The 72089-nt window shown below is 40.8% G+C and overlaps 1 long non-coding RNA gene across 1 annotated transcript; it reads right to left on the bottom strand.

Annotated features, from left to right (window-relative positions):
• Nucleotides 1–35117: 35117 nt before the first annotated feature.
• On the bottom strand, nucleotides 35118–48225 carry LOC136020536 (uncharacterized). The gene is made up of 3 exons (XR_010615389.1): nucleotides 48160–48225; nucleotides 45917–46047; nucleotides 35118–35958 (listed from the first exon to the last, which is right to left on the bottom strand). It is a non-coding gene; the product is annotated as an uncharacterized LOC136020536 (long non-coding RNA).
• Nucleotides 48226–72089: the final 23864 nt, after the last annotated feature.

The following is a 72089-nucleotide window of genomic DNA, read 5'->3' as shown; positions in this document are numbered from 1 at the left end:
AATAGTTCACTTATTTAGGCGTCTTAATTTTCCTGAAACTTGATCTATAAGGTTTTTGCAGTCTGGATTACTTTAGGCTAAGATAGAAAAGTCTTTTAGGCATTGGAGCAGTAGAAACTTAAGTCTAAATTTAGGCCAGAGTGAAGGAATAGTATGACTATATATACCATCTGTAGTATATACATGTAACACAGGCAAACAATAGCAATGTGAAGAATCGGCAGGAAGAAAAACTGCTCTAATTGTACTCTGGATACTCTAAAGCATTGCTCCTTCTTTTTTACACACTAAAACCTCTTCTTCCACCTGAGTACATTAAGCTCTGTTTCCAGCTGGAACCCTCAGACTCAATGAAAGAGTCAGGTAAGGCCAGGAGGATGTTGGAGGACACTGGCACAGGGTGCCCAGAGAAGATGTGGTTGCCCCATCCCGGGCAGTGTTCAAGTTCAGGCTGGACACAGGGGCTTGGAGCAAGCTGCTCTAGTGGAAGGGGTCCCTGCCCGTGGCAGGGGGTTGGAACTGGGTGAGCTTTAAGGTGCCTTCCAACGCAGACCAGCCTGTGTTTCTATGATGTTATGTGCCCAACCATGGGATCTGCCCGGGTGAGATCAGTGGAGGCCTGCCTACTGCTCACAGCATATAGCCTGGGAAGTAGGTGAGAAGATAAATGCTCTAGGTAGCTTCTGAGGATCTGTGTCAAAGTTTTCCATCTGTAAAACTGAGACAATAGCACTGATTTGACACTGACACACTTAGGCAGTAAAGGTGTAAAAGTACTTTATGGAAGTCTGCACTTGGGTAATTAGAGCAACTCAAGACACCTCTTTAAAGAGCTTAAAAAAATTAGTTTTAAAGGCTTAGAAAAAGGAAGCTATTGAATATGAGGATTCTACAAAATGTTACAACCCACCGTGGAATTTCAGAAATTTCATTTTATCCAGAAAACAAACAAAGGGGGTGCAGTAGAAAGAGCAGGTTTTTATCTCCACAGTCCTCAATTTATGGGAAAGGGGAGGTTTACAGTAAAACCAAACCCCAGTCAGTCCCTTTACACTCACAAATTAGAATCTTAAACTCTCATTTGTAAATCTTTTAATGTTTTGGAAAAGGCTGTGCTAGGAGTGTTTTCACACTAAACGCTGTATCTGCCCTCTAAACAGATATGCGTTCAGTCCAAGCCGGTGAAAGGCGATCACAAAAAGAGCACCCAAGATACTTAAATGAAGTCGTTCTGTCTGGAGCTGGGAGAAATCCCTTGGGTGTTGCAGCTCCTCTAAGAACCCCAGAGCTTTTTGTCAGTAATTCAGCACATACCTGACCAAAGGGAAAAAAAAGTTGTCTGACCGGTTTTGTTGTTTCAGCTGTGCTGGAGCAGGGGAAGCAAACAAAGCTTTAGCATTTCAATTAAGTCCCAACTCTGCCCATAGTTTCAAGTCAATATTTATCAGAGTTGATTCCCTCGCAGTAGCTCAGTTGCAGCGTTTTTATATTTAGCAACTTATTTGTTGTAATCATTAAAAAATACTCGGGGTATTTCTCTCCAAGAGGGTTCCCTCCTTTAGTACTTAACACATTCTGGTGACAAATAGTTGTTTTCTTGTCTCCTGTGCTGGAATTTGAAAAGGGGAAGTCTCACATCTATCATTTAACACTTGACCAGATCAATGACTTGTGATATCAGAGCTTCACGATCTCAATGCAATTTGCAGTAAATGTAGGTTATTTTTTTTCTGCCTCAGGAAGTGGGCTGCCAAGCACTGAGATTCTTTCTGCTCCAATGATATAAACAAGCACCAAAGGATGTCAGGTCAAACTCTCATCTCTTCTACTCCACGCTGTCATTACAAAGGATAAAGTTTTGTCTTGTTTTGCTGCAGGTTTCAAGCTGAATTTAGAAGAAAAAATTAAAATGAGTACATCTTAATGTTTTCTTTTCAGTAATTTCCAAAGATCTTCCAATTCACCGCTAATAATCCCAAAAGAAGCACTCACAAGAAGCTGTGGGGTTTGTTGTGAATTGGCAACTTCAAAGTAACAGCAGCCAGGAGATTATCCAATTGCAGCCCTTAGCAGCAGCTGTTAAATCTTAAATTGCTGAAACATTATCCCGATGCAGTATGATAGACCCTAGCAAAATCGTATGTAAACTTACATGGACACATTTGAAATGTGCATCTTTTCCTACTTCAGTAAAACTAGAAGTAGTTAGCTAAAAGGGGAAAAAGCCTTAGGAAAGTAGTGATCACCAGACAGCATGGAGACAGTTTATCTCTTCGATCAAAAGATACTGGTTTTAAATCACAGATAAACAGGCTTTTGAAGTATACCAGACTATTTAATCTGTAACCACCAACATAAATTAGGGTTTTTTTACCCAATTTAATCAGGAAAAGTGAACATTTCAGGCTAGAGAGAAAGTGTCTTTAGCAGGGTGACCAGGTTATCCTGCCAGATTACAACATGCTTAACACACCCACTTTAGCAAGGCACTAAGCATGCTGTGAAACAACTAGAAGTACTGACTGTGTAGAAGACCTTTTATAGGTGTGCCTGCAAAATCTAGGAGTGGCTTTGATATGTATTCAGCGCAGTTATTCAGTTGCTGTGATTAACACACGTGCCGATGCTTTTGTATTTCCCTATACTAGTTTAAAATCTTCTATTTCTGTTAGAAGCAGCTAATCTTGTGGTGGGAGACTGGCCTTGCAGAGCTGGGAGTCAATGTGTAATGTTTCCTATCTCGTTGAGTAAATTTGCCTCTTGATACCTCTCCCCATGCACCCTTTATGAAAACTTGATTGTTAAAAGTAATGAGCAAATGCTAGAAGAAAAAAAAAGCTAAATGTGATTAAAGTTTGAATCGGCCTTTCATTTGCGTGAATAAAACACCATTGAAACCTCTCTTTCTCAAAGAACTTTTTTGTTGTTTCCCTTCTAAACCTGTGTTTATGAAGCTTAATTTCTTCTAACAGCTTGTGTGTGTGAATTCTATTTATTGGAGGGTTAGGAGGGCTGGTATAAATGCGCCTCCTCATTCCGTAACGCAAGCTTCAGGTCACAGTTTGTGGTGATGAACTTTCATTATCTTCATATCCCAAACGAGGTACCTGCTAGCAGCGAAACCACTTCCTTTGTATCACTGGGTAAAAAAAAATACCCGAGTCTGTGTATTATTATCTGCCAAACTTTAAAAATCTGCACCTTCTAAAGAAACAGTAGGGCAGCTGAAACCATAAGCTCGGCGCTCAGCTGGCTAAGGGCTGAATATTTGGTAGGTGAACTTCTCATTCTATTTGGCAAACCTCTCAAAAGTTAAATAACTTCAATTGTTGGGTTTTTTTTTTTTTTCTGGGTTTAGCAGCTTAAATTTCAGGGAGAAATGGCAGAAAAGAGCAAAAAGTAAATATAACAAATCATTGGGCAAGCAGGCTGCAGCTAGAGGCCTGCTCTGAGGTGAAGGAAGTACTTTGGAGAAAGACCTTTAGGTCTGCAGTTGTGTAACCATTGCAGAACTTTCTTTTCCTCACAGTGAATCGAACCAAATTGATCTGATCTTTCTCAAATTAAGAGAAGGCAAAAGCTATTTTAACCTCAGAACATTGTTACATCCCTAAACACGATCTGTGACTAGTTTAAGGACATTTTGCTACTTAGATGATGAAGAAAGAGGAAGAACTGCTCTTCTGACTCTGTGTTAAGATCCTCGTGGTTCTGTTTTGACTACAGCAACTAAATGTGGGGTAATCATACTGAAAATGTTATTAAGGATAAGAAGTGGGGAGAAAGTGAGAGATTTTTGAAGGTTAACCATAAAAGCTCTATCTGTAGATATACCACAGCAAAATTCTTCATCCAGGCTGCATGGAATATCTGATTCCCCTTTCAATTTCCTTCTGCAAGGACTGAGCAGTACAAGTGAATTTGGAAGGAAAAAGCAAGATCTGAGAACTTTGCTCTGTAGATTCAAGTGTATCTTGGAACAAAAATAGACACTGAGCTGTCATTACAGGGATTTTTTTCTGCCCACTGATGTGGTATACACTGTCAAGTCATCTGTAAAGCAATTAAAAGCTTTGTTGTAGCTTAGAGTAAGAGAAGTGTCTCCATGTATTTTTAATGTTGAAATAGATCCATTAGATCCCTAATGTGGACAGACACAAACTTCCAGCAGCATCTTGACATTGATTAAATATCAAACCAGTTATTATTTGTGACTGATTCTCACATGAGAAAGCACAAAACACATCGGTGAGACAGCCCTCAAGGGTGATATTTTTATGGATAAAAATGCTTCCCCACTCTTCTTATAGAGTCCAACATGTCTGCGATGAGATGTTGTAATATACACATCTCCCAAGTATTTGAATCAAAACTGTAAGCATAACCATGTTAAAGCTACACTGTTCCTTTTTCTAAGCTATACAAATACAGAAGTAAAACATTCAGCTTGGTAAATACGTGTGTGCACTTCTGCAAACACATTGTATTTTGTGCGTAAGTATGTGTGAGTATATATTTACATTTACAAAGACAGTGTTGATTTCAAGTAGCGATGTAAGTGATGAGGTGCAGCTGGAGGACCTGTGACTTTACACGTGCTTCCTTGGGGACAGAGTGTGGAAATCTCCTGACAGAAGAGCAAATGTCTCGCAAGGTTCCATTGTGCAAGCAGTGAGCTCTCTCGCTAGATGTTTTGGATTATTCCGACCAGATGAGCTCCCACAATGTAATGAAAAGCACCTAGCCAAGTGTTCAGATAAGCAATGTGCTTCTGATCTTTTTGTTTCCCTCCCTTTCCCTTCCCCCAGCCCCATGTGTCCCACCCTAGGAAGAAGCAAGGGGGCATGGCAGAGTTTCATTAGGCTGCTGCAACGAAACCCCTCAGTGCTCTGAGGAACCTCTGAGATGTTAATAATGGCTTGAGCTCTCCCTGCTGCACAGCATTCAAACTGTGCTTTCACTCCCCTAAACTCACTTCCAGCACAGGAAGAAACCTTTCTTTTTCTTCTGCCTGGCTTTGGGATGATGATGGTGTGTAGCCAGCTCAGGTGTCCAAGGATTCTTGGCACTGCTAGGTTTACACCTACATTTAAAGATTAAAAAAAGAGAGACTACATTAGCATCCTTACTATGGGGCCCATTCAGCACAGGAGTTTTCACCGTTATCTTCTAAGAGATGCTTGGTATCTCTTCTTTGTAATACGTATGCATTTAAAGGGTAAGGAAAAGTAGGAGTTTTCTATATTTCCCACTAGATGCCTGTCTGCATCTTGCTATGACAGGTTGTAAAGATTCAGCTCTGCTTTCTACAGGGAGCTATGCTATGTCGAGCATGCTTTAATCCAGAGGTGAAAGCATTCAGCAGCTGGTGGGAGAGCCATACAGCTCTCTTGCAGACAGTGACAGCCCAGATGTGTTGGGGTTTTTTATTGCACTATGCCAATAATAAACTATCTTTGCTAATAACAGGAAGATTTCATGAACAGTTTTCCCTGAAGCCATTCAGAACAAAATTCTTATTTGAGTCATTCAAATCAAATAATGCTTTTTCTCATGAAACAAGGTTTTCACTCGAGTCTGAGTCTCTCCCTGTACCAGAACTGGGGGGAGGATGGGCAAAAATTCCTCTTTCTTGTTAACACCAGTGCAGTCTCAGATTTTTAGGAAGAATAAAAAGGAATATAAAGGACTTGGAGGAACTAATATGCACTATGAAGGAGGGATTGCCTCTAGGCTACTTAAGTGATAGCACTTCCTTGGCCCTTGTACAAAACAAAGCTTGAGTTGTTAACAGTCCTGCATATGTAGGAACTGGTATTGGTAAAACTGGAGTGTTGGCTTAGATACGTATGTGTACCTGCATGCATAAAATCCAAGTAAGTAAATACGCACAAGCAGTTGCCTCCAAAGAATCTGACCATTCTTGACCAGCGTGGGCCAGTGCTTCAACAGGGAGATGGTTGCTGGTTTTGTGCAGGGTTAAAGGCCTTGCTCTGCCTCAGGTTTTAATCTGTGAAATGGATCTGGTAATTCTGCACCCAGGAAAAGGAAAATCTGCCTAGTTATTAGCCACTAATTGCAAGCAGTCTTTACTGACTGATTTTGAATAATAAATGTATTTTGAGTTACTCAGATTTTCTTTCTATGAACTGGAGCAGATAGGAAAATAAATGATTTGCCTGGAATTGTTCGGCTCTGATGACTGCCATTGTATAATATAAAATATAAACGTTCCTCTGTGTAATTAAGACACAGAGGAGTTTTTTTCTTTAAAGCAATCAGTCAACTGTGCTGTAGCTTAAAACAACAGCGATGGAAACCCGAAACAAACAAACAAAAGAAACCCCCAACAACTGTTGGGAGGGTTTTATTAAAGTTCTAGTCAATTGCTGCTGTTGCTGATGGAATATAATCCATGTTACTGAAGAAAATCAAACTCTTTTTAATGAAGCAAAGCACAGAGAACCCCAAAATAATCACCTTTAGCTCCGATTTGGTTTTTTCTGCTTTGTCTTCTATTTCTAAAATTAGAATTAAAATAATAAAATCCAGATTAAATATGTCTCACAGTTTATCTGAGTGTTTAATTTATTACAGGTTGGGCAATCTTTTTATAGTTCCATGGAGCAAACCGCTGCTTTAGGTCACTGAAGTCAGCTGGGGTCAATGCGAGACCTGCCCATCTGATCTCTTTGTTGGATCAGAGGCAGTTTTTATCCGCGATGGTGTTTCCACATTTCAAAGCACAAGCCACAACAATCATTTTACAGCTCTGGCACTTTCAGACTTGCTCAAGCAAAGGACACAATCTTTAAATCCAGCTGAATTCAACACTTGCATTTATTAACAAAGTGGCACCCGGCCAGAATTCTGAACACGTAACCTGTTTGGTCATAATGCTGCCTTTGTGAGGATATCTGAATTTCTGGAATTCAGACCCACCAATTTGCTCAATGAACCAGAAAGCATTTCTGTTTTGTGGCAGGAGGAATTAGGAAAAATTACCAGGCTTGCATTTTTGGGGGGTCTGTGATAAAATTGATTTTGAACTTAATTCTTCTGAGCATTGGGTTGCTCCTGGACATTCCAGACATCTCAGGGTGACCACATAGAAGAAGAAAAAAAAAGGTACTGAAACAACAGCAAATATTGTGATTTCCTAGTTTCTTTTTCCTAGAAATAACCTCAGAAAAGCTTCCTGAATAAAGATGGTGGGCAACGTAGGAGATTTGTTCAGGAGATTTGAACACTATAACTGAAAAGACTCTGAAAAGATCAGCAAAGGATTTCTTCTTGTGGCTTTTTAAATTGTTCTTTCTAATTATAAAGGCCTACAAAGTGGCAGTTGGCAAAAGGGGGGTTGTTGGGCTTTAGCCTGTGTTTCTTTTGAGAACTAGGCACTTCTGAAAACTATTTTGCCTTTGATTTCTTCTCTTTTGTGTCTTTTGGTATTTGTTTGCTTTTAAGAGCAACAAAGATTTTGTACTCTCTGAAGAAGTGTGAAAATATTTATTGTAGTTTCTTGCATTGCTTGCAGTGGCAGGACAGTTCAGATGTTGCCAGAATGTCCCTTCATTAACATGGAAGTCAAAAACTTTAGTTACAGTGTTTAACAACATGAACACTGTTTGTTGTATGCTGTTTAGGTAAAAATCCCTTCTTGACTGTTACACTTTGGTCATCTTGTCTATTCCACCATAGTTACTTAAGTCTCTATCAGAAAGCATTCAGGTTTAGCAGTTGCATTTCTACATAGAATCAGCTAATAGGAAAAAACCCTTTCAGCACTCTTCCTAGAATTTATTTCTTAATAAAAAGGCCACATATCTCGCATATATCCATGAAAATTAGGGAAAGACAACTCCTATATTACAACTGTCATAATTCTCATTGTTCTGTTCTTGGGTTGCTGATGGATTTAGCGGTGCATAAAAAAGGGCAACGGGCTTCTGATAACCCCAATAATTCATTGGGAGGCTTCAAATATGCACTATGAATTGAGGAGATGTTTTGATAATGAATGGAGAAGCATTCTCCAAACTTCGAAGAATTCAGCTGTCAAGTAAATTAACTCTCATACCCAACAATCTGCTTGCATTGCACAGAAGCTTGGTTAAAGCTATAAAGACTTCACAACAGGTTGTAGATGCTTTAATATGAACTGAGAGTCCTGTAGTGATCAGTCCATGCATGCTGTGTGCGCAGGTGATACTGTCTGGTGAACATGGGATGTCCTGGATTTGGGGAAGCCAGGTTCCTATTCCTGGTGGTTACCTGATTTTCACCATTTGTTTGGTATCTCCATTTGCTATCTGGATTTTCTCTGTGAGTCATTTACCTGGATTGTGACAGATCTGGGACATCTTATGACTGATCAATCAAGTTCAGGGCTTCTAGGGACTATCATAACATGAGTTATAAACTAAACTGCGAATTTCTAAACAGAAGCCCAGATCTGCTGGTGATACACAAACCATTCTGAAGTAGTACACCAAGGAAATAATATATCCTGCTGTCTTCCTCCCTGCAGAGATGAGAGTTGGCCACATGGCTCAGTAGCCGATACGGTTTTCTCTGCCACGTGAGAGGAGAGGTTTGGAAGGAGGCATATTTTAGTCATGCAGACCAGCACAGCACCATCTACTTCTGCTCTTGTGGTCTAACACAAGAAGAAATAACTAACTGGAGAAAATAACCAAGTGAGCTACACTTGGGAACTTCTTGGTTAGATAGCTGGAAAAACATTTCTAGCACTGCTGGCTGATAGAGAATTTATCAGGTTTCAGGGCAGAGTTATGATGTTCTCAGATTTCCTTTATCTCTAATTTGGAATGGAAACTAAAACTACTCCAAGATTTGCCATAGTGTGGAAGAGCCTTGGCTTCATGGCATTACGCCTGGAAGGCTGACAACAGGTTATCCTGTTAGAAGTCCTTGGTTTCATTCATTTGTGGCCTACCAAGGATGAGAGGGAAGCATTTGACAGACAAGTTCACTCATATCTAAGGTAAAAATCCCACCATTTCCACCTGACATTTCAATTCGGACATACCAGCAAATATTGGCAGAGACAAATACTATGTCTCATTCCTATTTTTAATTTTAAGCCTTTCACTTCCTCTTCTCGTTGTCTCCTTGAGCTTATTTGCTCTAATACTGTTTTGTTACCGTATATTTCACATCCTTTTAAATGGAAATGGAAAGCTAAACATGACAGGTGGATGAATTGATTCTGAAGCAGTGACAAAGATGCTGTAGTGTATCAGGTCTTCCAGTAGGTGTGTCTTTCAATTATTTTTGTTAATTGTTGGTCACAGGGCAAGTATGCACTGTTGCAGGTGCTGCACCAAAACCAACAGTCACTGTCATGTCCTTTGCATCCGTCTGACCATAAACGTGAGCGCTCTGAGCAGCATATGTGATGGAAGGAGTGTAAAAGAAGGCAAAGACCACACAGAAGAAGAGCAAATGCTTCGCTTCAGATTTGAGTCACAGAAAAACAACCTTTGGGGTTTAGGTTTTATTTTATTTTCCTCTATTTCCTTGTCTCTGTTTCTGTATCACTTCTCCATGTCTTGTTTCTGCCCTCGCTGAGTATCACTTTTCAGTGCTAATCTCTCTCTCAGGTTGTTTTCTCACACCTCACCATCCCTCCCACACAGGGTGAGTGTACAGTCTGCTTTTGTTGCCCAGGTTTGACAAGTCTGGTGGTGTTGGTAATGTTCATTTTCTTTAGCTATCACATGGACTGAAGTATGGACTTTGGCATCAGGGATAGTTTGTCCTATTCTGTGTCATTGCATCATCTGTATTTACATTCCTGTTACAATGTGCCCAGATTACTATTTCATTTTAGAGTGCCAGACAGTGGCTTTTGTTCTGGGTGTTTTGAACTGTTACTTTCTGACTTCTTCAACATACGTGTCATAAAATTGGCTTAACACTGCTATCCCTGTTTACCCTTTTCATTTCCATTTTAATAAAGAAATAAGGATGGGGCTATCCCGAAGATCTGGTACATGAATATGGAGCAGATCTCTGAGCATAAGCCTTACATGAAAAATGGGGGATCCCCTATGAAGAATGAGAGCAGGAGCAAGGTGTCCCATTTAGCTAGCCATGCTGGTAAAAGGTGTCTGAAGAAAACACTTGCTTCCCCCCAAGCCCCAAATCACCACTCTATGCCTCATTGACTTGCCCGAGGAGGGTGGAAGAGCTGTTTTCTCCAGGGCTGCAGGTGAATAGTTTCTATCCAAAGTAGCTGTTGTGAGCAAAGGGAAGGAAAAAAAAACGCTCTCATGGGCCCGTAGGATAATTAAAATTGGAATAAAAGGGACCCAGTTTACAGACCTACACCTGATTTATTTGCCAGAAAAATCTTGGAGTAGCTTGTTCAGACTTCCAAAGGCCGAGAGAAGCATTGTGTTTGGCTGCTGGAAGCAGTTCAGTATTTAAACATTAGCGTGACTCCAAAAATTCCCTTGGAGGTCAGGCAGCGCAAGAAGCCAAAAATAAGCGACCCACTGGAGAACTGTTCTGGAAGTCCAGACGTGAGATTTTGCTTCTACCATTAGTTATTCAGATTTATAACTGTAATTCAATTATAAATCCAAAGCAGTTGCTGTAAATTTGTGCTGTTGCACACATGCTGTGGCCTGTTCTGTGCAAATCCTAGTTCAGTTCTCCAGAGTACAGGCAGGATGCTTCAGTTCTCCTCTTCACCTGACCAGTAACATCAAAGCGTACTCAATCTAGCGGTAAGGTTTTCCTCAGCTGTGCACAGATACGTATTCTTGCCACTTCCCTGTGCTGGCAGTGGCAACTTGTCATTTCACAGAGCTTGAATGTCAGGAAAACATGGTTAGCATTTGGCTTCTTTTGCCCTCTGAACCAGATCTCTGCAGTCAGAGAGGCTGGCACAAGGAGGGGAATGGAGCTTGCAGTGGGATGAGCCTTTGGGCTGGTTGGGCTGTAACATCAGACAACAGTCTTTGTTGATTTCTTAGTTTACTGTGAGAGGCCCTCCCTGGAAAACTAGATGTGTATTGTTCAGTTGTTTGGCACTCTTCCAGTTATGCTGGTTGGTTTTTATTGGACATTACAGATTTTAGCTGTACTTGATTAGAGCATTAGCTTGATTTCTTTGACTAATGGTTACAGTTCTCACATGTTTTTCTCTGCCAGCTCAGCTAGCAGCAGCATGACACCGACTGACTGCATTTGTTCTTCTTAAGTAGCAATATTCAAAGCAAAAAAAACCCCATCTTTGAAGCGACCTTCTCTTGGCTAATCTCATTTCTTGACTTAACCTTCCGAAGGATAGACCAAAATCTGTATCTCAGACCTCCTCAGCATCTTATTCTACTGTGGCAGGAGGAGGCAAAGTAAATTAATGGACTGAGATTCACAGGTTTGAGCTTCAAGACCAGCCAGGCACATGAGTGCACACATGGTATGTGCCAATGGGGACCCACACTAATATCCTGCCTTGGCATACGCTGGCCAGGCATCCCTGGGCTGCCTTCTGTTGTGCAACAGAGACATGCTCTTTGAAACTCCATGGCCAGTGTTATAATTTAAAGCAGCACATAACCTGTCTAAAGACTTGTTGGTGAAATACAACAAAGGAGCAATCATTGGCTCCCACTATGTACTTGTCCCTGCACAGAGCACAGGTCAGATGCAGGAGAGAGTCAAGCTTATGGTTTTGATTTCATATTAAAATGTTTTGTTATGGCTTCATTTCATGTCCAGGGATCCACGGTTGAATCACACATCATTCAGCCTCTTAATTTCCTGTAATAAAAACATAAGTGCTCAGATAAAGAAGTTCAAAGACCTTTTCCTGAAAACCATGGGGGTGAGGGAGAGAAAAATCTTCTCTACACTTCTTCCAGCTCTTAAACAGGTCTACAGTGTTAGATTATCTGTTTGCATGGTGTTCTTCGTTGCCACCATCTTCCGATCAGGGGCTTTTGAAGTCTGTACTTTAATATATTTACTAACTTGAAAAAGTCCATTTGCTGAGCTGGCTGGAAGAGGCACCCACTCCCTTGTTATCCACTCGTGGTGTGAGTGGAGCTGCCTCCAGCCAGTCTGCGGTCCCACTGCAGGAATCAATGCAGGGATGCTGGAACCTGCCTGATCTGGTCACACTGCATGTCTGCAACCTGCCAGGAAAGCATTTGGGCACTTCCTCAGTCAGACATGTGGACACTGAGAAAGAGGGAGCTTTATCCTAAACTTAGACGGCTGCAGAACTGAGTCAATGAGCGCTCTGGCCAGCCTCGTGATATACATATTTCTGTTTACCTTAAATTCCTGTTTGCGTAACTATTTGACTCTTCCAAAGGAGAAAGCAACATTGACTTCTATTGAAATCAGAGATGCCTGTGATTTTAGAAAAGCCAGGCAGTGCTTTGAGGAGCTTGCTCTCTCCCACACAGGGATGCATTTACCATGCCACCATTAGGCATAAAGGCATTCTGATTACTGAAAATATCGAGAAGCCATTGGAGACTTTCACAGGATTAGTTTTACTGAGGACAGTCAGTCATAGGGTTAGTTTAACAGGAATGATAAGCAAATTACTGAAGTCTTCATTTCTACAGCATTTTCTGCCTGTGTTCTCTAAATCCCACAGAGGCCCCCATGAAACAACCAACACAGTGACAAGGGAGCAGCAGCAAGCACAAAGCACGAATAAAGAGAATGCTAAAGCTGGGCTGCATAACCCTGCTTGATGTGCGGTCTCCTCTGATATCACAAACTTTTTCTATTAGGAAAAAGAAGCCAGAAGCCTTTGCCTACCAAAAAGGAATCTTTGATCTGGGTCTTTTATGTTTCTCTCCCCCCCCACCCCCACCCCCCTTGCTAAAAGGAGCCATGCCAGCATTATAGAAATAGCATCTGCAAAACAATTTGCAAGCTGGCGTTGAATACATCTTGCTTTTCAAAAAGCAAATCTTTCACATAATGTCATGTGGTGATTTTTGTGATGTTGCATTTTTTAATGGCCTATGTGTAGAAGATAGATGTCAAAGGCATCAACCCAACAAACAACTGTAAATATTTGCCTTGAGAAAGCATGTGGTATATCCTGTAATTCTTGGCTCAGCCTCTTAATCTGGAGGCAGCTTAATTACTTGTTAGTGGACTAAAGCAGAGCAAATCTTTTAAAAATATATTACATAAACAACATGGAGCCTGCTCTTTATGAAGTGCTACGCTCCACAGTGGCTTTTGTGGGACTTCACTGTGCTCATCACTTTGAAAACTGGGCCCTGAACTCATAGTTCGAAAGTTAACATTTGAGTTAAGCTCTTGGCACTACGCAAAATCACGCAAAATCACCCAATTAATGGCTTTCAGAAATGATTGGCAATGCACAGCCACATAATTCCATATTGATTTTTCTGAATTTGTGGTCATCACTTCAGAAATACTGGATTTCCTTCAGCTTCTTCTGCTTTTTGGCCCTAAGGAAGGGAGAATGCTTTGGAAGATGGAGGCAACGTGCTCCAGAAACAGTTCCCTTTTCTGAAAAACTCCGATGCCTTGATATTTATTTTCACTCTAACAGCATCTTTAAATATGACTAAGGGTGGTGACTACGCTAACAGCTCCATTGACATATGGTTCCAAGGAAAAAGTCTGTTTTTTTCCAGTGAGCTCTACAAGTGTGGGGAAAGACCTGAGTATTATTGAGGACAGTTTAATGGGATCTGGATTCAGCATTCAGTCAGGATTTCCATTTCTTTTGTAAAATATTAGACTGCATAAGGAGTGTGATAGAAAATAAAATGTAAAATGTTAATGGTGTGATGTCATCTGGAATACTGCATTCGATCTTATTTCAGCAAGAAGTACTTCATAAATAAAGGTGGCTCAGAGATGAGTGACATGTTTAAAGTGGCTAAAGGAAATACTTCTTGCAGTGCAACACAACTGTTCCATGGAACTCGTTATCACAAGATGTTCTAAGTGAGATGTGTATCAGAAATAGCCACAGGTACATTAGATAAGGCAAGAAAAGAAATAATAGCTTTTCAAGCTCCAAAGTATAAGACACTTAACAGATGTGGGTTAGAAAACAAATCTGCTACAGATGAGGATCTTCTACAAGAATATCCCCAAAATTGAACTGGCAGACATTAGGGAGAAGTTGATTGTCTACTGAGGCTTTATTCAATATGGTGTCCCTGCCTGTGGCAGGGGGGTTGGAACTAGATGATCTTGAGGTCCTTTCCAACCCTAACTATTCTATGATTCTATGCATATGGTGATTTTGGCACCTATATGAAGTAGTAATTTCTTCAGGTAAACAATACAATGAATTTACTGCATTAATCAATTCTACTTTTGATCTACTGTACAATTTTCCTAGTCAGGAGCCCAAGAAGCTGCATGGCAGCTCTGGATTCATGTATTATTACAGGAGTTTGTTCTCTACCTAACCAAAAGGGGTTCAGGTCTTCAATGGTGATTTACGGTGATCTTTACACAGAACAAGCCACTTCTGAGCACATGCGGTTTGTGGTGCCTTTTTGTTTCTCTTTTGAAAACAGAGACCATCGCATTAAACCCTAATTTAAGAATTTTCACTAGCAGTTTTGCTTGTGCTGTTAACAAACTGGAGATGCAAATATTGTTCCCACTCCATGGCTCCTGAGGAGAGTGTTTCATTGATATGTTAATATCTTCTTTTCTCTTCTTTTCCATGACCTAAGATCTAAACAGCCACAGTATTAGATACAGTACTTGCATGAAACAAAAGTAAGATATCATTCTTAGTGAGAAACTAACCCTTTTCTATAAGGGTTCTGTGAGGGCAGTTGGGCTAAGAAATATTTTAATATGTGGGAGTTTTCAGACAATAATAAATAGTACATTTTTAATGCAAAATAATATGGTATTTACCGCTGACATATGTTGCTGTTTGTCTATTGCCATTCTTACTAACATTAGAATTAAAACAGATGTAATATAGTCAGGGCATAAAAGTCAATTTTTACTATAATTCCCCCAAGTTTGAAATATTTATATGGGAAAAAGAAATCAACAATCAGAAAATAGGATGCTTGCAAATGAAGAGAATTTATGCATTATCTTACACCAAGAAATGGGGTGGATAATTAGAAAGCAGTTATGTGCCCTGAGTGGGACAAAAATATTTGGCTGGAATTTGGGAGACCCTGCATTGTTCAGACTATAGAAACTGCCCTTGGAATATACCGACTAAAAACTAATTAGAAATAGACTTCTCCATAGGGTTTGTAATTGGAGTTAGGAAGTCCCAGTTCTCTTCTGTGATACTGAATTAACTTGTCATCTTGAGAAAATCGTGTACTTTGTGCGTCAGTGTTTCTACCTCAGTCATGTGGACATTGGTAACTTCCTTGATAAAAGTGCTTTATTAAGGAGCTGCATAGCACCTTTTGAGGAACTGGCCTCTGCTGCCTGTGGGCAGAGCAGCTGACGTAGAATAAAAACGCTGGAATTCAGTCGAGCCATGGCTAAACAAAGACTCCCACCTTTCATGCAGCTGAACAAATTGTAACGTCAGTGGGAATGATGAAATTTCCCTTCTGCAGATGCAGTAGATGACAATGTGTTTCAGATTTTCCCAGAGAAATTACCCCAAAATGTATTAGTTAATAGGAAGTATTTCTTACTTCTTTCTTTCTTGCCCAGACACTTTTAACAAATTCTAATGCCACCCATTGACACATCCCCTAAACGTTCTTACTGTAAGTCATTGCTTGAGGGGGTTTTGGGTGAGTTGGTGTGCAAGCACTCCAAATGAGTCATTAAGATGCCGATTAAAGAAAAAAAAAAAAAAAAGAAAGGTGTTGAATGTCTCTGAATGGTTTCACACAATGTGTGTCTGAAATCTGTGTAAATCAAACCCACGAGCATCGCAGCGCACCTATTTCAAACCTCCACTAGAGCCGAACAAGTAGAGCAATTGGTATGAAAGTATTTTAAACTATGTAGAACGGGTGATTCTCTCATCACATGCTCCTTCTTGAAATCAGAATGAGAAATTTCTGCCTTAGATGGGGTTCTGCTTGGTCAACAGATACAATAATTAAATTAAGTTTAGCAATGAAGAGAGATTTTTCACTGTAGGAGCCTCATGTAGCCGTTTTATGAGCACTTCTATTCTTAAGCACATTAACGCAGTTATACATACTTGTCAATTTGGGGAATCAGTAAAAGGTGTATTTTAACTGGGGTATAGCTGGTGGTTGGGATAGTGCTGCAGAGGCAAGAGTATTCAGCGACCTCATCCCTGGATTATGGCAGGTTTTCTGCTAAATGCTCTCTGAGCTGCCCGGCTGGGATAGCAGCAAGCATTGCCTATTCACAGCACAGGATGCCTCACAGCTTCAGACACCTACTCGTGCTTTCCCAGCAGGCTCTGACAGACAGCTGTAGCTCAACTGATTTCTTTAACAGTAAAAGAATAGTCCCGGATGAATTTAAGGATGCTTTGTGCAATTTGGTGATGCTGTATTGTATATACAAGGAGCATCCCAGCATCTCAGTGCCAGCAAAAGTCTTAGAAAGGTTGAGTACACCTCCTTTAGTGGGCCACATGTACCAGTGGTGCAATTGCTTTGATTTATCAAAGCTATAACAGAGTAACGTGTCATTGTGATTTGAAGCAACCTTACGTGTATCTTAGGTCTCTATTACGTATCTTATTTATTCACAGTTTCATTTTCTGATAGCCCAGCAGAGAAGTGCTTCCTTCCTTGTCCCAAAACACAACTATCCTTCTTATAATTGAGAACAGCATTCTCAAGAAGCAGCCCATTTTGTTTATGGAGCGGGCCTTTTTGCTAAGGGAGCTATTCCTGAAAATATACAATCCAAGTGATTGCTCTTTTAGAACTAGTGCCAAAAAAATATCACTTAACCGAACTTCAGGATTCTCAAAGCAGAGCTCTAACTGAGGCCCTTAACTTTCTGATCCTGCACTGACCCATTTTGCACGTGCACAGCAAACATTTAGCTTATGGAATTCAGGTATGCAAAAAACCTAAGTGCCCTTTAGCACATGAGTACTGGAGAAGAAAGGGGAAAAATAAGAAGAAGCAGTAGATCGGTATGTGCCCATAGTATTACACAGCACAACTGACTGAACATCTTCCAGTGCCTGTGCCGGGGTTTTGTCCTGCTGTGTTTAGATGCAGTTATGTTCAAAAGCAAAGCAGCAGGGTCACAGTCCTTTTTTTTCCTTATTTTTGGTTTTGTGGTGGGCATGTCAGCAGCTTCCATTTCACGGCTCCCACATATGTTACCTTCTAAAGTTAACAGGGAATTGCACCTACTGTTCCCCTGACCAAAGTCTGAGGTTTCCACAGTAAGTAAAACCACCGAGGCATGTTTTAGTCAGCTAGCAAAATATAAATTGTCTAATTTTTTTTAATAAATGAAGCATACTATTATACAATAACCTATCCTAAGAAGGGCATAATGCCCCCGAAATATCTTTAAGCAGAATTATGGTCCTGTATCAAGTTGCCCAAATGGTTTATGGAACTAAATCTTCCACCTCCACTGACCTTTCCTGAGGACTAAAGATTTCTGCAGGGACACTGATATGTAATCCCACGTGGATTGGCTCTGGTGACTATCCACCTGGAGAATGAGAGAATATTCACACCCTTGGGCAACTTCTACTTCTGCAGCAGCGGTTTTGTACATTAGTGAAGTTTTGTACTTTAGAGAACCCAGTTGCTCTTCTCATGGTCCCCGTGTTTGTCAGGGGATGAGGAATAAGGTGGAACACTTTTGTACAGGATTGTGCCTCAATCCTACAGCCAGCTGGGGGGCATCTGGGCTGGGGGGTCCCTACAAAGCAGAGAGTCCGCATTGGTGTGTCTGCTCATGGTAGTGATGCTGTAGCCCTCTAGCTGGCTAAGCTCTGAAATCCATCTGCTCCTTCAAAACTTTTACAGATATTATTACCTTGAAAAAAAGATGGGGGCTTGCTCTGCTGTTCTGGGCTTGCTTGGAGTCAGCTATTAGATGAGCATGTGAAGTCATCCCAGCAGGGAGCCGGGACCCATACAAGTAGGGAATATTAATGTCTTCCTCCTAACCTTCTTTTGTTTTGACTTTTGCATTTTCGATCAGGTTTTTCTCAATGCCTAGAAATGAAAGCCAAGCCCAAGCCCTATTGTTGCTTTTTAAAATTCACAGCGCCTCAAATTTAATGTGTTATTGTAAAATAATTGGATTTGTGAATAAATTGCCAGAGGTTTGAGGTTTGGTTTACATTTATCTTCCTGAGGAATGGCGTTTATCAACTCCTTGTGAGCTGTCATCACCTTATAGGATCTGCTAAATACACAATGTTCAGGCTGCTGTTTCAGCAGAGTGCTAAAGGCTTGTCCATTGTCATTAACATATTCGTTGAAAACATTTAAACAGCAGCATTTGAAACCTCTACTGTACTAAACTGCCCCGCTGCCCAGGAGGGGCTGGGGGAGGAGGGGGTGAGGGGGGCGGGGGGGAGAGGCCCATGAGAAAAGAAGCAGAATAAAAATAAAATAACATTAAAATAATAAAATAATAAAAAAAAAAAAAAAACCAGCTCTTTTTTCTTCAAGGAAACGGGACAGAGGCGGTTTCTTAATTGTTTGCTTGTTTATTTATTTACTTCATACCATTATTTCCTTCAGGGGAAAAGGCTGTTAGGAATGAATTCTTATTCAAAGCTCCCAATCAAACACGTGCACTTTATCATCCGTCCTCGGTTGGGTCCGATGCGATAGGAAGAACCCTCAGGACAAAGGAACGGCACAAAAAAAGGCATTTGGAGAATCATTAAACCACAATCGAGCCTAATTGCTTCGTGTTGGTTGAGAAAACATCCCAACACATTTAACTTTACCAGAGAGCTGGTATGTGGAGCCGGTAACTGTTCTTCAGGAGGCTTCGGTTGTTTCCTTGTTTGGATGGGGGTTTTTGTAACACCTGAGTATTAATATTTTTAACGCCTCTGGAGCAATTTCCTCACTCAGAAACAGCAAAATGAACCTGCAGTGAGTGCACTGCAAACTCCTCTAGCTCGGGACTTTGGCTTTTCCCAATGCTGTCTGGGGACTTTGTGTTCAGCTAATAAATAATAGTGGAAAGTCATTTGGACTTACATATGTATTTAAGTGAGTCACCTTGAATGAACTGGACTGCTCTTGCCTAGAAGGAAGGAACATTTAAGGAGATGCTTTTCAGCGTGGCTTGGGCAAGGCTTTCTTGTCTGAACGGTAATTTATGGGTGCAAATTTCAGTAGGCTGAGCCGGGCTTATCTGATCTCTATGTAGATTCCTTGGGGGGGGGGGAAGTCACTTCATATTTTTGCATGTACAAGAAAGTGGTCTAAAAGCAAGCAGTGTAAAAGTATGGGGAGGAGAGAGGAAGTGCCTATATTTTATGTTTAAAGTCCTTCTGCTTTTCTAGCGAAAGACACTTATGAAATAGGAGATTTTCATTAAAGGGAATCCTCTTGCATACCCATAGATAAACCTGCCTGGCTGCAGCTCTCTCTGTCACAGTGGATAAGGCTACTAGGCATTCCATTTGTCTCCAGGCCAGTAAAAAACTTATCTCCATGAGTCTGGCTTTCTCTGTGGGTCCAAGGCACCTCTCTAGAACCTCTTAAATGTTATTATTTAATAAATCAGAGTTGTTAGATGGAGTCCAGGTTTGGGTGTTCAAAAAGAGTGCACTTTTTAATAGTTCATCCTTAGTCCTTTCGGTAATGTTGACATAGTACAGGTGGACCAAACCATGCGTGTATAAGAGACAGAGGTTTATTTTTCATTCTGTATTCATAAAGGTCAAAGCAAGAATTAACAGAAAGATATTTTAGGTATTCTTCTTCTCTCTCCTTTTTACATCACCTACATTGACATCACCTAGCTTAACCAGAAGGGATCACAGCTGGGATATATTTGTGCTGCCACTGCATTAGCAACAGCCACCATTTCACAGCAATCCTAGTGTTAAAACCAAATGGTGGCACAAAGGGCTCTGCTCATCATTCATTCCCCAGCTGTCTTTTTGCCTTTGCCACCCTCCTCGTTCTCCTCCTCCAATGAAACCTTTCACTTACAGAAATCCAAGGGAGAAAAAAAAAGGGCTTAATCCCCGTGTCCCTGCAACATCAACCCCACAGGTTAATGCACACTTCAATAGCTAAAATCAAAGAAACGGGCCTTCTTACAATGGGGCCTTAAAAAAAATCCTACACATCTATTTATAAGCCTCCTAATCTAAAAAATCCTTATTACCTATCGTGTTATTGTAAATCATGGACGTGAAGGAAAGGGAGTCTTGGCATTCAATTATCCTTCTTGCTTTAACAAGGTGTGTATAATAAATGAGCAGTTCTTAATTGACTTCAATGCAATTTGACACTACCGGAGTACTGGGAAGAGGGAGCCAGGAAGACAGCAGACGTACAGCTCAAAGATGTTAGACAACACAGTTATTTATATCATGAGGCATTATTTCATGGCATTAACTTAATCACTGTTTAAATGAACAATATTTAATGTAAAAATATTTACAAGCTATGTTTTGCATGTAATCATGTTTTACAGGTTTTTGTGTTGTCACAGACAATATTGTATCTGTGTTTAAAAGGTAAAATTCTCAATATATTAAGTTATTGCTAAAGAAGTGCACTTAAAAGTGTAATTTCCTATTTTATGAGTTTTTTCTTTAAATTAGACTTTAAGAACAGAGACTGCAATAATAAAATCCCTGCTTATAAATATTTTATCTGGGCAATGAGTGATGCAGAAACACACTCAACCCATATCTCTGAATTTAGATGGATTTAGTTAATTTCTGTAAGGTGTTTGCAAGATACTGGGCAGGTCTTCAGAAGAAATATTTGTCAATATAGCCATGCTGAATCAGGTTTGGCATTTTTGGATGGCATTTTTAATGTAAACACAAACCTCAGGCTGTGGCTTTACAGTAGCTTTAGCCTGGCATAAATCCTCCCTGTGTCACCCTCGGCCGGATGAGTTCCCTGGTCTGGCAGTGGCGCAGGCACAAGCAAGGACCTGCCGGGAGAGGTGGCACCACCATTCCCAATGGCAGACCAGACTCTGGCTGGCTGCTCTGGGAGCAGGAATGGCACACACAGCGTGCCCTACATATCACTGTACGAACTCCCCAGTGTGTTCTGGGGATGCTGCATCAGCTTTTCCACTCATTGCAGAAGGGTTTGGTAGAGGTGAGCTCCAGTGTGGAAGGACAAAGCCACAGCTGAGGAACTGCTGGAAAAACACATTTCACCCTCAGCTCTGTACAAAAAACCTGCCAGCACTGCCTTTGGGAGAAGGTAGAGGATAAACGTAAGACAGCCAGGAGAACACAGCACGCTCAGTGAGCGTTGTCCTGTCCGTCCCCCACATCACCAGAACCCTGAGGGTGCTTTCATGAGGAGCAGGATGCAACTGAGTTAATAGCACTGATACAGCTAAAACTTCCTGAACTCCACTCCAGTGATTTATCTGTTAAACCATACTACTTCCTACTAGCTGTGAAAAGCGAGGGGAGACACGTGTGCATGTGTGTGTTTCGGTTTAAGCTGTTCCCTGTTTTGGCACAGTCAAACACTGAGCCAAAAAAAAACAAACCCAACTCCTGGGAGAGGTAGTTTGCCTGCATTGATATGGTTTAAAAAATGATTTTGCTAAACAGTGTTCCCATAGATATTTTTGAAGCTGGTGTCATTTTCAGTTAGAACAGCCGGTTTCGCCATTCTCCTCCACCCGCAACTCATTTTCTACTATTGTAACTTCAAATATATCTTTCAAGCCTCTACCCTCAGCAGAGCTGGGACAGGAGCCAGAGCACAGTAATTCTTATCAAAAGATCACTTTAAAACTTTAACCACAGGAGTAAGGTGTTACAGATTCTTAGATTTAATGAAGAATGTACTTCCATCCCCTAACTTGAGCAAAACCAGGCTTGTCACAGCCCAGGAAAAATGAGATGCTACGCGAGTGGAGAGGCGCTGCTCACAGGATGTATAATGGGCTCTGTCAGCTCTTTCAATCACTTAGGTATGATTTGCATCAACGTTTACAGCTGCTGACTATTTACAGTTACACAGCTATTATGTCTTCCATCAGCTGCTAAATGAACAGGTGTTTACCATTGTACGGGCTGGAAAATGGAATGATGGATGTAAACCAACAGCCCTCCGATAGGAGAGCTCTTCCCTGAAGGAAGCAGTAGAGCTCAGAGTATGGATATAAATTTAGCTAAGTTGCCTAACAACCTCTAATTTTAATACCGCCTTTTCAGTTTTGGGGTGTTGGTAGGGGAAGGAGAGGGCTGGCAGGAAAAGAAAGAAACTCAGGTTGTGGTCAAATGTGCTGCTCTGGCCCTGGCTGATCTGGTGGACAAAGCTCCTTACTTTGTACCTGAGGCTATAACTTGCTGTCCTCTGGCCATGTCTGGTCACTCCCAAATTGCTCTAATATTGCTCTTTACTTCCGTGATGCCAGTTTGGCATACTGGGGCCAGAGAACAGCTGTATGTGCAGCTGGGCTTGTGCCCACGGTCCTTTGAGGACCCCCAAAACACCCTGATCTTCACACCCGACAACCCTGCCACGTGCTTTAAGTTCTCTCTCCACTATTGCTTTAGCAAGGGAGACAGACAGGTTTGACTTGAATAGGTGGCTCCTCATTTTATTGCTCTTTTAAGTTATCGTGTGTTCCCCTCATTTTGTGTGTGCTTTCACATTCCCACATACTGTTCTGTCCCTCAGGAGTGGCCAGCACAAAGCTCTGTAGGGCTACTGGTAGGCTGCAGCAGAGAGAATGTGCTGGGACTAACTGTAGCTTCCCAATTAATAATGATATTAATAATGAAACTATTAATGCTAATTAATACATGCAGCTGTGGATCAGGAGCTTTTGAGCTAAACACTGTAAAATGCTAAAAGAGCAAGATTTCCCCCAGAATCCCTGTTTGCCAGCGCTGTGGGATTATATGCCAGAACTAAATGTCATGTGGGCTGGCCTACAGGGGCAATTTTTCTGTCTTACTGAATTACTGTTACACAACTGTACTGAGCTAACTGCCTGTTTTCCAAAATGAAGTGTTATCAATGAAGTTATATTCATATAACTGGAGTGATTTAAAGTCACCACTTGATCTGTACCAAGGACATCAGAACCTTAGAAATAAGACTTAATGCTTTGTTTTCAGAAGAGCTAACAGAAATGGTATGAGGGCACAATTTTTGAGGGGAAAATTTATATCCTAAAACTCCAGTTTGCTGGTTATGAAGCCAGAAGTCTTTAAGTATGGACGAAGATTGTATTATAGCTAGGTTTAGTTCAAAACAGGTTTTGAATCCATTTTTTGTGTCAGTTCTGTGGTAAAACCGCAATCTCTCTTTATCAACTCTGCCCCTCCAAAGACATACGTTAAGCCATTCCTATTTCCCTAAGCACTTGAAACATGTGCTTAACTTTAAGCACATGTTTCACTGGGTTGTATTATACAAAGAAGTAAAAAGAAATAAAAATAATTGGCATATTCTTCCCATTTCAGTTCACAGTGCTGATGACAATGTAATCACAATAGAAAACACACTCCCAGCTTTAGGTTCGGTGTTCTGTGGGGTACATATATAGCTTTTCTATATGCAGGCAGCTGTATTCTTGAGAGTTGTTTGCTGGTGCCAAATTTTCAGGGGCCTGAGCAACTGCAGACCAGCAAAGAGGAACCATTTAAGCAGCAATTCAGTGAAAAGTTGTGATTTTATTTACTTGTTACGCCTTTCGGAGCAGTTGAAGTGCTCACAGCTTTATACTGGCACGCCTCGGCTAAAACAGCCCTGACAGCCCGGAGCGGCCTCTCATGCGAGGAACAGTTTCCTTCATCATTTTGCAAGAGCTCGATAGTGTCATCGCCTTTCCCTCGCATCCCATGTTCTGGGTAAGGCTGGGCCCCACCTTAATTGGATCCCGCTTCTCCCGGGCGTCCCGCTGCGGCGCTGTGAATGAGGAAGATTCTTCACGTCCCGGCCGAAGGCGCAGACACGGCAGGAAGGGGGAGGGCAGGGGCTTGTTTTTTCCAGCTGCCTGAGGATGAAACCAGACATGAGGGTGTCCAGCACTTGGCAGGTTTCGGTTTCCCTGGCCCTGACCTTCTGCAGTCTGTTTCTTTTAACTCGGCGGCTTTGTTGCTATCTGCGCGTTCCCCTTAGGTGCGTGCGCACGGTGTTTTACCGGTGGCATCCTCTGGGAGTGAGAGCCTGCTCTTCAACGTGCTCTGCATCCTGGGGAGGTGGGAAATGCTTCTGAGGGGCACGGCACCCCACTGCAGTATGAGGGAGGAGACCCTCCAGAGCAGCCTTGATCCCTGCTGTCACCCTGGCTGTTAGACACGGGGCACTCGGGGTACCCTTCACACTCACTTTTGGTTTAATTTTATACCGGAGTGACTTCAGTGGAGGCACACCCTGATACACGGACATTCTTGAGAGCTGAGTCAAGGCTGGTGTACCAGCTCACTGAGGGACTGAGTTTCAGTTGTGCAAATTGGGAAACAAAAAGCAAATCAGCTGAATAGGAACTTAACTTTCCAAATTATCACCCATGGGGGGAAGTCAGCTTGAGAATATTCGGTACAAGGCTCATTTCTTACTTTGCTTTTCATACAAAAACAATGACTATGGAGCAACAAAAGAATTAGAATAAAAAGTCCCTTGGTGTAACAATTGGGCTTCGGATACGACCCTGCAATCAATGCATATCTAAAGTATCTTAATTTCTTCAGGCAAAAGGATATTACAAGAATTACTTTCATGTATGTGATGAAAGCCAGCACACATTAGCACTGCCGCCTTCTCTTGCACTTGTGGTGCCACTAGAATCATGTAATCGTGCTGCAGTAACAAAAGATATTCACCTCAGAACTATGGTTTTCCACATTTCCAAACAAAGGGATGAGGCCTGAGAAAAATAAGAAGCTTTTTCAGTGTTGGGTTTTTTTGTTACTGTGCGATATCCTCAGTTTCTTTAGGTTATTTATTATCTGAGTTTAAAGAATCAGTGGATATAATTTATTACTATTCATTATTTTGGGGGGTGAACAGATTCTTACTGTAGACAGCTTGCTTTACAATTAAAATTGCTAATTAGTGATATAACAGACTTACCTTTTCTGCCTGAAAGTAAATCACTGAGTGTGTCTGAGCATTCTGTTGAGGCATGACATGTGTAGTCAGACAAATTAATAGCTACTAGCAGTAAGTATAGCTAAGAAACTGAGTTATTTTATTTCCTTCGGATAACATCCTGTTAGAAAACTTTATTTCCTGCATACACTGGGATTTAGTCATTCCACAGAGCAGTTATGCTTAGGTAAATATGTAGCACACATCAGCTCAGGGTTTTCTGGCTATTTTGTTTACATATGCTTCTAAAACAAGAGCAATCAGCAGGTCTGTTGTTTGCCCACAGTCTGCAGGCCAAGGCATACTTCTTCCCTATGCCTCTACACACAGCAGTTTTACTCTAATTGTTTCTGAAGTTGAAGATTGCACAAACAATGCACCAGGGTGTGAATAAGGTATGTGTCAGCCCCGTTTATTCATTTCAGGGTTTATTGAGTGACTCGGTTTCGGACTCCTCAGCATGGCAGCTTTCTCAATGAGAAGCCCATGCTGCAGAAGCTATGGTGTGGGGGGTACTATGTCACTGAAAGAACACACGCTGTATGATTTGTCTTGTAGGTACTATCTTCTTAACTGGCTGCAAGAGAAAACACACCCCAGTAAGCAGTTTAATATTTAGAGCCCTGTAATGTGTAAACTGTAGTGCCTCTGGGACTGAACCTATTCAGTCTGCATTAGGATTCTGATGGAGGTCCTGATTCACCACCAGGATTCCTGACTACTAGCCAGCATGGTCATATAAGATATTGCTACTAACATTCTCTTTGCTGTAGGAATTTTCCAGGCTGATTCTGTGTGGTAGCTCATGCGAGCTACGTGTTGTTTACCATATTTTTCTTTGATCCCTTTTTGGTGAAGGAAGTTTAAAAACAATATCCCTGTTTCTTGGTATCTGAAGCAGACTGCAGATCTGAGCACTCGATTACAATCTGGATAACGTGAATACTTGATTAATAGTTATTGTAAGCATTCAGAAGGAATTTGAGGCATCTGGTTTGAATAAATATCATACTGGGGATAGAGATATCTAAATTCAGCCTAATTTTCATCATTCTGGAAACACAGTCTTGAATATGGAACCTCGTAACTGTGGGGAATCTGTCTTCAATATCAATATTCAGTCTGTCCTCTAGAAATTGATGAGTTCTGCTACTGATGCCAAAGGCTTCAGGATTTCCCCAGAATTTCCCAAATAATGGAATAGTAAAAATTAGAAAATTTGTATGCAAGAATTCATTCCTATGAATCACTGGTTGTGTGTGGGTTTGGGCCTCTGCAGCTTAGCCTCCCACTTCTCCAGTCTAAATGTGTACATCCCACTCTCTCACTGCTACTCTGCTGCACTGGAGCAAAATAAAGATGCAAATGCTATTTTAATGTCTGTGTTCCTCTGGCTGCTGACTTTGCTGTTGCTTATTTCTCTTGGGGTCTGGCTGCCCTGAGCACAGGACGGGCTGGGAGCCTGCATTTCCTTCACAGTTGTTAGATCAAGACATCATCGATAGTTTAAGATGCTGCACATGGCAAACCGCAGCTTGGTCCCTCTGATGTCAGTGCCTGTTTCCTTCCATCAAATAGATGTCCTTGTCTTGAATGGTAAGAATTCCACCAGTTCAACCGGAAGAAAACTGGTTATTTTAGTTTTGGTTTTTTTTTTTCCCCCCTATGTTAGGGGCACTAAACCCTCAGTACCTACAGAAATGAATCCACCACCTAGGCTGAGATCTTAGTGGAAGAAATCAGCGTGTTCCTAATTTACTTAAGTGGAAGCAGGGTTTCTCTTACAATTTCCATCTCAGACCTGATGTGGGTTTTTCTGGGAGGGGAAGGTTTTCTTTCTGCTAATTATTCTTGCCTGATTCCTCTCCACCCTCTTTAGCAAGCAAAAAGTCCCTAATGAGGATTCAGCTTGCTTCTAGAATCAATTACTTCACAGATTTGCTTTGCCTTTTGTATGGTATGCTTACAAACTGGGGCTGTAGCTCTTCAAAAGTTCTGCTTTTAGTCTGTGATCACTTATTTTGTTCCCAGGTAATGTTTTGTTTTCTACTTTCCTGTTTTATTTCTATTTGTCTATTAAGCCTACAGATAGTCCTAGCTCATTTTTGACATGACATGCAACTTCCTTTTTATTGCTGTCAGCTCCTTTGGCTTTGTCATAGCAAGTCAGTTTCTGCTGTCTGTACAACTATGCTCTATCTGAAATACTCCACGGAAGAGGTAAAAGGAGATAAAATCCACGACTCTAATTTCTATTTTGATAAAGTTATTTAATCATTTGCCTTAGCATAAAATATCATTGAATAGATTTACACACATCTATTTATCCGAGTTTTCATGTACATCCCCAGAGTTCCAGACAGGGAGCCCAGTAGCTGTTTACCACGCTGCTGATATGAAGGGTCATGATCTAATTTCTTAGCTTTGCATCAAGGCACAAGAGGAATATGTGACCCAGAATTACTCAGTAGGAAGTATTCGGTTTGAATAAGCTGGTGTAGGATCACACACTGAGCCCCCAGCAGCTATGGGAAGCGGTTTGGTTTTGCATAGGACCATTTCTTCCAAACAAGGAAGATAAAGAGCTCGCAGGGAGAGCCACGGGTGATAATGTTGTTCCTTTAATGGGTTAACTACATTAGCCGAACACAGAGCGCTCTTCTTTAAAACGGTTAATTCAGTCAAGCCTTCCTCAATAGATAAAAGCGTTTTAAGGACAGGTGCCAGCCCATCAGGGCCCTTTCAGCAGGGCTGGGCCTTTCAAACGGGAAGTCACTTGCAAATGTGCTCCTTCAATAGGTGAGAAATCACGGACAGGAATAGGTGCTTACTGCTAAATGGCACAACGGGCAGCTAATAGCGACTTACATCTGCAGTGGGAAATTTTGTTGTGTTTGTTTGTTAACTATCTCTGACTTTATAATTTCTACCCCCCGTTATTTACAGAGTGGGTTCACGACTAGTTTGGAGCTCACATCTCTTTGTTCTAGCCCCGTCCTTCAGAGAAATTAAATCTCCCCGTGTGCGGATGGAAATGCAATTTTTGGAGAAGCCGTATAACTGGCCGGGCTTGTTTAAAGCTAAGAGAGTTTAACTCTATTGACTTTACTGCTCTGCTTTGCTGTTTAGTCGTACTTGAGTGACTTCATTAAAAAGGAGGGCAGTTACTTAATCGTACAATCCAAACCACTGGTGTCATTTGCAGTTTCCTGTTCTATTCTTACTCAGTGAGCTGAACACAAATTCCTCTCTAAACTTCTCCTTGAGATTTCATCTGAACAGCAACCTTCTTACGCGACAAGATTTCCTTCCTATCATTTTCACTGTTGGAAAGTCATCCTTTGGAGCCTGCTGTAAATGAATTTCTAGTTTGATTCATGCCTCTTTGAAATTCTCCCTGTTGCACTGCCATACTTTATTAAGAGCTAGATTGTGCCTCAGCATACCCTTGGCAGGAGTGATTACCTTTGTTTGGTATTTGTAATACAGTAACACCAAGAGGCCCACGATGAACCCCTCACACAAGAGGCATTGTGCACAGAGCCTTCCTGAGGAGTTTAGTCTCCAAGCGCAGGAGACAATTAGTGACTAAAACAAAGGAAGCGAAACGTGACAGCGAGAGTATTGGGATGCGCGTTTCTGCTGTCCATTGAATGGATACTGATGCCTCCCAGTAAAGGTGGAATTTAGGAGGAACTTGGAGGACAGGAGTATACTCCCATTGGTGTTTCTTTTACTCTCTTTAATCTGGGGAGTTCCCTTCATACATCAACACTTCTGAAGTGATTACTAGTACTGCCATTACGTAGGCATAGCCAGTGAGCCAGAGATCAGGGTGTCAGCATCTGGCACTTTTATACATATACATTCAAAGCTGTGACACTGCTTTTCAGGCACAAGCTTCAGTGCAAACCCTCTTTTAAGGAATTTATTTTCTGAGGAGAATTAATGAACTTCAGTTTCTTATGCATTACTTTAATATCCCCTTATCCTGCCAGCATAACACCAGGCACAATTCTGTTTTCTCCACATCCAACTGCAATACATCTCTTTTTGTATCTGTTTTTTTTTTTGCCTGCTGGGTGGGCAAGGGCACCAGGAGTAGGCTGTTGGCAGGTACGTGCTGATTAGTTACCTGACAGTGAAATAACCATGGAATTTTACTTGCCTTTCCCTTGGTTTGGGTGCTTTCTCCCTTCTGCCAACTCACCGTTTGCATAAAAAACAAGGGATTAATCATCACTGCATTGAATTAATCAAGAAGCTAATTAAGAGACTTCAGCAGCTCTGCCAAAAATGGGCTGCAGGTTCTGAAACTGTCAATCAGGAGGAGGAGGGTGCTAAACAGTTTGGTTTCATGAGTGCCCTTTCTCAGGTGGGGTGACTCTGCATGCTCAAGTGTTTGGGTATTTGCAAAGCTTAGTGATACAGAGGCATTCTGAAAGAGGAAAATGTAATACCTGATCGTGTGTAAGGTAAGAATGTGCACTTCTAGTAGTTTCTTAAGTAAGAATACGTAAAAGCATAGAATTTTACAAACACATAGAATTATATAGCAACATGTTTAAATGCACACATTTGTGGAAGCTAATGGGCAAATTCTAGGTTTGTAATGAAGCATCCCAGTTGCTCTGCTGGTGTCCCCTGGCCTGCCCTGAGTACCTGAGCAGCGTTGTTGAAAACATCATTCCATCTCCTGTTCCATGTTGTACAATTGATTTCCACGTAGTGTGTGTGTAACCATGCTCCACGTTTCCCCCAGCATTATTCTGTGTTGCCTTTCTTTTAGCTCTGCTCTGACAATTAAAAAGTTACGTGTAAATCTCAGACTGTTTCACACGCTTTGCAGGTGGCCTGGCAAAAATGGTGCTCAAATCCTGTGAAGATAATTTTATCTTCACATAAATATTGCAAATCTTGTGGGGAAAAAAGTTCAGGCTGCATTGTAAGGTGAGGGTCTGAGGGTCCAGGATGGCCTCGTTTGATTTAATTCAAGCTCGCATTCATTTTTCTGTAAGCTTGAAAAAAATCTCAGCAAACACTTTTTCCTAAGAATTTGAAAATATAATTGCTTGTTTTGTAGGTGTTTAAATGTTATCAAGAATACCCGTAAATAGGAGGAGGAGGAGGGAGGGGGTATCTATTTGTAAGATGAGAAAAGGAGCCACTGCCTATTGTTTGACCTGAACAGCTCCCTGATTGACTGGGAGAAGGAATATCTCCATGGGAACAGATGAATGTCTGGTTTTCATGTGGTGAAATCCCCAATCGAGCTCACAGTGGCTTCACTAACATGGCATTCTAAATTGGTTGTTTGCATGCTGTTTCTTACCTTTCGCTAAACTAAATAAGAATACTTCTTCCGAAGTTGTTATCCCCCCTAACGGAATAGCAAAATAACCATGCAGAACAAATAACAACCTAAATTCATGCTTTAGGTTGGCTTTTTATCTATTTATTTTATTTTGGGTTTTAAGTAAAGCAGGCAAAACAATTAAACGAGATTAAAGCATTTAGTATGGAACGGTCTTTTCAATGTGCTGCGTTTTGCAGATTTGGGTGATAAGGGGAGGTATTGACATGCCTCCTCACGACAGAAGAATGCTCTTAGTTTGGTGGAATTTGGAGAACTCCTGAATCTATTGTGTCTAAGGGTTTGCTACAGCCATTTACAACGGTCTGTTTTTCCCTCCTGTTAGGAGGGAAATGTCAGTTGACTTTGGTACTGCTGAATCTAAAAATAATGTAAAAAAAAAAAAAAAAGAGATTAGTGGTAACAAAAGAACTACAGTTAATGTAACAATGAAAAAATCGCAATCCAGGTTGGATGAAGGAGTGATTCCTAAATATTAAAGCCCCAGTGGTCTTATCTGGACCAGCTGCTTATAATGTCTGTGAGGAATGTGGCACATCAAGTGTGTGAACACTGCAGCTATTGTATCCTAACAGGCTGATTGAACCCTGGATAATTGGCATGTAACCTTCTCTATTAATAGTGCAGACAGATATGTGAATTAGCTGAATGCCTCAGACATATGCCATGCATTAACCAAAAGGGCTTACAATTCTCATAACAACTTGGCTAACTATTACACCAGTAATTATTCTTTAGAACTTGGTAATATTAGAGAAAAATCAATAAATAATTTGTAGTTTCAGGACAGATTATTCATAATCAGTTGCACTGTAACATAATCGCCAAAGGTTGGATTGTAAGGAAGATTCGGGACGGATAGTGTGGCACTTTGATGTTTGTAAAGGGGTCAGAGTGTGATTCTCTGTCTTTGTTTTGCTCTTGTAACTTGAAGGAATCGATAGGCATGTGAAACATTTAGAATAACTTCGGGATTGCTATTCTTCCTGTTGAACAAGAGATGTACAGTCAGGGCCACTGTCTTTGGAAAGACAATGCATTATTTTCCTTTGTGAAATACGATGTACAGGGGTAAGCTGGACTTTTTAGTTATGGGTTTTTTTTTTGCATTACATTGTTGTACTGTTCTGAACTTTGCATCCTTCCCCTTCAGTTGTTCATCTGGGATGAAATGGCAGAAAACACCTTTTACTTTTTAATTAGGCTATTCTTTTGCTAAAGTGATAGACTGTATAATTCAACTCTGAGTGATCTCGAAAGAATGCAGCATTACAACACTGTAAGAGCAGAGAAATATCAACTACAGGCAGAGAACATTTCAATATGGGAGCCCTTAGAGCTGCATAACCTGTCTGAGAGTGTGCTTGGTGTAACAAGCTGCAGCAAACACAATAATCTGACAGAGCTATGGGGCTTTTTTGTTATCTGGAACCTTTCGCGAAGGACTTTTCTTTAGAAAATCTTCTTACAAATTAGTGGAAAAATAATTGGATATTTTAGGATAGAAGTTCAAGTTTAGGTGTTCCAACATTCATGACTATTGTGGTGTTGTTTTGCCTAAAGAAATGGAGATGTATGCAGTCTCTTTTGCAAATGCTTTAGTAATTTAAATGCTACTCTTAGTAATTGCCATGTCAAGTTGGAATGAAATAAACACAGACATAAAAAGTATTTTAAACAGCTACAAATACTACATAAATAAAGACTCTTTCATTTCTGAGGTAGTTTTATTTACATTTGCTATACCCCACACAGGCTGAGTTGAAAACAAGATATTTAGAAGGTGTTATAGTACTAAAGCCAGAACTCAAAGAGCTCCCCAATAAAAAGCGAGCACCTAATCTCATGTTATTCTTTGGCATTAATCTATTTTCATGCAGAAACTAAAACTTCTTTCTTGCCTGTGTCCAATTGTCTCCCATATGTGAGCTTCCCACAATGAGCTTACAAAGACCGTTAACATTTTCTTCTACCTGCTGCACCTCATTCTCTAATTACCTGGCTTCTCTCTTGGGATAATAGCAGTCTCTTCCTTATGAGCTTTTCAGCCACAATATAGCAATTAGACCAAGACTCATCATGTTTAGGATGAACTTCTTTCTTTCAGGCCCCCAACTACAAAACCCCTGCATAAGCTCAGCTACTGCCAGCATTAGAGAAAGCCCTGAGTTCATGAATGTGCCCAGTAATGTGATTTGCACCAGGCAGTTGAAATGGTTGGAATATGCATTGTGTCTAGGCAAACTGAAAATCAGATCATTGGTCTGAACCATGGTGGTTTGCTCATGCCATTTCAATGGCTGTAAAACCAACTTGGCGGTAGTGTTATAGAAAGCTGAGAAGCCAGCAAGGGTGAGGGCTGAAATACACTCTTTTGTGTGCATGAATTCTGCTGCTCATCTTTCCCACTTCCTGTGTTCCCACTAGAAAGGCAAAAAGAGATAGAGCTCTAACAGGCAATGAATGGTGTGACCATACAGTCACCAGAACAAGGTCCTGAACCAACACCCCAGAGCTCAGATCCTAGTTTTAGGAAGAATCGGGTTTGATTCTTTGCACCTCAGCCCCCTCGCAGTGGAGCTGCCTGCCCAACAACCCTTGGCTTGGAGGCCCATCTGTGGCTGTTTTACAACAAGCTAATTTCCTATCAGCAATAGGACATCAGCAAATCAGCATGGTGGAAGTGCTGCTGCCTTTGCAGTTTCCTTTTGGAATTCTCCAGACACATGAGAACAAAGCAAAAGAAGCAGCCCAAACTGCTGCACCCTTTACTCTTGAAGACGGAGGTCATGCCCAATTTCTGAAGGTGACTTTAGAGTGTCTGAATCTTTGCCAAACATGGTAAATGTAGCCCTAATGTATAATTCCAATTCAATGGACTGCCATCTAGTTCAAAAGGCATTTTATTCTGATTTGTTGGGAAGTCAGAACAATTTGGTATGGTCTTCACTAGCTCTTGTGACCATAGGAATAATTTATATAAAGATTTTTTCATATATATGCTGGCAGGTTTTGGGGCAGTGCATGTCTCGGATGACTTTAAATTGTTCTTGCTTGAACTCACATAGGTGGGGCTTTTGTTTGTTTGATAGCTGTTTATATTTTCCTATGTCTAAACTGGGTCATCTATAAAATGTATATACACTGGCTTCGTAAGAAACTAATATTAAAGTGTAGACTCATTTCTATCCTGCCTATACTAGGTGCATTTTAACTGTCTCTATATACACAAAATATATAACTACATAAGCCTGGATGTATGTGTTTTTCTGCAAGGATGCAGAAAGCCATACAGGCTGCTTCAGAAATTCTCTGGCTCTATTTGTCAGGTTTCATATTTTCTTCAGTGGCAGACACGCCACAGTCAGCAGTGAGGAAAAGACTAGTAGAACCTGGCAGATAGATGACCTTAACTGGGATCAATACAAAAAAGCTTCAGGAGCTTATGAAATAAAATACTTTGAAGTAAAATGCAAAATTGGATTTCACAAGCCATCATTACTGTTTGTCACTTTGGGGAGGGGAGAGAAAGACCTATGTGCTGTATTTAAAGTGTTCACAGAGGCATGAGACTTGAATGAGCAGAGTTCAGAGCAAGCTTTAAAGATCACACTGCCCGTGAGCAAATTACTTCAAAGTTCCCTTGCTTAAGGGTGGGGGGGGAAAGAAGTCTAAGAAATGAGCTGGTAGATTTTGTGTGTCACCGATGACGGCCAGTGTGAGAAGTACACATTGAACTGAAAATTCATGTCTTTTGTAGCTCCAGCTTCCCCAAGATGCAGGGATGTAATTCACAGCTCCATGTGAGTTTGAGCAGGACGACCGAGGCACTTGCACCTCCCTGTGAGCATCCATTTCCCCTTCGGATGCTCGTGGCTTCACAGCTAAATGAGCATGGATTCGCCCTGCTGCTTCCTCCTTAATGCCCGAAGGATGATGGGTGACAATTAACCATGTGGGTCAGGTTTCTTGAGATGAGAACTTGGATCAGAACTCGGCTTCATAAGAGGTGTCTGTATGGCCCTACAAACATCAAGTATTTCAAAACTGCATCTCAGTTTTGGCTGCTCCGTTTTTGCTGTTTTGGGATGAACAGATTGATTTGGGCTATTTTTACCTGATTATTAAATGAAAGTGTATATTACCATCCAGGGTTTTGAATGACCAGTAAGTGTTGACTTCTGAGGTGAGGAAAAGCCTTTACTTCTAAGATGAGGGAAGGTCTGCGTTTTTTCACCTGTACTTTCACCTGGGAGGGCTGGGTTTGCCAGGCTTTGTTAACCTGATGGAACTCCGCAGGTTGAAATTGTTGGGACTTTCTTGGCTGGTGGGTGAGGAAGTGTTTGAGGATCTTGCAATGCACGGAGCTGCTCAGTCAGAACTTTTTGGCCTTTATCTGGCAAAGTAGGAAAATATGTTTCTGGTTTGGTCTCTAATGCCCACCCACCATCGCATTTTTCTCTCCTGCTCCTGAGAAGGATTAGGTGAGGAGAACGGGAATCTGTCTTTGATTTAACTGTCCTTAGGCACAGTTTTATCTCTCTTTAAAGTACTGAGCAATGATATTCAGCTTTTCTAAATCCCGTGAACACCTAACCCTGGGGAGAAAAGAAGTCCAAACCTCGTAAAAGTTAAAATAAACTTTGGATATCTCTCCTATTTTTGTCATTTCCTACCTTTGGTTTGCACTCATGGGGAAGGCTTGCTTTATTTCATTTGGCACCAGCTTTGTGAACTGCCGCCTTCTTGATGTTTAAAAGAGCAGAAGTGTGTGGCCCCATGGCTGGAGCAAAACAGAACTGATGCTACTGAAACTGCCTGCTCGGGTAATGCAGACGGGTTATCCCAGGTGGAAAGAGTTATTAATGCAGATTTGGCTTCTGTGTTTAATCCAGATGGTAACAGTTAATAGTGGCCACTGCAATTAACCACAGTGCAGAGTAAATGTTTCAATTTGATGTTGACATGGGGGGGGGAAAGCACAAGCTTGTGCAAGCTGTGGATGTCTCAGTCCAGCTCAAAAGGCAGTGAGATACTGGTGACAAAGTACTTGCACGTGGGAACTTGGTGAGCTGGCCAAGGAGTGGGCTAGAATTTCTGTCCCAGACGATGCTTGGTGAGCACATACTGCTTAGTGAGCAGGTACTGCTTACAGAACAACTGACAACGTTGTGGCTCCTTCCCAGGACAGAGGAGCAGCAAGTGTTGAACCTCTGATTTGGATTTCTCTGGGATGGAACGTTGCTCAGAAGTGGGGCTGGACCCACATGTCAAGTCAGTATTAGGACATGTGTAGAATGGTAGCATCCAGTTAGTTTAGTGGACAGTAACCGCTTCATATCCAATTTCTTCCTAAAAAGGATGAACCACAAAAATGAGAGTTAATCAAGACCCTGTATTTATAACTCAGTATCAAAATAAGAAGAGATACTAGGAATTCTCACTATTAGCTTCTTAGAGTAGAAATCCCAATGTTCATGGAGATTAAGAAAGGTATTGATTTGTCACGGGCCATAAGGTTTCCTGTGTGTCTGACTTTTTCTTTAATTCCCCTGGGTTTGACAACATGGACTTAATCTATTTAAGGACGTATGATGAAGGATAAAACATCACCATCTGCTAATGCAAACATTTATAACTTACATAAAACCCACAAACCTATCAACTTAAGATAATGGGAAAGAGAATGAAATCTTCATGTACCTGTTTAATACGGTGAAAGAAAAAATAATTCAGAGTTCTTTCGAAGCATAAGCAGAATTAGCTGAGGAAGAAGATCAATGGATAGAGAGCAACTCTTTCATTACAAACAGATTTTGGTTTTATGATGAAGTGATACAACCTGGTAAGCAGCAGGATGTAGTGTAGTTAAAATAAGTGCTTTGGTTAAGATGTCTTTGTCAGTAACTCTGTATTCCACATACTGTCACAGACACAGACAGACACACAAGAGCTGTACGCACAGACACAATGACTCATAGAGCAGTTTGTGTCTTCCTCCACACCGACAATGTACCAGTAGTGGTATTGTGCAGAATGACAGAAAAGTGAATCACTAGACAGCTTGGTTTCATCAGAGATAGGATTCTGAACCTTTGGACTTGTTATTTGGTCTGGTGCAGTTTGAAAATGGACTGCTTTGATTTATTTTGTGTAATGTAATTCCTGCAAATCCCAATAAACAGTATTCCCTCAGTTTCTGTTGATATTACCACAATGGCTAGGCAACATCTAATGTAGATTGCTGCAACCATTTAAGAATATGCTTCTGCAGCTGAAATTACTATACTGGAATATATGCATCTTCCACATCCTTTCAGTGGCTTAGCTTAAGCCCACCTTAAGCGGTCATCTGAGATAAGACCCTGCCCTATCTCCACCTGGACATGCTAAGCATGGACATACATCCTTCCAGCTGTGGGGCAATAATGTCCTGTCAAAACCACCCCCCTCAGAGCTGATGCTGCTGAGGTACCTTCACCCTTTCTCCTCAGCCTTGGTGGGAGGGGGGAAATTTGTACAGTGGGCAGTGAGAATAAGCCGGAGGCAGTAACTTCTTATACTGCTACAGCTATATCTGCCTTGAACATCAGCCCACAGCCTATGTCTATACTGCAGTTGAAGGCATGATTGCAGGCTGTGTTGACATATCTAACCCTCACTTAAATTAGCTAATTTAGGCACTGATAACTGTAAAGATCTGAGAATTCTGAAACATGGACTCCAGGCACTTGTACAGCCTGAGCTTGAAGCAGTGCTGATATAGCTACCTGTTATCAGTTATCTTGATTTCCCATTGTCTTGCATAGACTAAAATATGCAGCAAGTAAAGTGCAATTTAACATTACACTTAAGCTAGACTAGTGGCTAAGTGGCATGAGAAAGAGCAGTCTGTTAGACTGGTCTAACTGCTACATCAGACTGCACATTTGGGTTAAATGTCTTCAGTTTTGTAAACCCAGCATCATTTACACTTTCTGAAGCTTGCTTTCACAACCAAATGCACAAACAAAGCTATGTTGTTCAACTGTAATACTTCTGAAAGCATACTTATGGCTTTCATGGTCCAGCTAATTCAGATCCTGTTCTGAAAGCTATTTTGTGTAGCCTCTGAGTAGCAGGTAGGAATTGTTTACACTGATAATCATGATTAACACTGTACTCTTTGCTATGAATAAGTGTGTGTGAAGGTTGACCCATGCTGAGTTTATTAGGCATGCAGTGAAAGAGCACAGTCCCTGTTAAACCCCTGATTTTTGAGGCTATTGTATTTAATAAAAGAAAATGTTTTTGTCGGAAGATGTACTGCAACATATTCCTTTTAGGTCTCCAGTGTAATGATCATTCCATTTTTTCAGCATCTCTCAGTTTACACAGGGCACAGCCTCAAAACAAAATCATTGAGGCCAATGGGAGTTTTTCTTTTGATTTCAGTGAATGTGGATCAGGCATACGGCAAGCTGCACAGGAGATCCTGGGAAAGGGCAGTGTATCCAAATGAGAGGTTTGTTAATGTAATGTAGACATAAAGCCCAGATTTAAGCGGTTCACTAGCAGAAGCCTGTGGTGTAACTGCAGGAATTCTTGATACCTTTGCTTCCTGCACCTCTTAAATACACAACGAAGCGGGAGGGAAATCGTTCATGTTAATTAACTGGTTAAAATAAGATTGAAGAAATTTAACATCATCAGGGTTCAGCAGTTATTGAATAGTGCATAGACCTCATGCTGACTCCATGTAAAGAAATTAATTTCAGCTGCAGAAAATAGCCATCTTCTAATTCAGCATGGGCTGGGTCCTACTTATACACAGGAATGGTTAGCAACATTGCAAGGGAATCTCAGGGCATAGCTTGGTGGTATGTTTGCTTCAGGGAGGAAATTTACTTTAAAGGGTAATTTGGGTGATCTTGGTTACAACACAATCTTATAGACATTTTCATCTATATAACATTAGTGGTGCAGTCTGGTCATGGCAGGGGGAGGAGGTGGGTAGAAATGTCTTTCCAATGCCACTGCATAAGACAACATACAGCGTAACCCTCTATATTGAATGCACAGATACAGAAGTATCATTTAACCTCGGCAAGTTTGGGGTTTTGTTTGGTGTGGTTTTGTCTGGGCTTTTTTTCTTGGACAGAAAGAGAATTTTAACAGAACATTATGTTATACCAGGTAAATATGAACATAATGTAATGTGAGAACAAGAGCAACCCTTCCCCTGCACTTTGAAAGAAAGATGATTGTATGGGTCATTCAATAGCTACAAAGCTGAAGATCTGGTGATAGGCAGGTACGTGGAAAGAAGTAAAGTGGGACCGAGCACACATGGGCATGTTTCCTTGGGGTAAACCTGAACAAAAGTCCCAGCAAAAGAGGAAAAAAAACCTGACATGGAATTCATAAAGTCACACAATAAAACTACATTTGCGATTCGGAGCGGGCTGTCGGCTGGTATAATTCAGTCCTCTGTGGGCTGTGAGAGAGCAGCGCTACCAGATGAGTGTGTTTCTCGCACAGTATATAAAGGGTGCTTTACCCAAATGTTTTTTTAATCAGTCCATTTTTAAACAATGTAAGCTGACAGCAGCCCTTTAATATGCATTACCAAGGCTTTCTGAATTGTGAGTAGAAAGGACGAGTCGATTTCCCTGAATTTAGGAGCATGGTCTGGAATTTCATAGGTGGAGAGAAAAGGCTGCTTTGCTTTGAAGTTTTCTGCTTTATATGCTAAACAGTGCTGTTGACTGATTTACTGCAGTTTTGCATTCAGGGGGCGGGGAAAAAGGAAAGCAGTGGCTTTTTGTTGAGTGTGATGAGGAATTATTGACAGATAGGGATACAAGTTCCACTTGCTTGCAAATTTGCGTTCAAACACAACAAGTTAACACAAGTAAGGGCTTGTAACAGTGCAATGCAATGTTTAGTAAGGACCTGCCACATCTGGCAAACTTAAAAGATTACCTGGCTTTCCACAGGGCTTAGGAAAGGCTGTGCTATTAAGGGAAATGCATAGTTTGCACTCAGCATAAACATAGTTTTTATTTGACTGGAAATGCTTAGTGTACCACGCTCTTTCACTGGAATTAGAAAAGCTCTTTTACCCTATCTTTCTACCAAATGTTTAAGATTCCTGGAATATTTTGTTTCCACTAGAACATTTAAGCAGCCTGATTATGCGTCAGTGGCAGGGACGCATCCTCAGTAATAAATTCATATGCATGTGGTGAAATGAACTGCAGCATGCGTAGAGTTCCAAGACCAAAAACCTTTATAACAAAGAAAATCCTACTAAGAAAAGACCTACTAAACTGTGTTCTAAACACTTAGGTTAGAAATTACATCTTCCCAGTTTTCAGGAATAAATGTCCGACTGAATGTGGAAATACTACAGCACGTTGTACAATCTCATGTCAGCGTGTGCAATTTTAAGCGTGATAAAAAAAGCGAATGATACAAAGCTATGAGCAAGAATTCAATAGAGGTTTTGTTTTAGTGTCTCTGAAAGGAAACTGTCTCCTCTAGGAGAATACTTCTTCCTCGATAGCGTATCATTAGTTACTTCTTTGCATGCTATAGAAAGATATTTCTTTGAATCTTTATGTGTGGAAAGAGGCAGAAAAGAGTCTGCTAAATATAGCATAAGCATCTGAAGGCACAAACACAGTGCATACTCGTATGCAAAATGAGTAACAAAGGGAAATATGCCTTATTGCATCAAAATATTGTGCTTTGTTAGTGTGTGTTTATGTTCTGTAATGACACTTACATTAGGAAGGATATGCTTCCTCCTCCTTTGGCAGTAACCAATACGACAAATTTCATTAACTTAATTCCCAAAAGTGGCATTTGCTCATGTATAATCCTGCTTTACCAAACCCTTCTGTGCCTTAGTTTCCTGTCTATCAATTATACTTGTTGAATTCTCAAGCATATTATTAAGTCATTTATATGTTTTTAAAGCACTTGGATATCTCATGAAAATGACTGCATAAAAGTGCATTTGTATTAGTGCACCTTAATAAAAACAGATCATGCCAGGCACAGTTAAACTCTTTTTTTTTTTTATGTCCCACCATGCAAATCTTCCTGTGTAGCTTGAAGTTTAACTTTCAAAGCTCAGCTGAGTTTATTCAACTGATTACTATCTAATCCACCCACCCATCATCCCACACTCCCTCAAAAAAAAAAATGTTAAAATACTGCCCAGAGTGATATTTTTATTTTTAAACTTGAATGTCTAAGCATTCCTCACAGATGTGAGAAAACTCGAGCCTTAATCATTACAGTAAGCCCATGCTATCATTAGTCAGAACACAGTCTTTAGCAAAAGTCTAGATTCTCATGAATAAATTGGCTGGTATCTCCCAGTCAGCACTGCAGAAAGCCACATTTGAATACCTGGCAGTCTTACATCTGGAAGTAGTGCCTGTCTCCATGATGCATGGTTGGCTGATCGCTCTGGGAAACAGGAGTCACCTCCTGCTCCAGCTCCGGTCGTTGCAGCACACTGGATCATTTCCTAACTTTCCAAAATGAAAGCAGGTATTGCATCCAAACGAAAGCCCATTTGCATATATGCCTGTGGTCAGGAGAATGTTTGTGGATTAAAATAATAGACACAGTCAGTCTTTGTGATCTGGCCTGTGATAAAGCATGGGGGCAGAGGTGCACTGGAGACAGAGGAGTCACAGGGGATGCAAGATGGATGTGCCATTTCTTGGTCCACTCTACGCCCAGGTGACCCTCCTGGCTCTATTCTTCCTTTTACTGTCATTATTAGCTTCTTACTCTCAGGGTAAAAACATCTGGCTCTTGTTTGACTCATAATTGTCAAAGTCCATGTCCATTTGGGAATTTGCTTCCTCACCCAACACTGAAAAGGGGATTCACAAAAGAGATTTCTTTCTGCTTAAAACGCCTGGTCTAGCTTGTTGAAACACAAGTTTTACCAAAAAGCAGACTTTCCTGGCAGTGGAGGAAAGGACTGACTTCATTCCTGATGGAGGTCGCACTAGAATCTGTTGGAGGTTTTGCTGTACGTGCTTTCTTCCTGGTTTCTGCTGTGTGGTACAGTACTCACATCAAGCTGTTTCGTAGGAAATATTTTATTACATTGAACTGTTTAATTCCCCGGGCTGGTGTAAACAAGTATAACTTGTTGGTACTCAGTCAAGCCATGAATATTTATGCCTGCAGAGTATTTCCTCCATTATTCTTAATCTAACCACATTAATAATTCTAATTAAATATCAGAACCTGACACTATATAGCAAGTCTGACCAATTGCCTTTGCAAAGATATAGAGTCAGTCTCTGTCAAGGTCAGGTGCTGTACTGATATAAAGACTACTACTGTGTGATGTGTGCAGTGTTATAATTGTATCCTTCTTTGGTACAATCAGAACAATGTTTGTTGTGCACAGCACAGACCTGCATTATAGTGGCAAGCCATGGTAGCTGGTCAGCAATAAGGAAATCAACAATTTGGGCTGACCTGAACAAGACATAATTACTTACAAGGTGATCTTGGAGGGTTCGGGAGACAATTAAGGGCTCCTGAGCATCCTCACATGTCTTGAGTTTCGTGGGGTTTGAGATCCAAGGACTCCTCTGGGGTTTAGTGTGAGGAAAGAATGATTCCCAAGAAGATCAACCCAGATGGAATTCTTTAGGGCAGCACTCAGTGGAAAATCCTACTCACAAAGCCACAGCAAGTACTGCTTAGACAAAACACCTATTTTCATGTGCAGATGCATCTGTTAGGTGAGACCATGTTTGGGTCCATAAAAGTCTGATCTATTTTATATGAAAAAGACTCATTTGCACAGCTTGAGGAGAAGGAAGTCTCTTTAAAATGATCAATACCTTTTGATTTGTAATAACATTGACTAGGTTATCATTAGTCTTCAGATACTGCACACATGGGTGCATCAAAAGATTAATCACATCTGATTATATACAATTTTAGGATCAGTTCCAATAAACCCAATTACAGCGTTTCATAACTAATAAGACATCCTTCAACTCAGCATACCCCTCTTAGGATGTGGACTTGGATGGTGCTGAGCACCTCTGGTAAGAGGGGAAACAGCCTCTGTTAAGTCCTGAAGTCTGAGAAAATCAGGCCTCCCATGAGTTAATTATGGGGGATTAATGACCAATATGGAAAATAACAGATGTGGCTAAACAATAAGTTTGCAAGCAGGAATATGACCAATCAATACAAAGCTGTGTTTTGCAGGCGATTATGCACCAAACATGGCAGGAAGATTAAAAAAAAAGCAAAAGTCTTCATACTTAAAAACATATTAAAAATGCTGGGAGTATGCAGAACATCCAACTATGAAAAGAGCGTGCTAGAACTGCTGAGAGAACTGCTTGTTACACAAGGTTATACAGGGTGGTTGTTATACAACAAAATGAAGCTCAGGTAACAGAACTGCCTTAAATAGTTACTTTGTTGGCAAAGCATAATTTAAAGTCCATTTTAAATCTGTATACCAGAGTGATTAAGCTGGAAAGGATGGGAAAAAATAAACACTATGATAAGTAGATATGATATCAGGAGCTGGCTGTGCTTGAAATTTCTCTTGATTATTGCTGCTAATGCTTGAGACAGACAGGAACTGCAAATAAATAAATACGTTCTGTTAATATTTGATGAAATTTTTGAACACATTCCCTCTGGCTCTACTTGTATCTCTTTTGCTTTCTGAGAACATGTGTGTGATTGAGTCAGGGAACAAATGTTTGGAGAAGAAGTTCAAAGTTTCTAAAGCTGCGTGCATCAGTATTTGTGTCAGAGAGATCTGTGCACTTTAACCCCAACTCAGAAAACCCATTCCTTTTCAGCATAGCACTAGCAGATCAGGTAGAAGTACCCTGTCTGTGCCAAAGCCAAAGGGTGTTTGGATGGAGACAGGACCTCTCCCAGAGGCCTGAAGCTTTTGTATGTACTTGGGGGTTTAATTTTCCCCTGAAGTCTAGAAAAGTCCATGGAATCTGTCCCTTTGGATTTTAATGGGCTCTGGATGAGGCCCCGATTCAACAAACAGAAAAGGTTTTATGTGCCTTGGTTTCAGTACTGCAAACTGAAGAATTCAAAATTTGCATTCCAGACCCTGCAGAATTGTGACAAATTATGCTTAAAATTACAATTTTTTGATCTTTTTATTGTTTCTTTTTATCTCGAACCTATGTGGTTCCTATTTTCCAGCTGTCTTGCTATGAGGGCTAGATTTGCTTTATATTATACAGGGAAACTGAAAGTCTCAAGTGATCACCTGGCTCCTGAAGCATAAGGCTTACCAAAGTCACTGCCACAGCGGTTTAAATGAAATGGTGGTGATTTAGCAAAATAACTGCTAACTTTATTTTAAATATCAAATGCTGCAGATTGCGATCATTTGGCAAAAATCTTCTTTTTTTGATGTGAGTTTTCCAGAACACTTTAGTAAATCACATTCAACTAGCACATCAAAACACTGCAGGAACACTCCAGATTAATATTTTGCCAAGAAACAAAGAGTTTAATACGAATTTATGTTCATACTTAAGGATATTTTCTGCTCTGCAGCAGGGAGTTGTGATGTGAAATCTCCTAAATAATTGTCCATAGTGTTCCAACATGCAGACTGGTAAATTCTCTGTTTTATACCACCTTAGCTTCGCTGTTTACTTGGACTAGCTGTAATATATATCCACAACTGTCTCACATCTGAGCTCAGTTCTAACATGTGCCAACCTGTAGCACCCTCTTTGTTGCAGTTTTGCCATTAGAGTAGGACACTGGCTTTGTATAGGTAGACTGTATGGCCATCAGAGCAATATCACCTCCCTTTATACAACTTTATCTGGTGTGCAACCATCATTTGGGATTTTGTGTCTATTTTTACCCTCAGAACTCCTGATCTGAAGGATGTGATAATGCTTTTTCTAGAAGCCTGATTAAGGAGGCACAAGAACGCCCACTTCACCCACAGCCTGCATCATTTCCTTCCCATGCCTTGAGCTTCAAGGATGTCCACATCATCTACAGCCACCCAAGTTCAAGCTGTCCATCGTTTTCATCTGCTTCTATTTTAGAGAATGACCACGGAATGGTCTCCGTGCTAGAACTGGATTAGGTGCAGCACATCCACGTGAGAAACTGCAGCATCTTTGGGTGTGTGCTAAGTGCAGATCCAGAGGGGATAGTTGGAAACTTGGAATAGCCTTGAGCATATCCTTGCTGATTCAGGAGGACCAATTAAAAGTCATCCCAGTCAAACAGATGCATGTTACATTGCATTCAGAAGGTCATAATGTTCCTGATTTAGCTGTTTGTTATAAACTAGACTCAGGCTTTAGATATGTTCCAAGAGGACAAAACTGTAATTCTGGCCTGTGAATATAAACTGTATTGCTACAAGTAGGTCCAATTCTGTAACTGAAAAACAATGGATCAGCCATTAAGCCATTCACCTATTTGTTAAAAACATTAATTAAAAGTTTTCCTCAGGAGCAGGGAGAAAAAAAAGGCAAACAAACAAAAAACCTTGCAGTTTCAGTGAGTTTCGGAGCTATTATGGCCTTTGATTTATGAGTTTCAGCAGGTTCTGGAACAATGTCAGAAGGAAAACTGGCAGAAGCCCGCTGTTACAGCATAATAATACTGTAGTGTTATGAAGTTTTATTTCAGAGGATTTAGTTGTGTATTTTGTGGCTTTATGACACCAACGGGTTGCATTATTTGCAATTTGCAGACTCACAAACTGTAAAATATAAAATATAGCGTGCTTACATCTCAACTAAAAAACACTTCCACAGAAAAACCTAAGCAGATTGGAAATAATACAGAAATCTGTTCATTTCACTAGAAGAATCTGAACAGAAACTGGGCACGATTTCAAAGTCAGAACACAATACAAAACTTATTTGGGTTTGCAGTGCTGCAAAGATGCAACCAGTTGTCATTTATTCCCTGATCATTAAATCAGAGCAGATTGGTATTACTTAAGTGGCAAGATGAAATCAGTGTTCCTCTCCTGTGGTCCATTTTCTGTTTATTGTTCTTATCTTCTGTACAAGTGGATAAGGGGAAAAAATAGAGCCAGAACATAAGCAATTACAAGGTCCAAATGCTCCTGCTTGCCAGCATTAAGCTAGATCTATTCTACATGGAAAGATACACTGAATGAGAGGAAACTAGATTTTTCTTCATATGAATCATGCTACCTAGTTCCAATAAAATTCCCATGGAAACTTTGGAGCAATCCAGCACATCTTCCACTACTTGTTAAAGGGAAATGTTGTGGTTTCAGATTTACGTTGGGTTCCTATCATGCCATCACACTCTTTAGCAGTACAGCTCCAATAAATACAAGTCCTGTGGTCCACTCTCCCAGGCACGAAAACAATCCAAAGTGATGCATTTCTTGGTGTAATAGCTGGTTCGCTCCTGAAAGAATAACAGGGACACTAGATGCAGAAGCTAAAGAGCTGGTAATAAAACTACTGGCTGCATAAATCCTTCTAGGTTCAAACTTTACTTCCCAGAATCTACGTATATCCTAAAGATCCTCCTTTTTGTTTCGTTTTTAATTAACATATATATTGACTTTGATGGGATCAGGTCTGCCTCACGTTCAGCTTTTGTAAGAGCAGAAGCATATCAGCCTATGGGTTTGATTTGCCTCTTGTGCTATAAGCTCCCATGGGTAACTGCACTGGAGTAAAGGCTCTCTGCACTGGTCTTGCACTGTGATTCTCCTTCCCACTGAGCTATTATAAGTTGAAGCAAGGCTGAGTTGTTACTATATAAGTTTTTGCTGCTACAACTGCTGACTTTTGTTAATAGGACTGTTCTAGTTACTGACTCATCGGTGACATAACCATGTTGGTAGAGGACAGCAAGATGGATGCAGTTTCTTTTAGTCATCCAGGTCTTTGTCTGAATATGACTTGCATTTTTGTCCCGGTAAGTTTCAGCAACAAAACCAGAACATTTCACTAGCAGCCCTTGCCCAAGCAGGGCTGGGTCTCCTGCCTTGAAGCTGGTGGCTGGGTCAAGCATTTGGATTAATTTTGATGTAGTGGAAAAAAATAACAAGAAAAATTCCAGAGATTTTCTGACTGATTCTGTTTCTGTAATAGGGTGGTAGTAAAAATGCTGTTAAACTCTGAGCTACATGGCGAGTAATACCAGTCACCAAGCAACTAACTTAGGAAGAAGGATGAATGTTAATAGGAAAACGAGGATATCAGTAAAGCCAAAGCAAAAGCATAGTTCTAGTGATTTATTTTTGAACAAAATAAATCATTGCAAAACAAATTCCAAAACAAACAACACTTTCCACTTAAAAAACTCCAAACCAACACATCAGCATTCTAGTAATTCCTGACACTGAATGTTTGACTCTTACACAGCACAGAGTTTAGGAGGAAATATTTGAGCTACATAAATAAAGGCATCCAAGAATCTTTGTTTTCCTCTGAAATGCAAGGCCAATAACTTATCTCTTATTAGCAAGTTCATCTTTTGTTTCCCCAAGGTGCTTTTTTTGCTTTCTTTCTTCTTCTTTTTTTTTCCTGTGTGTGCTCTTGGCAAAATTGTTTGGAACAAAAAGAAAGCAGCTTCCCCTCCTGTTGTTTTGCTGCCTTTGCAAGCATTTATTTTCATGGAGACAAAGCTGGGTTTCCTCTGTGGCGGTGTTTTGTTGCGTGAAATGTCCCAACATTCCTGTGAATGGAGGCTTCTAAAGACAGGCTGTTCTGTTTTGAACTTGTTATGACAAAAATAGCTAAAAAAAAAAAAAAAAGAGGGAGAAAAAGCCAGCTTGTCAAATTAGGAATTACATGAGGTCAGCAAATTTGGGAACAACCGCAACTGGAGGACAGAGAAAGAGAGAGACCTAATTACGACTTGGGGGGAGGGAGAAAGGGTGGACCTTTCTGAAGCCGCTTTTGATCTCCGAGCACGATGGGGCACTCAGGACGAGTCTCCCACTAATTTTGGTGGCAAACGATTGGGCCTTAATATGCCTAAAAATAGCATTAATGCTGGCCAACATTCCAGCCTGCCCTCTGCACACCATATGATTACTTCTGCCAGATGCATAAACTATTTGAATTGTGAGGTTTAGCAGTGCCCTAAAATCCTGTGTTGCTTTCTGACTTTCTCTGGTTTTATACAGTACTTGTCACTGTGACATCAAAAGCTAACTTCTGCAAAAGTTGGGCTCTGAGAAACCTCTGGAAAGGGAACTTGGCCCGTTTTGGAGAAGTTTGGCATCACAGCACAATAATTTTACCACCTGGACCTTTGTCCAGCCTCAGACATCATCAGGCACAGGGGTTTCTTTCAGTTTGGTACAGGAATAAACACGAGCTGTAAAATTCACATCCAGACCCAGCCCAGAGGTGATTTTGATTTGTGCCGAAGTCTAATATTATTTGTATACGTAATTATAGAAAGCAGTATATAGCCTAGCGTAGTCTAGGAGACTGCAGATACAGCAGAAAGCCAAAACTCCTGTATTCTGATCTTAACTCAGCGACTCAGTTTGCTTACCTTGTACATCATAGATAATAATCATGCTGACCAGCAGTGGCACAAGCAGGCACCCAGCTCGGCCCTGGCAGAGGCCAGGGGAAGTACTCCCTCCTCCCATCAATTCTGCACTGCTTGATGAATTCCTGGATTATTGTTTTTTCAAGCCCTATCTGTCAGAGTCCCACGATGAGGTGTAAAACTGTGCACTCCTAATTAAAACAAAACAAAAGTGATTTGCATTTGTTATTTCAGAGGAAAGTTAAACTCAAGATTTATACACAGCCAAACAGCTTAAAAACAAATGAATAATGGTGGTATTTTCTGAGAAACTTATGATTCCTAGGCCAGCTGGGACGTGAGGGTAAAGCATGTCCTGACTTCTGAACACTTGGGAATGGCATTCCCAATTGTTTAGACTAATATAGATATAGCACATTAAAACACATGGCAGGAGTTTTAGTCCTCTCCCTCAGTGCCCAGAGGCTGCATCACAGAAGAGTGCTGTTCTTGCTTCTTTCCTGTAGTCATATGCAGATGCAGAATCCAAATCGCCATCTAGAAATTAACCAACCATTTATTCAAACCAAATTCAACCAACTAATTGTTTCCAAGCTTTTCCCTTCACTATTCATTATTTGGTATGTACAATCAGTCCCCTAGCATCTAGGTCATATGACATGTCTTCTTTTTGGCCTGAATAATTAGAGTGTGAAAGTATAATAAATAGTAAATACTAAATTTACTTGGCAGTAGTCGTTATGGACACAACCACCCTCTCTCCCCATCCCGTAATATCTCTGCTAATAAAAACTCATTCATGCCAGAGCTCACAAACAGCAAATGAAACGGGGCACAACACAGAATGTGCAAAGTAAATGTCCTTTGCCAGTGTTTGCAAATCCTAAGTTGTAGACTGCATTAGTGCTGTTAGCCATGTGTAATAACTGGGGACATGAGGTGACAGATATCTTTGCAGTAGGACATAAGTCAGCTGTGATAAATGTGGCATCTTTGAAGTATTACGTCTGGAAGTGGCTAGCATATTTTCACATACATTTTAAATCTTGTAGTTAAAATAACTACCAACCTGACACTGTCTCTGCCTAGGGAGTTAAAAGTCCAATGTTCTGATTTGTTAATTTTTAACCCGGGTATGTAAAAATGTTCTGATTTTTTTTAAAATGAAGATGTAAAATTAGCAAACCCTTCCCCCCCCTTCATTTCTATGCTTGAATGTAAAACACACAGTTAAGCACCACTTGAACAATACAGTAATAACTAAACCAGATAACCTATCTGGGTTTAATCCAGCCTGAACAAAGACAGCAGTTCAAGTTGAAACTGAAAGCCAATATTTAATATATGAACTGGTAAAGAGAGCATTCAATGTAACTTTAACAGAATCACAAAAGTTTAACAGTTGTGTGGGCTTTGTTTGTGAATGTTAACCTTCCATTTATTGCAAACAGAAAAGAAACACTTTCAAATAGCAGCTCAAGAAGCTTACAAATTAAATTACACGAACGTGTCTAATCTGGGAAGAAGGAAGTTCTGCCTCAGATACATATGTTTTATGCAACAGAGCTGTTTACTTTATTTGTAAACCCTTCAAAATACTGTCCAAAGTTCATTCTTTGTTCAAGATAAGAATGCAACTGCACTGCCTGAAATGCAATATAAGTAATACAGTTAGGATTCACTAGAGAAAGACAATTTGGAATTAAGAAAAAGCAATTTAAGCAATCTTAGTGCCCCTCCTCCCTCCCCTCCTTCTTAATGACTCTCGTCCCCTTAAGAAATCTTTGAAGTAAGCCAAAAAGCACGAACGAGTCTGTTTAAAGGTCATGTGTATCTCTGCTCTGTTTCCCCTTGGTGCAATATGCCTTTCACAATCCCAGGAGCACACGCTGTTGTTCTACATTTTCACCCGAGTTTCATTTTCGGGGAAGACACAGCAATGTCCAAACTTCATATACAACCTTTGAGATGTGTTTAATCATGATAATTATACTTCTGCTCAGATTTTCAAAAGCAAAGCCTATCAGTGGAAGCTCAATGGAGATTTACTTGCAAGCACAAAGCGTACTTATGGAGAAATAAAATTAGGGAAATAGGAGGGCATATTGAATATACGCACTCCTTCTGCAAAGATAAATGATTTAGTAATGAATAGATTCTTCAGGCCATAAAAAATCCATTTATTTTCTTTTGAATTTCAACCAGAGGTCTTGCACTTTCCCACTCAGTTATAATCAGTTAAAATTAGAATACAGAGAATGAAACCAGTATACAGGCAGACCAGACAACAACCATAATGTATAATAATAGAAGTTCAATTAAAAGACATTTTAAAAGAGGCAGCATTTCCACAGAAAGATATTCAGTTATCACCATTCGGCATGGAATGAAGATGTGATCTAAAACACACACTGCTTTTACAAATTGTCTGCCTCATAACAACATGCTGCCAGATTTTAGTCAACTCATTAAAATGAAGGATCCACTTGACCTCTGCTGTAATTGTGGAAATGAACCAGAAATATGATTAGTCCCTTAACTTCAAGGGTTGCTCCACATTAAGTTTGCCTTATCAAGGATCTGATCTTGCAGCAGAGTGAATGCACCGAGTGGTGGCTTCTGCTTCACTCGTGTTTTATCTGCTTCATCACTCATTTTCAGAAGGGATGGACACATCGGAGGGGTAGATATGGGAGCTTGTCCAGGTTGTACCAGCACAACAGGGACTTCTGGTCACAGGACCAGTGACTTGCTGATGGCCACATGGCTGCTAAACGGCAGAGTCCTTGGGCAGGTCCCTGGGGACAGTTCTGTGGCACAAAAGCTGAACTCAGCCTGGGCAAGCAAAATGGCCTTGTTAGGACTGAGACGGTATTGACTCAGTGGATGGACTGAAAATACGCTTAGCAGTGATCAGCTACTGTGTAGCACCATTTCCCCTTCCCCCTTTCATTTCTGTGGTTCCCAGGCTCCGGCCAAATGAAAGATCTTAAGTTTGTCTCCTAAATACAAACTGGAAGCAGATCCAGTGTTGCTACCTTTGGGTCTACAGCGCCTTTTACTATTGAAAAGGTTCCACTGAGGTCAACAGCCAGAGATATTTGCATGATGAAGGCCCTACTGAAGAGTGACTGGAGAAACAAAAGGAGAACTGGTTGTTCCATTTTTGTGTTACCTGTAGCTTTCACATTTTGACATTAACGAGGGTAAATGTGTCAGGAGTTGGGTAAACGTGTTGAAATTATCTGAATGATTACAGAACGGTGAGATGGGAGCCATTCCCAGCACTGCTGCTGTTTCTCCTTGATAGGAAGAGATAAAACACCATTGCCTCCACGTCTAGTCAGACCTTACCACCTCGTCTGCTCTAACAGCAGAATTTACCAAGCTGTTTTCAGTAGAAAAGACTTTTTGCCTTAAAACACCTTTCTGAACACTAGGGTGGCTCAGGAAGTGAGATGTTCCTGTGGTCAGGCACACATCTGAGAACGATGGCTGGACCTGCCAGTCCAGGCTGAGTCTTCCTCACTCACCTTCAGGCTCAGAGGGTGCAGTGAAGTCAAGCGAAGGGACTCTTGGCTGTTAACACCAGATTGATAATTCTAGTGTTTTATAACAAACACAATTCAGGCAAAAAGAACTGTGATTTAATCTTCAAAGTGCTTTCTAACTTAATGCCTAGAAAAGTTATGAATAGTTGGGTGGTGTTTTCAAAACATAGGTTTTAGCATTTTTGTCTGCGCAGATTAATAACTGGAAAAGTCTGTATCCCCATCAGCTACTCTGAAACACTGAGATATCTGGATCCCATTTTCCTAATGATAATCCTTACAGTTTAGAAATTAGAATAGAAACAGAAATAGAAAGGAATGGAACTTAAGTTGAATAAAGGCTAAGTAAAATCTTTAGTTCTGATTTTATCCCATTATTGTTTTCTCTTTCCTCATGCTGCTCATCAGAGCTGTAGGCGAGCTTCATCCCCAAACAGATACTGTGTTGGGCACACATCTGGAAGCCGAGTGCTGCAGGAGGCATCCTGCTTGTTTATTACAGCTGCGCTTGAAAAACACATTCAAGCCAAAAAGATCTCAGGGTTTGATCCATACTTATTATCTATAATTTGACCCATGGAATTTCTGCATACCCTGAAGCCCAGGAATTTTAATCTAACAGTTTACATGTTTAAAGACAAGAGCTTTTGGTTACACACTGTAGCTGCTCAGTAGATGACTATAAATCTAAGCAAATTGCTAAAGACTGAAACTCCAGAAGGCAGGAGGAATGATGCAAACAGAAGGTCCTGTTCTGACTCAGTCACTTACCAACTTGTGTTACATTTTTATTGCAGGTCAAAAGTCGACAGAGTATGCAAATTTAAAAGAAAAAAAAAAAAAGGTTCTTGTTTTGGAAAAAATGCTCCATTTTAGTATTTATAATTACACACTGTGGGGCTTTTATGCTCAGCCTCATTTATCTTGGATTTTTGCATAATTTGAACTAAAAGTGGCGATATATGTAGAGCTCATTTATTCAAATCATACAGGGTTAGTGTTTTCCCTCTCTTGAATGCATGGTGTGCGTTTTGGGACAAGTGCCAGCTCCAAGGAGGGAGAAGTATAAAAAGAAGAGATTGGAAAAAAAAGACTGCAGACTTTTAAAATGGCTTCCAACCCCTCGTAAAGTTAGATGTGTAAGTTAAGTCCTCTTCCCTTTCTAAGACAAATATATTCTCGGCAGGTCTCAATAAATCCAGCTGACATTTGCAGTATTACTCATGCCATCTAAGGTGTACAGAAAATTGCTGTTCTCACCTGTGTAATTTAACAGAAGGCAGCTTTTCTGCATTCCCAGACACCCAAGTCTTCCCTTTTCACTTGCATTCTTTAAAATGACATATGTCAGATGCATTAGCTTAAAGATTGACTTACCTTGGCTGTGTGCATGATGCTACAGATTTTCCTGTAAGGATTACTCACTGGGCATCCTGTTGTAAATAATGTGAATAGATCTTATCATCCATCACAATCCAGGCAAAACATGTTTACAGTGTGGTTATCCAGTAAATGGAGTGTTTTGTATTCAGGTTTGCACTATACTAATGAACACTTAACATGGCTCAAATTAAAGGTATGAAAATCCTGTGGAACTAAAATCTCCAATGCAGCAGAACTACTGTGCTGGACAGGATGGTGTCAGACCTTCAAAGAAGGTGGTAGAGGGCAGGCTTTTAGAGACTTAATTATTCCCCAACGAAACAACTGAAGATGTTCTGTCCCTCATGTTCAGAATGTGACCTTTCCTACCTTCCTGCAGGTTACTGGGGGGGGGGGGGGGGGGGGTTGCACAAATATGTCTGTTGAGCAAACTGAAATGAAATCGTGTGTTTGCCATGAGCACCCTGGCAGTCACAGCTGGGCAGGAAGCAGGTTCTTCACTCCCAAATACAAACTGGGTGCAGAACACTTTAATGTACTTGGAAACCTTAATGATCTGTACTTAAGAAGTGAATTTGCTGTATTCTCCACCAGTGCAAATCAACATTCACCCGTTAAGTGCAACATAATAATCTCCTTTGAAACCCATAAAAAAGCGCATCCCATCAGCACATGAAGAGGACTCGTGCTTCTGTGGGTGCAACACAGGTTTCACAAATGGAGTCATCTTTGTCAGCCTAAATTACAAAACTGTGTTTCTCTAAACAGGGACAGATGCAGCCCAGATGTGAGCTGGACATTTGAACATCATTCCTCCTTCCTCGCCTCCCATCACTGCATGTGCTCCTCGCTGCCCTCACCAGAGCCAGCACTGGCTGTGGCACCCAAAGGGGCTACACTGGATGACAACCCAGCTGTGGCTCAGCCCAGAGACAGCTCTGTTCCACTACCACTGAACGAGCCTCCAGGCTTCCCTGGTAGTTCCTATGTCCCATTTCTTTCCCAGAGACCTGGCCCTATTCAGTCTTGCTCCCATTCCCAGGTCTGTGCTGGTGGCTGAATTCTCCTTGAAATACAAAGTGTAATTGTCACTAGTGTGTTTTTTATGCTAAACGGTAGTTTCCAAGCTTTCAGCTTGTGATTCCTCTTCCGGGCTTGTATGCCCATTTCCTTCTGCACTTCCAGGTCATGAACCCAGCCAGGTCACAAGCTCATCTTTGGGAACTGCTGATTTAACATATCCATGTAATTCCATTGCCAAGCTCCAGTGAAGTGCTGTGATTAGCAGGATTTATTTTTCTTTTCTAATAATACATTTGTTCTGGAAACAACTGAAGTTGATCTTCCATTCCTTAGGGAAACAAAGATGCAGTGTTCCTTTTGTAGTGAGGTGGCCTCGAGGAACGAGTAATAGGAAAGAAAAAAAAGGGAAATAAAATAAAAGCAGACATCCACTTTTTAAGACATCAAACACTAAAGTGTGCTGTACTGAAAAGCTTTCAACAGCCACTGCTCTGCTTGTTCCATGATGGGCCATGTTGTTGCCCCAAGGAAAAGTGTAGAAAACTCCATTAGAAAGTTGCTTTAGTGCTGCTGAAGGGCAAGTGCTGTATCTGTCCGTGTGATGTTTTGAACCATTCTTTCACTGTGGCTTGAAAAAGACCGTCACTGCTTCCACATGTAAAATATGAACTCCCAGTGATACTCTTCCCAAATGCTAATGCACAGCTGTGGAGTTTGGATATTCCAGAGCTGACTCATTCTGCAACACAGCAGATTCACAGAGATGAAGTGGAGGAGGGGCAGTGCAAAATAGCTCTTTCAGGAATTAAAAGAACTCCTAAACCCCAAAGTATTACTATTCCATTACAGTACTTCTTTCATTGAAAAGTTTGGGTTTAAATGACCTCTAATTGATTTTTTTTCTTTTGGCTTTGCTTTGTTTCAACATAAAATCTATGTCACTCCGGCACAGCCTGCCAGTCTTTTGTCTGATGTTACAAACAAATCCAGCCAAACATTAAGATTCATAAGGGGGATGGGGGGGAAGCACAGCTTCTTAAAGCCACATCAAGTATGTTAGAGACAAAACATTTAATTTAAATGGTAGAAACTAACACAAAACAGCTTCAAACCTAGTAAGCAGAGTTAGCTAAGTAGAAACACATGTTCTTTTGACATTTGTTTTCATGACAATTAGAAGCAACCAGTTTTCAGCTAACATTCTTGTTCATCTCTTTGAGGCTTTGGCTAATACATTAATCCAGAATTACTGCAGAACAGGTGCCAATTGGAACATGTAACTCCGTAGTATGTAAGGCAAATAAGCCAAGTCTGGTTCAGGCACGTATATAGCCATACAGTCAATGAGTCAAGCAAATGAGGAACACAAAACGCTTTCATTTTTATGTTGCTTTGACCTCAGTGTATGTTTTGTTCTAATGTGTTTTGCATGCTCTGATCATCCTGATCACATGTGTCTCATTCACTTGCAGAGCATATAGCTTCTTCCCCCCATTTGAAGACAAAGCTCTATGACAGCTTGCAAAGGCAAGAACAGGTTTTTAGCTGGTTGAGTTTGGTTGCAACAGTTTTAATGTCAGCCCAGAGCCACTGAGAGGATTAACTTGTCAATAGGTTCTTCCTACCTTTTTTTTTTCCCTCTTTCTCTTAGCCAGAGAAGTGAATCCTCTCTTTACTGATGTCAGTGGAAGGTTGCAGACTGATTTCAACAGGAACAAGATTTCACATGCAGTTAGAGACATGGTTGATGTTTCAAACAGGCAGATAGGTCTGACATACCCTGCTGCCTGCAGGGAGGTGATGTGGGACAGGGGACAGTGCCTTTTTGGGTAAGTAGCTACATAACTCTCAGGCTTTTGTGCTGGGATGACTGTGAATGTCAAAAAAAAAAACCCATAAATTGCCTCAAAACTTCTCAGCAATATGGGTATGGGCTATGCTGAAATTTGTTGCTCCAAGGAAAAAGGACCACAGTTTGGCCAAGGTCAGGCCGCTTTTCTCCCAAGGGTGGCTGGGTTGAGGAGACAAAGAGAGAGCCTGAATGCTTTAGCTTGCTATTCCTGGGAGCCTGGCAGGTAGGAATGACACTGACAGGAGAAAAGCCAATGCATTCACACCGCAGTCCCTCCTGGGGTGGAGCAGCATGGAGGTGCCTTCCCCTTGGTCTGACATGGGTGCAATCCCACAGACTATTCTTCCTGGTTTGCGTTAATATCCCATCCTTCCCTACCACCTTTGGCAACTGCGTTCTTTATCAATGCTCATATTGGTCCTAGCGAAGGGTCTAACAGAGAGAGAAGAATTAGCAGGCTGGGTCCCAGCGCATATGGAAGAGGGAGACATCACTGGGAACATTCATAGAAATCGTATTAGCACCTCTGAATCCAATTTTCAGAAGAGATACGTGAATTAGAAGCACACACTGCTGCTGGTATCAAGGGATTTGTCCGAGTAAGTGAGATTTTCAAGAAATCCAAGTGACCCATTCTTGTTAGGCAATTAGTAATTGTTTTCTGTATGTTTGTTTAAACAGGTTTAGCACACTACTGAAAGCAGAAGTAATCTTAAAAGTCTTGCTAATGAGTTAGGAAATGCAGAAACACCACACCCTGCCTTGATATATTTCAGTCATACAATGGATTTCTATGTGATGAAGAACACAGATGGTGCCATATGACAAACCCTTTATGGATCTAGCCTGCATTAAATGGATATATTTGTGACCTTGGCTTTTAGAAAAGGCCAACAAAAAGCTTGGCTTGTTATCCTGAAATCTTCAAAATACCAGTTCAGCATCCATATATGCTCTTGGCATGCAGGCATCTGTATATGCAGAGCTGGGTTTTCTCTCATATAGCATACAAACATTATAGCAGGCTGTCACAGTCTGCCCAGCATTGCTGTTTATGTGGCAGGGCTCCTGTGAGTGCAGCAGATGGGTGAGGACCATGTCTCTCCTCAGTCCTCACTGATGTCATGGTAAATGCAAGCAAACCAGGCTGTTGTACTGGTGTCAGTCATGGCTGTGCCTGCACGCTGGAGATGTGTGTTCACAGTGGTTTGCGTAAACTGTAATGCTAGTGCAGATTTAATGTGACTATGCTCTTGAGTTTCACTGCATGTAGTAAAATAGGTAAAATCTTACTAGAAGTATAGGGCTGAACTACAGCATCACAAATTGTCTTAGTGCCAGCATGGTTTCACATGCAGTGAAGGTTCTCCTGTTCCATCTGTACCAGGACACCAGCAGTTGTGCATCTTCTGACCTGATCGGCTCTAATCCATTGTTAAAATGTTTTTGGTTTTATTTTACTTTATTTGTTCTTACTTCACCACAATAATATCTGTACATATACGTTATGCATATTATATATTTAAATACAGCAGTACTTTTCATCTCTAGAAGAAAGGAGTGTGGTACTGCCCAGACAAGCTATCTGTGTCTCCAGAGGGGTTTGCTGCTATAGCCATTGCAGTATAGTGACATGGCAGATGACTTCTCTGTACTACGGACTCAGTCTAGGTGTGGCAGGAAGCATAAGTAGTTCAGCGGGTGGCTCCCTCCCCAACTGCATCAAGGCAGAACAGAGCACGCTCTTGGGGACAAAATGTCATCACTGCTATGAAACATAAAGCTGATTCTACCCCACTCTGCTCAGCAGAACCCCAGCAGCAGTTTTTGCAACAGCAGGGTGTTCACATCATATCAAAATCTGATTATTTCACTTTGACGACCTTTACCTCCAGTTGGATCTGGTCTAGTATAATGTCACCAGGAGGAGCATCGGTTGTCCCTTAATTCCAGTTTGCTAAACCTGCAAAACACTTCAGAATCAGCCAGAGTGAATGTGGGTATACATAAACACTATTATTATCATGCTGTTAAGTTATGCCTTTTACCTGATGATCCCAAGTAGTTTATCAACAGTGAATGATGTCCTCACAACATCACTGTGAATCTTGTAAACAACTGACATAATAATGCAAAAGAAGGTGCTTCATATCAACTCTGTGTTTTTTAACAAGCTGTAATAAACTGTGTATCACAGGGTACAAAAAAACACCCCATAAATGCCTCCTCTTTGCCTGTGCTGTATTTGTGCATACGATTTTGATTTAATGTCACTCATTTCTGAGGTCTATTAGACCAATCGCCTTAATCTCACTTATTCTGCAGTCTATTTGCTCTGTGTATCAACAGTATTAATAAAAATCCTTCTATAAACACACACCAGCTGGTGCGAGCACCACAAGAACCGGGAAGGGTGACCCACATGTGCAGCATTATCCATATTCTTTTTATTAGAGATAAACATTTTGTCTGGTCCTTCTCAGGAATGCCTTCTCTTGGATGCCCGGCTCTCCCCTGGCCTACAGCAGCTGCAGCAAATCAGGCAGTTTTCATCCTTCTCCCCACCCCATGGGGAAGTGGAAATTTCTCTTCCCCTCCCCTTTTCTCTCTGTTCAGCCGGAGGTGATAATCCCCACGGAATGCAGCATTTAGCACTTGTCAGGTATATGGTAATTGCTACATTCCCAGGGGATTAAATCCATGGAATCTAATTACAGCGGACTGAAACCTCCCTATAAGAGGGGAGCTCTGCTGTATAAGAGCAGTGAGAGTCTATGTCAGACTAACATGGAACTGAGAGAAGGTGAGGCGTTTGCCTCCCTCTTACATAAGCACTGTAGTGGTTTTATCTGTCCTTTTTACTGACCAGCCTATGGGAAAGGTCACTTTCCCATTTTACTGACCAGCCCTTGGGTGGCACTGAGCTCTGGCTGCAGTTCCTGTAAAGGTCTGGAAGTTCTGGTCAGGGTAGAGTTGTATCAGGAGCCTGAAAGGCCCAGTAAATCAGGGCTTCACCTTATGGCTATAGAAATGCTTGGAATAGGAAGGATAAGGTTCTTTTCACCCTAGATGGGAATAGGGGGCCAGACTCCTGCCAGGGAGGCAGGAGTGGGATGAGACACAGAGGCAGCAGCAGCCCTTCATCAGCAGGACAGACTTCAGTCAAGCTAAACTGCAGCAGAGCCTCACCTTAGAGCAGCATGTCCACATCCCCCACCCTCAAGCACCAAGGCTGTATGAAGTCATTCCACAGCTTTCCTTGGAAGGGTGTTCCAGGTGGCTCCAGTGGCTACAAGCATCTTTATTTCTCCCTAAGTATGCCTATCACGACCATCTTTACCTCCACTTGATCTCATAACAACTCTGGATTGTGCTTAACTAAACTCGTGGTTAATTCTATGTCCTCTAGTATGTTTACGCTTGCATTTAAGGTGGGCAGTAGCTCTTAGGTATGGGCTTGCTAGTGAGGTTTTTCATGCCTCAGATAATATGGATGCAATCCAAACCCCACTGAAGTCAATTAGAATTTTACAATTGACTCATAGGTCTCGCTCAAACATGACTTTGCTACATCAGATTGAAGTACACATCCACAAACAAACCCACATACACTCACCTACAGATGTTCATAAAAATTGTTATTATGGATAATCTAAACTACCCTTGGCTGTGACTAATGTGTCACCTAGAAGCATTTTAGTTCATTTCGATCTGAAGTCAGCAGAGCATGTTGCAGAGGAGGGAATGAAAGCATGCAATACAAATATGCTGATCTATAGATGGTACCAGGAGAAAATGAAGGGGACAGGAAGAGGTTTGTTTATAAGAGGAAGGATCTCACATATACAACGTGTGTTATGTCAAGATACCAAGTAAGATTCTTGCTCTGTTTCATTTAGATCAAAGAAGAACAGATGCACTGCAAACTCCTCTATATAAGCTATTTCATTGCATGCAGTTTTCTAGTGGATAATTATACTCAGAGAATAAAAAAATATATGTGGTACCTTGAGACCTCAAATGAAAGCCCTTTGTCTGCCTCTTCTAAGGAAAGGGCTCTGTCTTTGATTACCCAACCTAATCTGAAAACATGAGTTTCGAGGAGATGAGTTTCTCCTCTGTTAAAATCTACACCTGCCAACTCTGTAACTGACGAAACACAAGCAGAGACACTTTAAAATGTTCCTGCCCATCTGCATTATTTGTGTAACACTGCCAAGGCTGGGCTGCCAAACAACAGTATTACTAATGAAGTCCTAAGACTGACTTTCCAAAGCTTTAGGTTTTAAAAATATCGTCTCCGTTTCATTTGTTTGTGATTTTGGGGACTTTGTGTATTCTCAGTTCATATTTTCAAGCTTTTTTTAATTCTTTTTTTCATTCAGAAAGACTAAAATAAATAACTTTGAGAAAGTACTTGCAGTTCTCATGGAAACACAGGAGAACATTTCTGCCTCCCAGAACTGAATCTTAAAATCCCCCAAACAATATTGTAGGGCTCAGTGACATTGCTAGAATTGATAAGCTATGCAAAACCTTGCCTTTGTTGTCTTTGAGTTATTATTTATAAATGAAACAGAGGTACAACCAGTTCTGCAATGAAAACACTCTTAAAAAAAACTGTACAAAGCATTTAAAATGTTATATAGCAAAACTTGTGCTGAGAATGAGGAGACCCAGCCTCATGGCTAATTCAGCCTCTGGATTTCTGTGTAACTCCGTTTCATCAGTTCTTTGCATCTTCAGTTTCTACATACAAGTGGTTGCCTTGCAACGCTTAATAAATGAGTCCTTAAAAATGTGCTCTGAAATTCCTGGGTTGAGGTCATATAGATGTGTAGAGGATTAATCTGTATTATTAATGCTATGACTAAGAATGCATTATTTGAAGTTGGGCAGTATGCATATAGCACATATAGACAATTCTCCAGCAGGGAAATTATTTCTGACTAAGCCACTGATTTCTTTTCTCATTTAGGGTAAATTACACCTGATGTTTTACAGTTTGCTCAAAAATAAATAGGGAATACGAATTCCTCCTGTCCTTTCTGGAAATATTTTTCTTCTGATTTGGAAATGCTGAGTGTTTAAGCTCCAGTAATCACAGATAAACATTAGTACCAATAAAATATTCGTATGAGAAATGGATGGATAAAATAACTCATTATTCACCTATTTGTAAATCACAAAAAGAACGCTCAACCCTGGCATACCTATCAGCTAAGCAGCACAAATGATTTTACATCTATTTGCTCCATCCTGGTTTGCAGTTTTGTTCGATTCTTCTTCATGTTGCCTGTGTCTGTGTGGAACAACATTTTGACAGGCAGTGGTGTCCTTCTGTAGTTTCTTTTTTCATATATTTTCTTTTGTATTTTCCTGTGGTCACCCTCTATCACACTGTACAATAATTTTAGACAAGAGGATGCTAGCAAGACAAAGATGCTCATTCAAACGCAGGCAGGAAAGCAGGAGCATGTTACAACCCAGTCTCCATTAGCCCACAACTGACAAATTACATTGCAGTCACCTAAGATTTCCTCTGCTCTTGCACTGAGTTTTTGCATGTTATTTACGAGCTGTTGCATTCAACTCCAGAAGTGGCTGCGCTTCCCTCAATGAAAAATTCACTGCAGAGGTCTGAAAAACTCATTAAGTTAGCTGATGTTTAATTTAATCTTTGCTCGGAGTTTGACTGGGTGTAAAAAACAAGGGAGGAGTTGAAGAGCTAGCCCTATATCTTCAAAGTGTAAAGTGAGGCTTTGTCAAGAAAAATGCCTGTGTAAACAGCAAAAAGGCTCTTTGTGGTGATGCCTGTCAGTTGATATAAAATCATGTGTCCTGGAGAGCTGGCTGGGGTGGGGAAAGTGTTAAATGCAGCTGGCAAAGGGGGGAATGGACCACAGGTGAGAAGAACAAGCTGATGGGCTGAGTAAAGAGTCCAGGGGTGTTCCTGTTTGATGGGGGGTATTGTGCTTGCAGGAGGTGTCTCAGCTGCTGCTGTAAGCCTGCAGAAGGAGTGAGGAGGGCAGGAGATGGCCAGCGCTGCCTTGAGGAAGCTGTGTGGCATCACCAGAGGCTTTTGAGGAAGGCAGTGATATGAAATGATGCACACTGCTTTCTCTCCATCGGCCTGCTGCTATGCTGCAGGCCAAGTCTTCCCCCTCACCTGGCTATAAAGCTGTAGTGTGTTATCAATATCCCTGATCATGGCCATGTGCAGCTCCAGCCTGATCCTCTGTGTGTTGCCCAGGTTCACACTGGGCATCCTGCTCTCTGCCTTCCCAGTCACCTTCCCCTTCACAGGGATGCTGTGGTGCTTACTGCAGCTGTTCTGTTCATGGACCTGTTCCTCTGACAGTTACTGACATGACTCACTCTCCTTCCGAGGTAAGAGATTCAGTGTTCTCAGCTCCATGCACAAAACCCCCTATTGCATGTTGACCTTCTGTCAAGAAGCCCTAGATTTTACACACTGATTTGGCATGTTCAAGGTATAGTAAACGCAGTAAAAACTCCCAGCGAAACTCTGGCACTGAAAACAGGCACTGAAACTCACTCTTTATGTTGACACTGTTCAACCTATGTCCTTACCCCTATAATCTCTGTGAGGGTCAAAGCGGAGTAGTGAGGTTTTAGTACGTTTCAGTGAACCTGGATATTTTTTTCACTGCCTCGAATTTATTGTAAGGAAGATTCATACTTGGTAATTTTGTGAATATTCACACTTTAATTTCTTTCCCAGGAGCTGCACAGCTATTAAAAACAGTGGGGTTTTTCAGCCAAATGAAAAAAAAGACATTCTGAGAAATGATCAAATGATCTTTTCAGAAAACTTTTTTCCAAGGAACTTATTTTCTTAACTTTATAAACTATGAAACTATTGGATTCTGTGTTTGTTGGATGTTATATGTTTTTTAATCTGAGCCATAACATCTATGCAGTAATAGCAAAGCCCACCAGTGAGAAACAACTACATGTGAATCCAGCCCAGGTTAATTTTGATGGGAAATTGTCATCTATTGATGAAATCGGCCTATTAATTTAGTGGCTCCAGCCACACCACAGTCTACACCTGAAAGCCACCGGTGTGGCTGCCAGTGTCAGTGAGGTGACCTGGGAGGATGCTACTGCGATTCAATCTCTCTCCCTCTTCGCTCCAGAGCTGCTGTTTTCAGGTCAAAGCTGAGCTTCTGGCTCTGTTTGAGTGGTCAAAGCATCTTCGGAGACACTTCCTCCTTGCTCTATTTTTAGAGGAAGAGCAACTTTATTTCTTAGGGTTGTGATGGTTTAATTAGTATTGGAGTTTTTCCTTTTCTTCCCAGAGGATTAGAATTCACTCAAGCAGTAATCTAATATCTGATTACAGATGACTCGAAAGTGTGACTCAAAATCTTGTTTGATTGCCAGAGAAATTTGGAGAAGCCCTACCTTGGATGTATTCTCTGTCTTTCTCAGTGAAACACTGTGAACAGGAAGGATATTTCTGATTATTACTGGAAACATCTATAGATGAAAATACCAACTGTCTACACACATGAAATGAATTTGCTATGAAATCACCGGCTTGTTACTGAGCTCAGGGTTGCTGTGAATTCAGAAGGCAAAATACACAGCAAAAAAGCTTGGTTTAGTCCTCAAACTCTCATTTACATTAAAAATATGCAGATGTGTGCCTATGGGGAAACATCTTCAGAAGCTGGCAGTTTAGGGCAAATCTGCAATGCAGTATGTAACTTAGTGAGGCTGCGAGACGACTGGTCATGTATGTTTAGATCTTGCAGCTGTGTGTTCATGCATCACACACTCCTTCTGCCAGCCATTCTTCCTTACTTTTTAACATGGATATAAGAAAGGCACATGGAAAAAGTGAAGGGAAAGCCCTGCGGTTTAACCTGTCCCAGCTGCACATGGACAAACAAGCACTTTTATTTGCCGATACTGCACAGACATCAGGACTATGGGGTTTATAGACATGTTCATGCACAGGGCAGGTTAAAAAATACTTTACCTAAATCTTCCCTCAGAGACATACTAATGCAAGTGACTGGAGCGCTCTGTGTATACAGAATTAAGTAGGCTTTAAAAGGGAAAATATCATTTGATGAGCGAGAAATATACCTGTTATTACAGGTGCTTAATGAGCTTTGTAATGGAGATTTGTGTGCACAGTTTTATTTTTAGAAGCATCAAACTGATGTCACTGTGACCCTGCGTTTACAGGGTTTTATGCTGCTTTCCTAAAGAGCTCACTCATTTCTTCATCTCACCATGGCAAACTATCGGAATCATTTAGAAAATGAGAACAAAGGGTAATTATTCTCTGCTATTGCCAAATCATTCTACGCTCTTGCCAAATTGCAGGACTTCTTCTTTGTATTGTTTGAAACAGTATTCAAAACTATTTTTTAATTTGGGGGGGGAAACAGGAGAAGAAGGGAAAGGGAAAATGATTTTACTTGTCAGAACAACTGACATTATCCCTGTAGAGAAAAGGAACAAAACATTGCTGGACACTGGTTATAAAACCTGTATTTTAGTACATTAATTTGCAGCCATATAGCTATTGTCAGGCTACAAAAAACTATCGAATAGAATTTGTCTTTTCTTTTCCCTAAAATATAACCCCACAGCCAGCTAGTCTTCCATAATTTCTAATCACTACATGCAAGTGCTTTGCTAGGAATATGTTATCTCCCTTTGCAGACTGCAAACTTGTATTTCTGATGATAATCTGCTGAGACATTGGCTTAGTTATGAGCACAACACATGGGTAGCTAGATGATATTTCATGTACCGGTTTATATCTAAATTCAGACAATATGACTGTTATGTTCCTAATGCAGCCAAATCCGAAAATGTTTCCCAAATGTTACTATTATACCTGAAATGAAGTTCATGGAAAGAGTAGGGAAACCCTGAAGCGGAAAACAGTCCTCTCATGAGACAAAGAAATATATGTATCTCAATCTTAAGTTTTGTTTACAAAACAAAATCCTAAAGGCATTATAATCTAATGTCTTACAATTAAAAACCTATATGTTTTAAACTTCTGCATTCACTTCTGATTGCAACGCACCTTTCTACCAGTAATAGTCAGAGCAGTGAGTATTCACAGCTGGAATTACACAAGATAAGGCGTCCTGTGCATTACAGCAATCTCTGAGCAGGTACGGCAGTTAATTAGTCCCCCAGTGTGAAGTTTGCAATCAGGTGTTGAAGCAGTTTCAGTTACAGTGTTGTGGTGAATCACTTCCTTCTGATGCTTGTGGTGATCAATCATGTGGGGCCCTCTTCTAGCTTTTCACACTAGCTTTAAGACAAAAGACATTCACAAAGAAAAACAAAATATTACCCATCTGGGCACCCAGCATGTATCTTGCATCACTTTGACTATTTTCAAACTATCAGGTTATACAAACATTTTGCTCTTAAATTTACGTATTAGTCTGAAACAGGCTTTATAAGGAAATGGTCTGGAAAAGGTGCCAGAGTAAAATGCAAAAGATACATATTTGAAATTCTGTTTATTTTTTTTAATTGCTGGCCTAAGCCTTCAATATCTAACCAATGTAACAGGAAAAAATCCTGCTTTTCCAAAGGCAGCTTCTAAAATGCATAGCACATAAAACTGAATACTTTCCTTTTTTTCCCCTGAAATAAGCTGCGATACAGGCCTGTACTTGTATGACCATGCAGGTTTCACTACATACACAAAAAGCACATACGAAGAATTTTCACCTGCAGCTATTTTGATAGATTGATTTGGATTCAGGAATGCATCCCTGTTTGAGCCCACACTTAAGCATGTGGTTAATAACACGCCAAGGTAATACTTAAAGTTGGTCACGCACTTAAATGCGATCTTGAGGAGCACAGGATTTGAGCATGTGCAAAAGTGATTTCTTGACTTGTGGCCTTTGTCATTGCAACACAAAAATATGCAGAGGGAATGCCAGGCACACACAGCAATTACGACAGCCTCACCTCCTGTCCTCAGTCGTGTTTTAATATATCAAATAATTGTGTGATGATGGAGACCTTCGGCTCTCAGAGGTTTCAGTGGGAATTAAGGATCATTGGAGGTGGCAAAACTAACAGTATTTGCATAAAAATACACATGGGGAAAAAGAGAACATCAACTGGATAATAATATTCCAGGCCTATTTTTAGTGTCTTCTGTATATATTTTTGCTGACTGCTATGTTCAGGATGGATTTTGCTAGAGAAGTAAATGAACATGCATTTCCAAAGATGCACTTTTTTTTTTCCTTTACCTTATGGTAATAAATTAAGGAAAACAATTTTTAACTTTTCCCCATTGTTTCCTCCATTTCCAGGCCTGTACCCTGGGGTCTGGGAAGATTATTAACTGTGGAGATTGCTTGCTTTCCATTGCTACTTATAATTATAAAACGGTTAAATGAATAAAGAATAAGGAACGTGACCTTGTCACCCTAACTCATGAGTGATTGTCAAGTGAGGTATCCCAATAGGTCAAATACTGAAGTCTTCATTCATTTTTATTTCATTTTATCACGAACTAAAAATGGAAATCCTGATCTCCAAGAGACTTCAGCACATTCATACTTTAAAGCATTAGAAAGAAAAGCCTATGCGTTAAATATGTATGTTACAGCAGTAAGACCTAAGGAAATCAGGAGCCAACGCCATTGACTTCAATAGAGGTTTTCCCATGAAGGACTGCAGCATCAGATTCCTGGGTGATACAAAGGGAGGTTTACAGAAAGTGCAGGGGATAGGGGAACTTATTTGAGGATATAATTAAAGTTGCAGCATAGTTATCAGTGATCACTTCTGATGCAAAAAGCAAACTGTATGCCCAGTAAATTTGAAGGTCTCTGCTCTTTACTCAGTTTAATTTCTAACAATAAAGATCCTTCCTGAAAGCAGGAGGAGGGTAGGCCTGGGGGATGGGTACATTTGCATTTCGTAAGAGATGGGGGATATCACTCGGGAAGGGAGAGTACAGAATAGTGATTATGTGGAGACACTGGCACTTGAATGTTATTGCCCCTGCTACAGTATTTTGGATAGCTGGATCAATAGAACATTGGCTGTCCTTGCAAAACACAACAGGTCAATAAATAAATTTGTCAGCATTTTTCTAGCTTGCCATGCTGGGAAATAATTCAGGTTACTAAAGAATTGTCACCTTTGATTTATAAAGCTAATTAAATGTAGGTGGTTTGAATTCTCTCAAATCATTTTGCAAGTTAAACATACAGGGGAAGAAAATTTTATGCGTGAACCAGGGAAATCCAACACATCTGAATACTCCTCAGCTCATGGAGACATCTGACCTCGGTTACTACAACTGCTTTTAACACAGCGCTTCAGTGCTGCTTACCCTTTGTCTATTGACAAGATATGATATTCAAACTAAATCTGCAATAAAGCACTTTTAAATTAGTGCCTGAGATTCTAGTAATCCATCCCAACTTAAGTCTTGGGGCAATAGGTATTTCTCCATGTGTTTTCCTACTTTTGCAGCACTTCTTATTTTTTATTATTGCTTTGCATTGTATTGTATTAATACTTGAGTTTATTCATTTCAGTCAAGGGTAAAGCCAGTGTGCGAACCTTTGTATACACAAATATTTCAGTTCAAGACACTATCCTTATAGCAGAATTTGGAAATATTACTCACTATTTTGTCCTGTTGTGTTATAAATGAGTGGCTCTGCAAGTTTAGGGAGCAGTTTCAGGGAATTCTTTCTTTCTTTAAATCATGGACTTTTCCTAATTACCGTTGGCTTGTGAGCAATGAGAGTCCCAGATGAGTCTCTTTGATATTCTGTCTAATTAGGATTCCTTTGTTTCGCTTTTTTAGAAGAACTTGGATTAAGGTAGTCTGCATCTGACTGCAGTGGCCCAAACTGTGCTTTCAGTGACACTGTGCAGTCTTTGCAAGGAAAACAGCCTGGCTGGTACTTCCTGAATACTGTGGGATGAAAGGGGGTTTGGATAGATTCAGTCCTAAGAAACCTATGCAGTGAATGGGGGGAAATGAATCTGAGTCATTAATGGAAATTTCCCATATTTCCCCTTGGGATTTCGCATTGGGAATGACACGTATTGTCTCCAAAGCCATGAGCCGCAGTTCCCTAATCCACTCAGCCCTTCCTTGGCTATGAAGAGCTAATCTGGGGTTGATACATTTCTGTCTGGGATTTCCTGGACAGAAATTGGCGCAAATGCACTGTGTAATGGCATGTAGAATAAACTTGATGTATCCGAGAGTCATCAGATTTACTGCATGTGTGTGAATCAAGCATACATCGCATGCTCAATAAATCCAACATTTCCAAGAGAAACAGCACCAGGTCTACACACCCACTACAGACATCATGGGAATCTGGGATGCATGAAAAGATACCTAACCTTACTGCACAGAAATTCTAATTGCACTGCCCTTTCATCCAGAAATCCCAAATAATGGGCAAATCCAGCCCTTGGATTTTTCTTGACTAAAAAATGACAAAAAAAGTTTACTCCATCTTGTATGTGACAAAAAAGGATGTGTGTGCAAACACCTAAGCACAGAGTAGCCCTAGCTAATCTCAATGTATTGCAGCTTCCCATTGCAGCAGTTCCTCCTTTGGCTAATTACTGACAAATCCATTGGTTGGGTTTGTTAGAAGATGTCATGTGGCTATTGTATGGTATTCGGTAAAGATGTAACACACTTTGTTCAGTGGCTGTGTCTCATGCTTGAAGTATCTTGGGGAAAACACTGGGTTTCTACAAGCCTCAGTTTCTCCATCTATAAAATGGGTACCGTGATGCCTTCCACTACGTGTAAAGTACTTGTACCAGTACGCATCAGTGGTTCTCGTTTTTACAGCCATCTATGACTTTTAATTACACTGTGGATCATTTGTGCTACCTTGCAGATTGTGCCTCTCTAAGTCACTCCTACACAATGCATTTTTCAAATGCCCCACAAAATTCACATTACCTTTGGCCTATTCCTGTTTCTAAGATGCAAAACATTAAAGTCAAAGACATTAATATAGTGCACAACCCTCTCTGAGTTAGCTTCAAAAATTTGACAGAGTTATAGCTAATCCTTCAAAAAGCCTTTTTCCTCCCTTGAAAAATTATCAAGTAGAAACAAAGGCTGCTCAGAGAACATTTCTTTTTCTTACTTAGAATAATTTAAATCAATGAAAATATATCTAAAATTAAGTAGTAGGTGCATATAGTGAGTCTGTTGACTTTATGTAACTGGTTATTAATACATTAAATACAGGGCATGCTGTTACTACAAATCTATTATCATTCACCATGTGGCTTCTTGTTCAAAGCAGTGAATGCAGTTATGAACCTTTACAAAGGATTAGTGACTTTCCTGCCTTAGAAAAGAATTCTTTACCCCTTTATTTTCAAATTGTGATTTTATTTTCAAAGCTGGAACAAAGGAAAGGCTGTACTCTGGCAAGGAGATGCACTGCTTAAGGCTGACAGCTGGAGTACTGTATATAGGATGGCAGTTCTTGATTTGTCAGCATGTTGCTAGGGGTAGGGAAACGGAGAGTATAGTAAAATGCCTATTGCGATATTCCTGTATCTCATGGTACATATGCACACTCGCTTTTTCCCCTGTCTATCTATATTCACTGCAAATTCTAAAATAAAATAAAATATAATCCTCTTGACACATCTTGTGTTTCCTTTCTCCTCTCTGCCTTTGTGCACAGGGCTAAAAAGTACCCGAATGGGGGCCAGCACTGAAAACAAGCCTTCAGGAAAGTCAGAGCGGAGTCCTGGGATGGAGGAAAAGTGCAGCCAGCTCTGCTCCTGGGCAGCGTGAGGGGAGAAGGGGCTGGTCAGCAAAACTGATGTGGCTGGGGGCATGGAAAACCATGTGGTCTCACTTCAAAGACAGTTCTGTATGGGGATCCATAGCAGGATACAGAACCTTAGATCCGTCTGGCGTTGGTGCATGTAGAAAATGCAGACAGTATGTATTCACAGTGACTTCTGATTCTCCCTGAGTACAGGTAAAAGGAAATGAAATTTTGCCCAATTAGCTGTTTCCATGTACAATTATCTGTTTTGCATACCTGAATTAAAATAATTACATGCCTAAAGCCACTTCATGCACATTTGCAATACTTCATCGAGTTCCTACTTTCTCTTGAAAATCCACCGTTGATGACAACCTCTAAATCCATGTTGGTCCCTATACACAGCAGAACAGATCATGGAGCTCTTCTTATATTGTATAAAATAATCACAGTCACCATTATTTTTCCACATTAGCTAAAGGTGTTAGTCTAAACCTACACACACAACACGAGAGGACACAACATCACCAGTTTACACGTTTTTCTAAACCTCTGTGTGCTGCATTAGAGGCTGTAATTCCCCACACAGGCTGATAAAGAAACGACGTCTGAAACAAACTGGTCTGTGCTGTTCCTGCAGCAGAAGCAGGAAGTCTGCAGCAGGAAGCATTTTTTCACTCTCATGGTTTACAGTGTCACCAGAAGTCCTTGATAAAGCTATGGTTGCATCTGTTGGGCAAGGATTTTGTCAGCACCAAAAGCTGTTATTAGGAGACCTGTGAGAGAGGTCTGCTTCTTGACAGTATTAATAGCTAGTCACTGCAGAATGCCTCAGACAAACATACTTTTTCCTGTAAGTATGCATGTACACGCACTTTCCAATTATTATATGTACTCTATACTGAATGTCCTGCTTTCTTAATCACAAACACAAGCTGCAAACTGTTAATAAAAACATCATTATTATAAAACTACAATATCCTGTAACTTTGGAAGAATACTCTCATATTAAGAAAACCCCATAGAAAAATCTTCTCCTATTTAATCTGTGCTGACACCTTTTCAGATGGATAAACTGAAAGGGGTTTACATTTAAAGTCTACGTGTCATTTCGTTTCTGGTGGTTTAGTTTTTGCATTTGCTTCCACAGAACAAGTCACCTTCCTCTTTGTCTAATGTCAGTAGTTTAAGCTTAAAATGTCCTCAGCTGCATGTGTTACTGTGAGGCTTCATGGTGTCTTGTTTGAAAGCAGGCTTTTTAACTGCTGAATAAACTCCAGCTTTGTTAATTTGTTTTTTAAAAGTCCTCTCAAAAACTTCAATATGAAGCAAATTAAGTAATAACTAATTTCTTTTGATGGGGGGAAAGAAAGAAGTCATACAGGAAATAATGTAACAATGGCAAAAATGAAGCAAAATCTGATGATTTACTTTGAATAACATCCTGACACAGAGCACAGGGAAGACATTACCCTGTCCCCTTTACAACACTTCTATTGTAGCAAAACACCAGTGTCAAATTCTGAATTTCCACGAGTGGAAATCCTGCTTGCTGATGGGCAGACTTCAGGGGGCTGCTGTGCCCGTAGGACAGCCTGCCCATCACCACAGGCTTAGGCCTCAGAGAATGGTAGGTTTTACAATCAAAACTCCTCTTAAGCTTGCTTAAATGCTGCAGTGAAGTCACAGCTGCTGGAAATTACTGTAGCTCCATTCAAGGCAATAGTGATACTGATACGCACCAGCTGAAGCCCCCTGCACTGAGCAGACAGACCCTTGTTGGCACCACCAGCAGTGGAGCCTCAGCCTGCCCCCCATCTAGCTGTGCCCGAGCAGGGTATGGAGGTAGGTAGGAAGGCACACTAGGTAAGCAGGGGCATTTCCTTACATGCATTATAATGTGACAGGTTTTTCTAATACAGGCTGGTTCTTGAGAGTGGGCTGAGCCAGAGCACTGGCAGCAGCTTGGCAAAACTCCCCTCGCATGATTGTTTGGGAGGCTTTGGTGCAAGTCATAATTGTGGAAACTCTGCAAAGAGGCTGCGCTTTGGGCTTGGTTTCGAAAGTTACTTGAAAGCTTCTTAGATCTGGGAAGTGTGCTTTTTTTTCTTGTTCTCCCTCCCCCTTTCACCCACAGCATAGATGGCAAGTGTTCATCACCTGTTTATCAGAGCACCGACTGCGTCAAACAGTTGCGAGGACGTTGTTTCTGCAAGAAGAGGGAAGCAGAGAAATGTAAATCAAATAAACATAACAAATGCAAAGGCAGGGATCAGGTTACGAGTCAGTTGTGAAGGGGGGGGGGAA

The sequence above is a fragment of the Lathamus discolor genome, chromosome 11, assembly GCF_037157495.1.
Source record: "Lathamus discolor isolate bLatDis1 chromosome 11, bLatDis1.hap1, whole genome shotgun sequence".
In the NCBI taxonomy this organism is placed as follows: Eukaryota; Metazoa; Chordata; class Aves; order Psittaciformes; family Psittacidae; genus Lathamus; species Lathamus discolor.
Note: the sequence above shows the minus strand (reverse complement) of the source record. Positions and strands in the feature narration are given on the sequence as shown.